This window comes from Erinaceus europaeus, chromosome 13 (assembly GCF_950295315.1).
Source record: "Erinaceus europaeus chromosome 13, mEriEur2.1, whole genome shotgun sequence".
Taxonomy (NCBI): domain Eukaryota; kingdom Metazoa; phylum Chordata; class Mammalia; order Eulipotyphla; family Erinaceidae; genus Erinaceus; species Erinaceus europaeus.
Window position 1 is genome coordinate 96411031 of NC_080174.1, and position 72089 is coordinate 96483119.

A 72089-nucleotide genomic window follows, 5' to 3' on the forward strand; every position below is an offset into this window, starting at 1 on the left:
GTCATTATTATGCAGTCTAAACAGGAAGTGATGGCGGGAGGTGAGAGCTGGTTGCCCCACACCCCACAACAGGAATGAGGGACCCTCAGGGGACCCCAGCCCTGACTCTCCGCCTGGTGTTTTGTCTTTTCTTGTAGCTGTTCCTAATAACTACATCAGGCCAGAGAGTGGAGCAGCGAGCTGACACCTTCCATAAAGCGAGCCTGGAGATGGGACCCCGGGGAGGCCGGGCTGACGGGCAGGAGAGAAATGGAACATGGCGGGTCAGCCACAGGGAGTCCAGCAGCTACATGTGTGTGCACACGTGTGTGCCCGGCCAGCCCGGGACGTGCACGGGTCACTCACATGGGACAGCACGTCGGGGAGGAAAACCAGGGACAGGACAGCAAAACGGAGAAAGCGGGCAGCTGCCCCACCAAGTGACCCTAGCCGGCACACCCATGGGCGAGAGCACACTACACACCCATGCACATGCCACCTTACGGCATTCAACCCGCCTCATCCTCAACCTCATGTCACATGCAAGAATGAATCCCGACTTGGGGCTGGAGGGGCTTAAACCCCTTTGCAAAGCCAACAAAAAGTGTTTAATCACTCTTGGGGGAGTACGATTTACAAGACAGCTGTCACGTGAGCAGCTCCCTAGTTCCCCGTGACAGGTGTCTGTACACCATTCCCCCATCAGCGGAGGCCTCCCTGGCCCATCATACATCTGCTCCTCTGCATCCTCTCTGGCCCCTCCTGCCTCTCTCTCCACACTGGCCTTGGCTCTGCTACCATAGCCCACAGCCAGTCCAAGTTTCTCCCTTTATTTCTGAAGTCATACTTAAGGAGTGAGAGAGCCGGTATTCACCTCTTTCTCTCCTCTCTCTCTCTTTTTAATCTTTATTTATTTATTGGATAGAGACAGCCAGAAGTCAAGAGGGAAGGGGATGATAGAGAGGGAGAGAAAGAGACACCTGCAACATTGCTTCACCACTTGCAAAGCTTTCCCCCCTGCAGGTGGGGACCGGGTGCTCGAACCTGAGTCCTTGTGCATTGTAGCATGTGCGCTCAACCAGGTGCGCCACCACCCTGTCCCTCTCTCTTTATTTATGTATTTATTGGATAAAGACAGAGAGAAATTGAGAGGGAAGGGGAGACAGAGAGAGAAAGAAACAGAGTGATACCTGCAGCCCTGCTTCATCACTGGTGAAACTTTGCCCCTGCGGGTAGGGGTCCAGGGGCTCAAAACCCGGGTCCTTGAGCACTATAATGTATGCGTTTAGCCAGGCATACATTATATGTATGGCCTGGCCCCATATTCACCCTTCTCCTTCTGGTTTATTGCACATAACATGATTCCTTCTCATCCCAGAAAAAAAATGTACACACAAGTGCAATTTCAGAGGGGCGTCAGCTCTCTGGAGCCTGTCCAGCGCCCCTCCCCCCAGGAGCTTTGACTCAGGAGAGACAGGACAGTGGGCAGAAGGCACCCGTGTGATGGTGATTCACCTGGCTTGACCTGTGGCCGCCACCCTCACTGTCTGGGAAGGACCAGCAGAGCACAGATGTTGGTATGCTTCTAAATTCTGCTTATAAGACCTTCTGTTTTGATCATCACATTAGGTTCGCCTGTATTACTTATGCTGTGGTCTATTTACATAATCATTGTTTTCATTGGTTTAATCCCCACTGGTTCACTCACTTTTTCCTTCTCCCCACTCCCTATCCTACGTACTTCCTCTTCCTGACACTTCCACCTCAGGAGATATATATAGGACAGGATTGTGATTAGAGCTAGCTTGCACTGCATTTCTCATCAATAAAGATTGAACTGCATCCCAGCTCAGCCATGAGTCTATGGTCATCTCTCTCCTGCCCGCGAAGCTAGCCCGGCACACGGATGCCAGGACAGGTGGTACTGGCGACACTTTGGCTGAAGAGCCTTCAACAGGCTAAGTGGGCTTGTGAATCTGTGCTTTAGTGCAGTTTCCAGCAGGTAAGAAGAGCCAGTAGAGGCCATTACTAGAACAAGTGATCTGTCGCATCCTTCTCTGACCTTCCGTTCTACCCTCCAGGGAGACCAGGCTCTGCTTCTCCACCTGCAGCCAGGCTCAGGCCTCAGTCAAAACTAGCCGAGGGCCTTTATGGGGTCCCCATGCGGCTCAGAATATAGAGAGGGGTGGGGGGCTGGGAGGCAGCGTATCAGCACAGCCCACCTGCCTGAGGACCTGGGTGGGAGCGCCCTAGCAGCAAGGTCAACCAATCAGTGTTTTAATTGCTACCAGGCTTACCACTAGGGCTGGTGACGAACCCACTGCTCCCAGAGGTCAGGTTTTCCTTCTTCCTTTCATGCTTTTTTTTTTTTTTGCCTCCAGGGTTATTGTTGGGGCTCAGTGCCTGCATCATGAATCCACTGTTTCTGGAGACCATTTGTCCCCGCTTTTGTTGCCCTTGTTGTTATTATTGTTGTTGTTGATGTCGTTCATTGTTGGATAGGATAGAGAGAAATGGAGAGAGGAGGGGAAGACAGAGGGGAAGAGAAAGATAGACACCTACAGACTTGCTTCACTGCCTGTGACGCGACCCACCTGCAGGTGTGGAGCCAGGGGCTCGAACCAGGACCTGTCATGATTTTATTTGATAGGACAGAGAGAATTTGAGAGGTCAAGAGAGTGAGGGACAGACACCTGCAGCCCTGCAGCACCACTCATGAAGCTTTTCTCCCGCTGGTGGGGACCGGGAGCCTAAATCTGCATCCTTGAGCATGAGAACATGTGTGCTCTGCCAGGTGTGCCACTGCTGGGCCACTGATTCGCTTGCCAAAAGCAGGACGGTGAAGGGGCTGGGCTGTGGCACACTGGGTTAAGCACACATAGTATGAAATACAAGGACCCATGCAAGGATCTTGGTTCAAGCCCCTGGCTCCCCACCTGCAAGAGGGTCGTTTCATAATTAGTGAAGCAGGTCTGCAGGTGTCTCTCTGTCTCTCTCTCCCTCTCTATTTCCCCCCTCCCGTCTCAATTTCTCTCTGTCCTATGCAAAAAATTGGAAAAAAAAGCCACAGGAGTGAATGAATCCACTGATTCATAGTGCCAGTACTGAGCTCCAGTGATATCCCTGGAGGCGGAAGAAAGAAAGGATGGAAAAAAGGAAGGAAGGAAGGGAGAGAGAGAAAGAGTGGGGGAGAGGGAGAAAGAGAGAAAGCAGGGAGGTGAATGTATCCACGTGGCTCATGGCTTCCTGGTGTGTGACCTGGAAACACTTTCTGTGGCAGGGACCAACTCAGGCTGGCTTGCCTGGGGCTAAGAGTCCGTCTGTCTCGCTGCTCACAGAGCACCGACAGTGTCATAAACCTGACGTACACACACCCCAGGGAGACTAAAAGCCTGTTCACTCTGCCCTGGGCAGGTGTGCACAGCTCAGGTGGGAGAGCTTGGTGGTGACCGTGCTCAGGGCTCCAGAGGTGCTGGACGTCAGAGCCCTCTGTGGAAGCAGTCTGTGGCCCAAAAAACCGTGGAATCAGGGCTTACCAAACTCTGCAGACCTGCTGGGGACCCTTAAAGCAGAGCCAGAATCAAACACATGCGAGGTGCTCTGAGGGGGAAAGTCCACCTTGTTAGACTAGTGTGCTTTGCAGTACATGCTCATAGACGCTGTTTCATGCAAAATGTCATGGCATGTGTTTTTTTCTATGCAAAGATGTATCATGATTTTCCTGACAACTCAGTAGAATTACGAAATTAAACTAGTAATTAAATATTATAAATAGATTTTAGCTACTTTTTCCAATGGCATAAGAAAATACAAACCTTGGGGGCCAGGCAGTAGCACAGTGGGTTAAGCGCATGTGGTGCAAAACACAAGGACCTGTGTAAGGATCCCGGTACGAGCCCCTGGCTCCCCAACTGCAGCAGAGTCACTTCACAGGTGGCGGAGCAGGCCTGCAGGTGTCTGTCTTTCTCTCCCCTCTCTGTCTTCCCCATCTCTCTCCATTTCTCTCTATCCTAGCCAACAACAGCAACATCAATGGCAACAATAATAATAGTGACAACAACAAGGGCAACAGCAAGGGCAACAAGAGGGGAAAAAAATGGCTTCCAGGAGCAGTGGGTTCATGGTGCAGGCACCAAGCCCCAGCGATAGCCCTGGAGGCAAAAAAGAAAATACAAACCAGGGGCCAAGCGGTGGTGCACTTGATTAAGCGCACATATTAGTATGCACAAGGACCCAGGTTTGAGCCCCCAGTCCCCACCTGCAAGGGGGAATCTTTGTGAGTGGTGAAGCAGGGCTGCAGTTATCTATCTCCCCCTCTCCCCTTAATATCCCTCTGTGTCTATCCAATAATAAATAAATATTTTAAAAGAAGAAATAAAGGAAGAAAGAAGAAAGGGAATAAGAAAATACAAGTCAGAGATAGCAGGTAACTCACCTGCTAGAAAACACATTACCATGTGCAAGGACCTGAGTTCAAGCCTCAATCAACATATGGGAACATCTGCAGAGAGGAAGTTTAGCCAGTGCACTGTCTGTCCTCCTCTCCTGTCCTCTCCTCTCCTCCCCTCTCCTCTCCTCTCCTCTCCTCTCCTCTCCTCTCCTCTCCTCTCCTCTCCTCTCCTCTCCTCTCCTCTCTCTTCCTCTCTCTCTCTCCTTTTCAATTTCTGACTCTATCAAAAATAAAAAAGGAAAAAAGTGGCTGCCAGGAAGTGGCTACCAATGGTTTATCATTTAGGCATCAAACTCAGAAATAGTCCTGGAGAGAAAGAAAAAAATTATTTAAAAATAAATTTTGAAGAAAGGGCCAGGCGGTGGCGCACCTGGTTGAGCACACACATTACAGTGCACAAGGACCCAGGTTCAATACCGTTTCCTACCTGCAGGGGGGGAGCTTCATGAGTGGTGGAGCATTGCTGCAGGTCTCTCTCTCCTCCTCTCTCAATTTCTCTCTGTTTCTATCCAATAATAAATGAATAAGTAAGAAGACAATTTGAAAACATTTTGAAGTATATCTGTATAAACTGAAGTCAATCAGCAAAGCTTTTCCATGCTGTCACCGGGAAAGTAGGAACCCCTGTTATATTTGGGCCCTCCTACTGTCATGCAACACTCTTCTGCACCCTGTACCCCATGCTGGAATGATATTGAGCCCATCAAGGCAGTCACCAAGCAGTGATTGTGAGCACTGTGAGCCTGACACCTGGAGTAAAAGCTCTAAGGCTCTACTCTCACGGAGTCGATACTCCATCGGGGGAGCACACAAGTAGACAGGATGAGTAGTGTTTCAGTGACGGGTGGAAAAGAGGAAAACTCAGCACGGAAGAGAGATGGGAGTGATGGCCAGGCTGGGTGGAGGCCATGCAGGCTCTCCTAAAGAGGGACTTTACCAAAGGAAGGGAAGAAAGAAGTTCAGTAGAGAACGTGAACAGCAATGAGTGGGGCCAGCAAGTGCAAAGGCCCTGAGCCTGGAGTCTGCAAGGAGGCAGGTGTGGGGCAAACCAGGGCAAAGGCAGAGGAGGGGAGGGCAGGTGGGACATGTGACGCCACCCTGGCCAAGGGTGACGAGATGCTGTTTCAGGGACTTCAGACAGTCAAACGATTTGACTTATGTTTTAACAGGATTCCTTCTGGCTATTGGGTAAAGGACATGGGGCAAAGTCAGGAGCAGAGACTGGTGGGGGGATGAATAACAGAGGAAGAGAACAAGCACCCAGGGGGCTGTGACCCTGGACCCAGGCGGCGATGGATCTATTTTGAAAGTTGACTAGACAGTGCTTGCTGATGAACTGGCTATGGAGATGGAGAGAAAAGACTCCAGAGCATTTGGTAGGGCAGCTGGGCAGGTGTGGTTAACCCTGCCTGGGGTAGGCAAGTGGGTGTGGAGAAAAGACAGCTTTGTGGGTGCCCCCTGTGAGGTGTGCGATTGAGTCTGAGCTCAGGGTCACCCACTGGAGCTGAAGACAGACACTGGGTGACCACCCAGAGTTTATGGGGTATGTTTATAGCTGTGAACTTGGGTGAGGGGTGTCGGTGCCTGGTGAATGGGTGGGATGGAGGGGACTCCACATCCATTGAGACCAGAAAAGTCAGGGCTCTAACCATTGCCCCACCACCTAGCCTGTGTGACCTGGAGCGGGTCTCTTGCCCTCTTCAGGCTTCAGCTCTGCTCTCTAGGAGGGAAAGAGTCCACTTCACATGTGTGTGGGAGGACCATGGAGATACAGGCGCATAGAAAGTTGGGAACACAGTAGCTGGGACGTGGCAGGTGCTCTGGGGGCTTTATTGTCCTATTATGAGCTATTAAACAATCCCTGCCAGCTCTTCCAGCTTAATAAATCCAGAACGTAAAATGGGAATGGATGTGGCTCTGAGATGGCAAGGCTCACAGGCTCACAATCCCTGGCCATTTAAAAGCCCAGCTGCCGTGGAGGAGACAAGCCTGGGGCCATGCTGTCTCCACACACAATGTCTCTGCCTGTGTGATTGACAGGGATCTTTTTTAAAACATTTTTTTATAAAATGGAAATTTTGGCAAGATCATAGGATAAGAGGGGTACAATTCCACACAATTCCCACCACCAAAATTCCATATCCCATCCCATCCCCTGATAGCTTTTCTATTCTTTATCCCTCTGGGAGTATGGACCCAGGGTCATTGTGGGATGCAGAAGGTGGAAGGTCTGGCTTCTGTAATTGCTTCCTCCCTGAACGTGGGTGCTGGCAGGTGGATCCATCCTCCCAGCCTGTCTTTCTCTTTCCCTAGTGGGGCAGGGCTCTGGGAGGCAGGACTCCAAGACACCATGGTGTAGTTGTTGCCCAGGGAATCCATGTTGGCATCATGGTAACATCTGGAACCTGGTGGCTAAAAAAGAGTTAAGATAGAAAGCAGAACAAATTGTTGACTAACTATGAATCTAAAGGCAAGAATACTGCAGATAAAGATTTGGGTCTCTGTTTTGGGAAAAGCTAGTAGGTCTGTTTTAGGTATATTCCAAGGGGCCCTTGACTTTACTAGTTTTTGCCTGAGCCTGATGTATAATATGCAGGTGGATCCAGGTTATTGTCTGGGGAGATGGTGTCATAGTTGAAAAAAGGGCTAGAAAGCTGGATCAGGGCAAAGAGTAGCTCCAAAATATGGGGAAAGTATATAAATTTTGTTGATTGTAAACCCCATTGATTTGATCTGGGGCCCATGTTCAGCACAGGAGCCTGTGTAACCTCTACATCCCTGTAGGTCTGAGCTGACCTGGCAGGGGCCAGTGCTTCTGAGCTCCCAGGGAATCCTGAACTCCTCGGAGATATGGCCTTCATGTTCCCTTACACACACACTCACTCACATGCACACACACATGCACATGCATGCACACACATGCACACACACATACACACACACACACACACACACACACACACACACACACCACCAGCACCAGACAATGTCTTATGGAGCTACCCAAAGAAAAGAGACTTGGGGGGTTGGGTGGTGGCACACCTGGCTGAGTGCACATGTTACAGTGTGCAAGGACTCAGGTTCAAGCCCCCAGTCCCCACCTGTAGGGGAAAATCTTTGAATGGTGAAGTGATGTTGCAAGTGTCTCTTTCCCTCTCTTTCTCCCCAACCCTCTCACTTTCTGTCTCTATCCCATAAATAAATAAAAGATGAGAGAGAGAGAGAGAAAGGAAGGGGCTTGAGCAGAGAGAGAATGAAATCTAGCTGCAGCTCCCATCACAGACCATTAAGTAACCCAGCCCCAGTGGTGTCTGAGTACTGTCTCCACTTGTCCCCCAGCACCACAAAGGGGTGGAGAGCAGCCTCTTGCAATCTCAGGGCCTGGTCTGGCGGTGGGAGCAGGGGATGGGGGAAGAGCCCCAGAGAGTGGGCAGCCCCACCCCCAGGTTGAGGGAATGTATTTGCATTTCATTTGGAGTAGGAAGACCGGTTGCCTTGGGCTAATGACTCCAGAAACTTGTGTGGAAGAGGCCTGGTCACTAGGCGGGGAGTCCTGGCTCCCTGTCTCTCTCACACACAAGCCAAGCAGCTGGCAGCAGCTCTGCCCCCGTTCCTGGAGGCTGGGGGGGGGGGGAGCAGCAACCCTTTTGTTTGGGGTGCAGTATTTCAGGGTTCACTCCTCCTCCAGTGTGTGCCACCATCTGGTCCCCCTCATTCTCTTTGTAATGGGATAGAATTCTCCACACAGAAACCACAATACTCCACACCAAGTCAGGAGGGTGAGTATGAATTTTATTTAAGCCACTCAGCTGAGGGTCCAGCCCATGGAAGACTCACGCAGGAGCTACCCAAAGACAGGACACTAAGCACAGTCACAAGCACCTTTTTATGCTTGTTGCCACATATGCCAGACTTGGTTACACACAAAATTTTGCACAGTTTCGGGGACTTGGCTTGTTTACCAGAAATCTAATGATTGGGGGACTTTTAGGCTGCACCACATCTTGGTACAAAAACATCTTGTTTTCCCAGAAACAAACATCCTACCTTACTGTGAACGCAGGGTTTACAAAAGTGGAAAGTTAGCATTATTCCTACTCTAGGGCTGGGTAATGTTGTTCTGGTGTCTGACCACCATTTGGGCCCAATTTCTCAACTATGTTAGCAATTTCTTGATTACACCTGTACCTATTTCCCCTGGATTACACCTGGACCCATTTCCCCTGAATTACACCTGTACTCATTTCCCCTGGATTACACCTGGACACATTTCCCTTCATTACACCTGTACCCACTTCCCCTGGATTACACATGTACCAATTTTTTTTGCCTCCAGGGTTATTGCTGGGGCTCAGTGCCAGCACTACGAATCCACTGCTCCTGGAGGCCATTTTTCCCATTTTGTTGCCCTTGCTGTTGCCCTTGTTATTGTTGTTATAGCTGTTATTGTTGGATAGGACAGAGAGAAATGGAGAGAGGAGGGGAAGACAGAGAGGAGGAGAGAAAGATAGACACTTGCAGACCTGCTTCACTGCCTGTGAAGTGACCCCCCTGCAGGTGGGGAACTGGGGGCCTGAACCAGGATCCTTATGCCAGTCTTTATGCTCCACACCATGTGCGCTTAACCTGCTGCGCTACCGCCCAGCCCCGCCTGTACCCATTTTTAACCCTCACACCTCCTCTATAAACAGGGCTTCTACCACCTTCCCTACCCTGACTAGGGAAAGATAAACAGGCTGGGGGTGTGGATCCACTTGCCAACACCCATGTCCAGCAGAGAAGCAATTACAGAAGCCAGAACTTCACCTTCAGCTCCCCATAAAGAATTTTGGTCCATCCTCCCAGAGGGATAAAGAATAGGGAAGCTTCCAGTGGAGGGGATGGGAGACAAGTGATGGGAATTATATGGAATTGTACCCCTGTTATGTCACAATCTTATTAGTCATTACTAAGTCAACAATAAAATTTTGATTTTTAATTTAAAATTTATAAAAAAGTAGGCCAGAAGAGACTTTGTGAGCCTTTCTAGACTTGGCCATTGGTCATTCCAAACCAAGGCAAGAAAATCAACCTTTTCTTTCCATCTACATTAGTAAGTGACTGGCAGCAGAGTGGAACACTGGTCAAAGCAGTTTTCCATGTCCAAGAACAATGTCCCATGAGACACACAGCTATGAGCTGGCAGCACTTGGGGCTATGGCAGCTCCAGAAGAGAGAATCTAGGTAGATACCCCATGTGATGTACCCACTATGATCCATGTCCCCTTGGAGAAATCACATCTCACCAGATCTCAGGGTCTCTGTCTGGAAATGGAAGTTTGAGCGAGGCAGAATGATGGTGTCCAAAGGACTCCCATGTGCAACTCCTGGAGCATGGAAGTAAGGGACAGGAGTCTACAGACACTAGAGGCCTAGAGATGGGGGAATACTGGGTCCTCTGGGTGGACCCAGAGTCATCTGTGTGTCCTTGAAAGGGAAGCCTTTTCTCAGTGTGTCTTGAGAAAACAGAAGGCAAAGGGACAGGGTGGTGGAGCACCTATCACTCAAGCGCTCAAGGACCCGGGTTCAAGCCCCCCATCCCCACTTGCATCCTCTGTTTACTGGGAGAGCCCAGATGTCTATACAAAGGCTCCCTTCCTTGTCCTGGATGATGGCATGAGGGCATCCCCCCCCCCCCCGTGACCTCCAGCGGTGGTCATGGAGGCAACATGTGACCCTCTACAGCAGGGATGGCTGACCGTGGACAGCTTTGGATGAGCCCGACAGAGCTGTGCTAGACCAGGGCCTGCTGTGGCCTGCAAAACTGCAAGTTAGATCTCCCCTTAGAGAGGCAATGGTGTCAGGCTGGGCAGACAGCACAGAGGGTTCTGCAGAATACTGTCCTGCCTGAGGCTCTGAGGTCCCGAGTTCAATCCCCAGCACCACCATCAGCCAGAGCTGAGCAGGTCTCTGGTAGAAATAATAATAGTAGTAGTTGTAGTAGTGGGAGTGGGAGTGGTAGACAGATGGCTGGTCTTTCTCTCTGTATCTTTCATTAATATAAACTAAATAATAAAATATTTTTTAAAAGAGAAAGACAGACAGGATGGTGCCACAGCCCCCCAATTTCTCAAACTCAAAAGAAAGATTACAAGTCACACCAGAGCAACTGGAACTCTTCTCTCTCTCAATGGGGAAGAAATGCTGTCCAAGACAGCTATTGTCCTGAGCACAGCTCCTGATTCACCTGTGACAGCTTGCCACCGGGGTCCTGCGTCCTCTCTGCCCCTGCCCTACATGGCTTCAGAGTTCCTTGACTTTGCTGCGACAGGGCAGGTCTAGTCAAGTTTCACCCTGTGCTCCCGCTCCCTTTCCTGCCTTGTTTAAGTTCCACCTGTGAGAACATGCAGAATCCACCCTCCACGCCTGTCCTCTGGACCTGCCCTTTCTGAGTCACCTGGGACCCAGGCCCAAGAGCTGGGGAGGGTCTCGGATCTCAGCTGCCAGCAGGAAGCTCCACAAGCTGGAGGTGGGGGAGCAGTCCATAACTTTCAGCAGGTTTATCCAAGAAGTCTGTGACTTCACCCTCAAAAAATGTTAATAAATGTTCTGCTCCTTAGCCCCCTCCCTCTGCGAGTCCTCTCCTCTCCTCTCTTCTTCCTCCTCTCCTTCTCTCTCCCTGCCCTCCCTGTTCCTTCCTACCCTCCCTCTATCCAACAGCTTCTGCATCTTATAAACATCTCCCCACATACCTACTGGGAGCTCCATTCTCCGCTACCCCTCCCCTTCTCCACCTGGACCTCCCTCTCACCACAACCAGCACCCAGCACCCAGGTTCCTGATCACCAGAGAAGCAGTCCAGCATCCAATGGTGACAGGGTGGGAGGGAGAGAGGAGAAGGGGAAGGCATCTACAAACAGATCAGTCTCCAGAAGAGAGGAATTACAGGCATCACAATTGATTTTCCACCGTTAATGAAGCATGAACCCATGTGATTGCATCTTGAAAAGATTTATAATTATTCATTGAATCTGGGAAGATAATTAAACTTCATTAAACGCAGACATGACAAGCCTTTGGAGCAAGGGGAGACCTCCATGCAGGGTTCCAGAGGCTGGGGCTTGTGGGGGGAGGGGGGCTTAGAAGGGCGGGAAAGCTCGGGGGAGACTGTCCCTGAAAGCCATACCACTGGGCCTCCCGGGACCCTCTGGGATTCCCCTCCCCACCTACCCTGAACACCCCTCACCCTGTCCACCCTCCTCACTTCCCCTCCCCAGCCTCCCCCCGCCCCCCACCCCCTCTACCCTCCCTACCCTGCCCAGCCTCCCCCAGTCTCCTTCAGCCTCCCCACCTCCCCCAGCCTCTTCCCTGTCCTCTGGGTGGGGGGTAGTGCTGGGCATAGTGCTGGGCTCCTGTCATTATGAGTGTCCCCACTGATCTAAGGACATGGGGGGGGGACATAACTTAGCAACAGAGGAATCAATGACGGTTCTTCCAGACCTGAGAGAAGGAGTGGGCAGGGAGGTCTCTGATGGAGAGAGAGAGAGAGAGAGAGAGAGGCTGTTTGAGTTTGTGTGTGTGTGTGTGTGTATGTGTGAGTGTGTGTGTGTGTATGTGTGAGTGTGTGTGTGTATGTGTGAGTGTGTGAGTATGTGTGTGTGTGAGTGTGTGTGTGTATGTGTGTGTGTGTGCATGTATGTGTGAGTGTGCATGTGTATGTGTGAGTGTGTGTGTGTGAGTATGTGTGTGTGTGAGTGAGTGTGTGTGTGTGTATGTGTGTGTGTGTGTGAGTATGTGTGTGTGAGTATGTGGGTGATGTGTGTTCAAGCATGCACACACAGCCAGGACTGGCAGTGTTGACTGAAAGAATGAGCCTCCGGAGTCAGGTGTTAGCGCAGCAGGTTAAGCGCACGTGGCACCAAGCGCAAGAACTGGCATAAGAATCCTGGTTCAAGCCCCGGCTCCCCACCTGCAGGGGAGTCACTTCACAGGCGGTGAAGCAGGTCTGCAGGTGTCTGTCTTTCTCTCCCCCTCTGTCTTCCCCTCCTCTCTCCATTTCTCTCTGTCCTATCTAACAATGATGACATCAATAACAATAACAACTACAACAATAAAACAAGGGCAACAAAAGGGAATAAATAAATATTTTAAAAAGAAAGGAAGGAAGAAAGAAAGGAAGGAAGGAAGAATGAGTCTCATCCCTACAGACCCAAATGAGAGGGAGCTGGGAGGTAGCCCTGGTTGTAACTTCCTGGAGACAGGTGCCCAGACCACTCAGCTATCAAGCTCAGGCCCCCCCACTTCCAGTGCTCCCTTCACCCCTGCATGCAGCCTGGCCCCTCTGCTAGGCTAAAGTCATCCACCACCCTCACAACCCCACTTCTTGCGAGGTGACACCCCTCCTCCCCTGCAACTCACTTTTGCTGCCAGAATGACAGCAAGAAAGAATATTGATGAGGCTTTGCTCAGGGCTCCTTTTTCTAGAGCTGCTTCTTGGCTGGGAGGCAGCCTTTCGAAGACTCAGGAGTCAGGCCTCAGCTCAGTCTGGCCTGGAGTCCACAGCAGGCTCTGTGGCTGTGAGGTCAAGAGGGGTGGCTTGGATATAGGAGAATTGTAATGCTGGGGGCTGCCCTCAGTGTGGAGAGTAAGATAGTCTAGCTCACAGTGGTGGCTCCACTCTCTGAAACTATGTGACCCTGGGCATGTTCCTGAGCTTTGGTTTCCCCATCAATGTGTTGAATAATCTGCCTGCCTTCTCGAATGTCAAGAACAGTCCATGAGGGAGTCGGAAGGTAGTGCAGCGGGTTAAGTGCATGTGGCCCAAAGCTCAAGGACTGGCATAAGGATCCCCGGTTTGAGCCCCCAGCTCCCCACCTGCAGGGGAGTTGCTTCACAAGTGGTGAAGCAGGTCTGCAGGTGTCTATCTTTCTCTCCCCATCTCTGCCTTCCCCTCTGCCAGGAGCCATTTCTCTGCTTTATAGATGATAAGCTTTGAGACAACGGAACCCCTCAAGACAAATGTTAATTCCCCCCTGGGCAGGCCATTTCCCCTTAGGTAAACCATTTATCAGTAATCAAGTGAGTCAAAACAAGTGAGTCAACACACAGTTTGGTTCCTGCCATTTGTTGCAAGGAACATTCCTCTTTGAAGATTGCTCCCCCTTCCCCTCCTCCAGCACTTCCCCCTCCTTCCCCAAAGCCTTATAATGCCTGTATTCTCAATAAAATTTAGAGCTTGATCAGAAACTTGACTTGCTCTCGTTCTTCGCGTCTCTTGTCCCTATCATTTCAGGTCTCATTGGGTTGCTAGCCCCTGCTCACCGCCCTGCTGGCCGGGGCATTCCGGCGCCTGAGCGTGGGGCAAAGAAGCCTTCTGGACCTAGAAACTCCGCTGATCGAGGGGGTAGGCCTACCCGAATTCACAGAGTCACCGCGGCCCGAGGGGGGTAACGCAAAGACTCGCAGAGATCGCCACGGAAATACCCGCCCGTGAGTCGCATCTGGGGAAGAGTGTCACAGCGGCTGAGGTAAGCAAAACCATGGGACATGAATTTAGCAAACAAGATTTATTCATTAAAGGACTCAAGGAGTCACTCAAGACACGAGGAACTAGGGTTAAAAAGAAAGAATTAAAGAAGTTTTTAGATTATATTGGAAATATTTGCCCCTGGTTCCCCCAGGAAGGCACTATAGATGAGAAACGTTGGAGGAGAATTGGTGACTGTCTTAATGATCACTATCAGTCTTTTGGTCCTGAACGTGTACCTGTTTCTGCCTTTTGTTACTGGAATTTAATTAATGATATCTTAAAAATCTATAATAATCACCCTGATATTAAAAACCTTATTACAGAGGGTGAAAAGGTCCTCCGGCAACTTTCTAGTCCGCCGTCCAGGACAAAGTCCCCATCCCCATGCCCTTCTGTGATTATTGATCTTGATCCCCCAGTACCCCAGTCAAAATAAAAGCCTCCCAGCACCCATTGAAAGTAAAAGCCCTGTTCCCCTCCCTACAGGTTCCACCTCACTGACTAAAGTTCCCTTCATTGACCCTCCTATTGCTAATTCACATGAGAATGAAACCCAGCATTCTTTCCCCCAGCCTCTATCCAGTTTTACAAAACCCTCCCTTCTCCTGAAGCACTTCCCGCAGAGAATGAGGCTTTGCTAGAAAAAGAGGCTGCCAGATACTACAATCCCGATTGGTATCCTCCTCCCTTTAATCCCCCTCCCTATATCCATGCTCCCACTCTCCAGCCTGACCCTCTCCTTGACAATCCCTCTGTCAGGTGGGCACGCTCAGGAGCCCTTCCAGGAATTTCCACCCTCCGCAAGGTCCTTGCTGACCGGAGAAAGCAGCTTCAATTAATGAAAGAAATAGCTGCAGTTACAGAAGAGCTTACATTTTTAGCCTCACCAAAAAACCTAAACCCAATCCCTAAAACTAAAACTAAAACTAAACCATCCAAATCAAACCCGGTTTTGGCTTTCCCTGTTACTCGGAGCCAGGCTCAAACTGGCTAGCCCTAACCCCTATGCTCTTCCTTGTCCAGACTGCCTCCCTACACCACCGCCCCTCCGTTTTGTGCTCCGGTCCTTGACTTGGCCAATAATACTGATTAGACCACTTTCTTTAAAACTGTAAAATGTACCTTAGCCCAGAAAAAAAATTTCAAAAATTTTTCTCTGCGCAGCGGCTGTAAACTATGCCCGCCTGTTCCGCCCGCACAGCCAATCACGGCACAGAGCCCCTGCTCCACAGATTGGCAAATTCAGTCAGTCAATCATTCCCCTAAGCCACAAAGGCCCCTCCTTGGGGGGGGGGGGTAGTGAGTCTGTGAGTTAAGAATCCAAAAACCAAAAGCGGTTTTTCAAAGGGAAAATTTTCCTTTCACCAAGAATGTATGTTTTAAGTCTGTGCTAACCTTGTTTTCATTAATGTGTGTTAACCCCTAAGTAACTAAAGTTTGTTTTAAGTTTTAAATAAGATTTAGTTAAGCTAAATGTGGTTTTAAAGATCCAGACTCATAGAGTTGGCACACCTTTACCAGAGTAAAATATAAGACAATTTCGTCCTTCTGATAGCTAATATCAGCATCAATTCATTAGTTAAAAAGATTTTCTGAGATATCTAGACATGGTAAAATGCCTCTGTAGTCTCTCTCACTCTTGTGAAAATTGTAGATATTACCAGCACCTCAATATCAACTGCCACTGTTTGTTAATTTAATTCCATCCTTGAACTGACTTTCTAATAACCCAGTCAGTGTAGAGCAGTGGCCTTGCCAGGAAAAAAAGGGTTAAACGTGCTATTCCTGGCCTGATAAAAAAATTTTTTATTCAACAGATGTGATTCAACAAAATTATTTAGTGTAAAATGGTCATCTGAAATAAATGTTAACAGTAAAAAATTATTTTAACATTTCAGCTTTAAGGTTTATCTTAGCTTTTTAAGTTACCTATCTAAATCAAAGTGAAAGATCAATTAAGTTGTGTACCCACCCTTGTTCATAGCTGCCCTAAGGGTGTGATAGCTTTGTGATAAACAAAGGTCCTTAACAAACAAAGTTTAACATTTTACTTAAAATTGTTTAAGTGATTTCAAAAAAAAAAAAAAAAAAGCTTTTAAAATACTTTCTCAACTAAACAGGCAAAACTGGCTTGGGTTAGTAAAAGATAACACAATGGTTATGTTAATTATTTACATGCCAGAGGCTATTGTGCTGGTTTTCCTCTTTATATCTTTCTGCTTTTAAAAATTATCTGGTTTGTTTTAAGACACTGCCAGAGGTTTATTCTTGATAAATTAAGGTAATACATTGTGTTTTTGGTCTGATAGAAGATTTGTTTTGGCAAATCCTGATTTAACAAAATTAATATTTTGAATATTTAAACTATGAGGTTTTATTTTAGCCTTTTAAGTTGCCATATTAAAGTTCTAAAGAACAAAATCTATTTATATCTATGCTTACTCATGATAGCCTTGTGATGAGTAAAGATCTTAGTAAACTAAAGGTATAATAGTGTGCTTAAACTGTCTAATCAGTTTAAAATAATGCTAAAAAATGGTAAATATTTTATCATGTCAACACATTAGGTATTGACTTTCTATAACATATTGGTATATTCTAATAAAGAGCCTTCTAAAATCATAGAAAAAACCTTAAGTCAATTCTAAACATTTTTAATTTTTTATTTATGGGTGTGTGATGACTCCTAAAGTCACTCATATCCTAAAATTTTTTATCATTTTTTTACAAGCCTCTTAAAATTATAACGCTTGACCTGCTATAGTGAGAACACTTTACTGGCTCCTACATTATTTAATTAAGATCTTGCTATTCAGACTTTTAAGATTAATCTCCATTGATAAAAGCCAATGCTCTCTGACAGATTGATGTAATTCACCTGCCCATGTTTAGTAAACAAAAAAAAAACCTTTTTTCTCAGTTGATATTTTTTCTAAATTTATGTGGGCTACAGCTCAAACAAGAAAAACTAAAACCCTTAAGCTTAATTAATAATAAAAAAAGGAAGGGTAATGCACCCTCCAGTATTCAGTTGGCTAAAGTGTCAATGAAGTACATACTAAATCTTTTTAATATTTACAAAAATTCAAATTGTCCATTTATTATATCTCATTGACAAAGCCACCCACTTTTCCAGTCACAGAGACATATTTCCTTTTTCTCTTTTTTCAACACTGGATGTCCATGTTTGTTTTCCTTTTATTATGGTGGATGACATTGCTCTTGCAAAATCCACAGAGTCCCTGTTGGCAAGTCCTTACCACAAAGGACGCCATGGCAGTATATACTCCAGCTAACCTCACCAGCTTATCCAAGTCTTCTCTTTCTGCTGACCTACCACTGCTGCCTTCATCTTTGCATGCTTATTGACTGCTCACTTTTCTCAAAATATTCCTCAATGTTCAAGGAACCTCACCTTGACTTCTAATGTGTATGCACCTCCTCTGTGTTTTGGTAAACACCATCCTATATTTTCATGTCAATTCTTCTCTACCTGGTCCTTGCCTCCTAGTTTTGCTTGTTCCACAGCTGACCAGAAGAAGAAAATTTCATCAGTTGGCGCTGACCAGAAGACCAGATGTGCTGTGTTTCTTCCCCTGGACATCACATCCACTGACTGCTTCCCTTAGACTTGCTGGTGGCACGCTAGGACACTCTATATATTCCTCCGATGAATTTTTTGACAAATTACAACAGGTTATAGACTCCACCACAAATAGTCTTGAGTCACTACAGAGCCCCTTATGAGACCCTTATTAGTCTTTTGTTAATGATTACCTTAAGGCCCTTTATTTTTAATAGGATTACTGATTTTATAAAACAGCAGATTGACTCCTTGGCATTAAACCCTTTGCAAATACATTATCACAGACTTGATTTGGCTGACAGAGGCCTGGCTGAACCTGAGGATGACAGACCCCCTTTTTGGATGGCATAAAACTCAGAATTATGCATCGAGACATCCAACCTTGGCAGGGCAAGGACGCCAATAAAGGGTGTAAGGCAAAGCACTGCAGGGGGAGGACCCTATTGTCCGCCTCTGAGTCCCCCGTGAAGCAAACCTGATTTGCATGGAGGTTGGTGTCAGCAACAAAAATTGTTTCCCTAGAAACTGTGGCTCTGCCTCCCCTCCCCAAAAAGACACCAAGAGCCTTATAAGATGCGGGAAGGTTGGTTTTGAACCCACCCCGCGGGAGGATTCAGGTCAATACTTCCCTCCTCTGGTTAAGCCCACCAAACCTGCTGTCAGGGTCTCTGCTCCTCACCCACATTGCCTGCCTCAATTTTAAAATTATAACAAAGGGAGGACCCCTCCTCTCTCCATTTCTCTCTGTCCTATCCAAAAATGATATCAATAACAAGAACAATAATAACTACAACAACAATAAAAAAACAAGGGCAACAAAGGGAAAATAAATAAATAAATAATTTTTAAAAAAAGAACAGTCCATGAGATGATACATGTGAAGGGCTTGGCACAGAGTGTGGCATGGCAGCAATGCCCAAGACACTGAGCCAGTTAGGATTGTGCAGCTGGGATTGCTTCTGCAAGCACCATTCAGTCTCTAGGATCTTCTGCTTCTGGCGAGCTTCCTGGTACTCTGTCCATCCCTTCCCTTTCATCCAGCCCAGGGCTTGACCCCAAGCAGGTGCTTGAGAAAGTGACTCCTGCATTCTCAGGATGGTGCTCTACACTAGGAACCACATGGGTCATCATAGCCAAGGGAATAGAGGTGAAAGATAGCTGCAGCATGGGTTTGCTCTTGCATGGGGGGGTAGATAACTAAATCAAACAAACTTGGAGAGAAAGAAGGAAGGAAGAAAGAAAGAAAGAAAGGAAAGAGAGAGAGAAAGAGGGGTCGGGCGGTAGCACAGTGGGTTAAGCACACAAGACACAAAGTGCAAGGACCATATAAGGATCCCGGTTTGAGCCCCCAGCTCCCCACCTGCAGGGGAGTTGCTTCACAGGTAGTGAAGCAGGTCTGCAGGTGTCTATCTCTCTCTCTCCCTCTCTGTCTTCCCCTCCTCTCTCCATTTCTCTCTGTCCTATCCAACAATGACATCAACAATAACAATAATAACTACAACAAGGCTACAACAACAAGGGCAACAAAAGGTGAAAAAAATATGGCCTTCAGGAGCAGTGGATTCACGGTGCAGGCACTGAGCCCCAGCAATAACGCTGGAGGCAAAAAAAGAAAAAGAAAGAGATAAAGAGAAATGTAATTTCAGAATGTATGTAAACTAGCACTAAAGCCAGTATTCCCTGGTACATCTGGTCGACTCAGACTTAGCCTTTGACATATGTTAGGTTAGAAGCACAGAGATGGAATCTGAACTTGAGTAAGACAGGGGCCAACCCGTCATTGGTGAAAACTTCCCAACACAGAACAAGAAAGACCAGCCTAGCATGCCAGCAGCCCATGACACTGCTGCTGTCAGCCTCATGACCCACCTAAGAGCAGAGAGAAGAATAAATGAAGCAGGAAAAGTCAGTCTGACAGGCTGGGGGTGTGGATCCATCTGCCAACACCCATGTCCAGTAGAGAAGCAATGACATAAGTCGGAACTCCCACTCTGCACCCCATAAAGAATTTTGGTCCAGACTCCCAAAGGGGGAGCAATGTTAGGGGAAGATGACCAGTGACCAGAGGGCTCTGAATTCCAACTCCATCAGGACTCAGAGAGAGAGGAGGGAAAAAAAGGAAGGATATTTGAATGTAGTAATAGGTGTGATGTGGAAAGGAAGATGGGACGATGGGGAATAAAGTAAGCAAATATATACAGATATAGACAGAACTGCTGTAGCTTCCGAAGGAGGGGTTGGAGATTCAGAACTCTGGTGGTGGAGACTGTGTGGAGCTGTACCTCTGTTATCTTGTAATTTTGTAAATCAATATTAAATCACTAAAAAAGAAAGCAAGCAAGAAAGGAAGGAAGGATGTCTGCTGGACAAGGAGAGACCCAGTGAACAAATCTTGGGATGAGACGCCCTCCCACCCACACCAAGAAAAAGTAATCATCCAAAGGCAAATTTAGGATGATCTTCATAACCTCATCTAGTCTGATACACCACATGTGACAAGCTCCTTAAGGAAGTACCCAGCTCTACGCCCATGTCTCCAGCTGCTGTGTCTAAGAAAGAAGGTCCTTGATTCCCTGCACTGGAGAGTCCTTGAGATCCTTGGGAAGGGGCTTAGTAAGCTGCCTTCACAGCACAGGGATCCAGTGATTGACACTGGAAACACACAGAGTAGAGACACTGCAGCTGCTGGTGAGGAGGTCTGAGCAAGTCCCTCCGGCTATATATGTCGAAAAATTAAACTCTGGGGCCGGGAAGTGGTGCACCAGTGTTGTATGCTTTACATTGGGTTCTAGTTCTCCCCCGCCAAGAGAATTGGATCAGTCCTGTTAGTTTTGAGGGCCTGCTTGGCCCCGCCCCAAGGAACCCCGCCAGACTTCCAGAGTGACAGAGTTCAGAGAGTTCCTGAGTTCCAGAGTAAGAGAGAGTGCTTGCGCCGCCGCAAAGAGACAGCAGAGTTCTGTTTGGTGATTAGTTTGGTTTAGTTTATGAATCATTGTTCCTGAATAAAGAAATACAGCTTCCCTGCCCAGCCGTACGTCTCTGGTCGTCTCTGTTACCCGTCCGTGAAGCTAACCCGGCCAGCAAGAGCTGCCGAATTTTAACAACACACCAGGCTACATGCACACATGACCGGGCATGGGGACCTAGGAAGGAAGCTTTAAGAGCACTGAAGCTGCGCTGCAGGTGTCTATTTTCCCTTTCCCTCCTCCCTCTCCTCAATTTCTCTCTGTTCTATCAAATAAAAGGAAGAACGAAATTCCCCACTTACATAAAGAAAGCTTCATGAGTGGTGAAGCAGGGCTACAGGCATCTCTCTCTCTCTCCTCCAAGGTTATCATTGGGGCTCAGTGCCGACACTATGAATCCCCTGCTCCTGGCAGCCAATTTTTCCCTATTAAAAAAATATTGGATAAGACGGAAATTGAGAGAGAAGGGGAAGATAGAGAAGGAGAGAGAAAGAGAGACACCTGCAGACCCACTTCATCCCTTGTGAGGTGACCCCCTGCAGGTGGGAAGTCAGGGGCTAGAACCCAGATCCTTGCTTAGTACTATGTGCACAAAACTGGGTGCACCCCAGCCCCTTCTCTCTCTCTCTCTCCACCTTTCTTTCAATTTCTGGCTGTCTCTGTCAAATAAATAAAAATAACTCAAAGAATCACCTAAACATTTTGAGGGCATGCATGACTGCATGATCACTCTCCTGGTATGTAGACCGCTCTGTATCAGACTTGTTATCTCCAACTCTAGTGATTGTATCAGATTCTCTGTTTACTGGCCAAATTTTGCCCTGACCCCAAGGATGTCGGCATAATTCAGGGCTACCAGATAAGACAGGCTTCATGTCAGCCTGAAGGCCTAATGACCACTGTCTGTGTTCTACTGTTATGGCCAAAACACCCATAGGGGATGGGCACAGGCAGAGATAAGGAAGAAATTCTGACATGTCTGATATAATCCTAGCTATTACTAAGAAAGAAGAATGGTTTAGCAGAGAAGTAGCAGGCATTATAATTCAAGGGCCTATCAGGACATCAGGAGTTCTCCAACAATGAATAAATACTTTATTAACTGGGTTTACAGTTAATGGTATTCATAGACTTTCCTCATGTTTGGGAGCTACTCTCTGCCCTGATCCAGGTTTCTAGTCCTACTCTCAACTCTGACACCATCTCCCCAGACAGTAATTTTAGTCCACCAGCATGTTAGCTGTCAGGCTCAGGCAAAAATTACTACAGTCATGGGCCCCTTGGAACATACCTAAAATAGACTTCCCCGCTTCTTCTCACACAAAGACCCTTAGTTCCATCTGCTCTATTCCTACCTTTGGGTTCCTATTTACTAAACAATTTGTCCTTCTTTATATCTTACTGCCTTTCAGTCACCAAGTTGCAGATGCTACTATGATTCCAACCTGACTTCCCTGCGCAGACGACCTCACCAGTATGTCCTGAACCCACCTCCCCAGAGATGAGGAAAAGATAAGGAAAGATAGAAACCGGCTGGTGGTGGGGCACAGCTGTAGTGCAGCAAGTTAAGTGCACATGGCGTGGAGCCCAAGCACAGGGCATAAGGATCCCAGTTCGAGCCCACAGCTCCCCAAATGGTGAAACAGGACTGCAGATGTCTATCTTTCTCTCCCCCTCTCTGTCTTCCCCTTCTCTCTCGATTTCTCTCTGTCCTATCCAATAACAACAACAATGTCAACAAAAATAGGAAAAATGGCCTCCAGGAGCAATGGATTCGTAGTGCCAGCACTGAGGCCCAGCAATAACCCTGGAGAGATGAAAGAAAGAAACAGGCTGGGCTATGGATCCACTTGCCAATGCCCATGTCCAGCAGAGAAGCAATTACAGAAGCCAGAACTCCCATCCTCTGTGCCCCATAAAGAATTTTGGTCTGGGGGTTGGGCGGTAGTGCAGCAGGTTAAGTGCACATGGTGCACCACAAGGACGGACATAAGGATCCCGGTTCGAGACAGTGGCTCCTCACCTTCGGGGGGGGGGGGCTCACTTCACAAGCGGCGAAGTAGGTCTGCAAGTGTCTGTCTTTCTAGCTCCCTGCCTTTTTTTTTCCTTTTGTTGCCCTTTTTTTTCATTGTTGTTGTAGTTATTATTGTTGTTGTTATTGATGTCGTTGTTGCTGGATAGGACAGAGAGAGGAAGGGAAGACAGAGAGGGGGAGAGAAAGATAGACACGCTACCTGCTAAGTGACTCCCCTGGAGGTGGGGAGCCTGGGGCTCAAACCGGGATCTTTACACCAGTCCTTGCTCTTTGTTGCACAAAGTGCACTTAACCTGCTGTGCTACCGCCCAACTCCCCCATCTTCCTGTCTGTCTCCCCTTCTCTCTCAATTTCTCTCTGTCCTATCCAACAACAAGAACAGCAATGACAATAATACAACGATAACAATAAGGGCAACAAAGTGGGAAAAATAGCCTCCAGGAGCAGTGGATTCATAGTGTAGGCACTGAGCCCCAGCGATAACACTGGAGGTCAAAAAAAAGGGAAGATTCCAATGGAGGGGATGGGACACACAACTCTGGTGGTGGGAACTGAATGGAATTGTACCCCTGTGATCTTACAGTATTTTTCATCATTATTAAATTACTAATAAGAAAATAACTCACCTTGGCTGTGGTGGGAAGGAGAAAACAAGAAAGAATCTACCCCTGTGTGAGTTCAGAACTACAAACTCAGTTTCACTGGGCTAGACATCATTCTATGTATGCCTCCACAAAGCCACCAGCAGCAGGTTGGCTCCCTTACACCATCTTTTTGGTACAAGTACACTCAATCTTCTCTGAAGAGACACGCCTCAGCCCAGGCTGCAGAGAACTGTTGTAGAAGATAAGTCCCAAGCACACACGCGCGCACACACACACACACACACACACACACTCAACACAACAAGCTGCTATGATGAGCAAAGGTCATCAGAAATAGCTACAAGTCAGACCCAGGGTGTCTGTGAGTGCTGAAATGACCAGAGATCAAATATAAAATCAATATTCCAACATGTCTGAAATGTAAACAGGGACATCAGAAGTGTGACAAGGTGATGAGATTATGAAAAAATCACTACACAAATTTTAAAACAAATTATCTTCTTTTTTTCTGCCTTCTCCTCCTTTTGATAGGAAAGAGATATTAAAAAGGGAGGGGGAGACAGAGAGGGAGAGAGACAGAGAAATACCAGCAGCCCTGCTTCACTGCTTGTAAAGCTTTTCCCCTGCAGGTGGGGACCAGGGGCTTGAACCTGGGTCCTTGTGCACTGTAATGTGAGTGCTCAATCTGGTGTTCCATTGCCCAGCCTCTGAAAAAGAATTTTAAAAATATAGAAATGAAAAAGAATGATAGAATTAGAAAATTAATGAGTTTGGGGGCCAGGCAGTGGTGCACCTGGTTAAGCACACACATTTCAGTGAACAAGGACCTGGGTTCAAGCCTCCAGTACCCACCTGCAGGGGGAAAGCTTCACAAGTGGTGAAGCAAGGCTGCAGGTGTCTCTCTGTCTCTTTCCCTCTCTAGCTCCCCCTCCCCTCTCAATTTCTCTCTGTCTCTAATAATAAATAAATAAATAATATTTTAAAAACAGAAAATGAGTTAAACAGCAGCTGAGACACAAACAAGAAGAGAATTAGTAGACTGAAAAAAAGAATACTATATAAAAAATGTAGGGAGTCAGGTGTTAGTGCAGCGGGTTAAGTGCACATGGTGCAAAGAGCAAGGACCACCACAAGGAACCCAGTTCTAGCCCCCGGCTCCCCACCTGCAGGGGAGTCACTTTGCAGGTGGTGAAACAGGTCTGCAGGTGTCTGTATTTCTCTCCCCTCTCCATTTCTCTCTGTCCTATCCAACAATGACAACAATAATAACTACAAAAATAAACAACAAGGGCAACAAAAGGGAATAAATAAAAAAACATATAACAGAGAAATAAAGAAACATGGGGAGTAAATAAAGATCTAACACTCCTCTACTCAGTGGTCCAGACGCAGAAGAGAAATGGAGAGTCAAACAGGGGAAACCAGTTAAGAGTTTTCCAGAACTGAGAAACTTCACTGCTCAAACTGTAAAAGCTCAGTGAATCTCAAGTAGGATAAATGAATAGATATCTGCCCAAATGACCCACAGGGAGACTACAGATATCACAGAGAAAGAAAAATCTTAAAGCAGCCAGAGATAAAAGAGAGATTACCTAGAAAGGAATGTCAAACGGACTGATTTCACAGTTCTCAAAAAAACTCTGGGAGCCAGAGACGGTGGAATGACACCTTCAAGTAGCTAAGAGTGAACACCTGTCACCTGAGAATCCTATAAGCCTGGAAGCACTTCCAAGAAGGAGACCCGAATAAAGATGTTTTCAGACAAATAAAAATGGCCCTCACTAAAGGAAGTTCTGAGGGATCCACTTTAGTAAAAAATGGAAAAGGATCCCAGCGGGAAGCTCTAAAAGGAAAAAAGAGGAGGAGGAAGCGAAGAGGAGGAGGGAAGGAGGAGAGGTGGAGGAGGAAAAGAAGGAGAGGAGGAGGAGAGGAGGAGAAAGTGAAGGAGGAGGAAGAGGACGAGAGGAGGAAGAGGAAAGGGAGAAGAAAGAGGAGAGGTGGTTGGTGGAGGTGGGAGGTGGTGGTAGAGAAGGAGGAGGTGGAGGAGAAGAGGAAGGAGGAGGAGTAGAAGAAGAGAAGGAGAAAGAGTAGGAGGAGAGGAGGAAGAGGAGGAGGAGAGGAGGGAGAGGAGGAGGAGAGGAGGAAGAAAGGAAAGAAGGAGGAGAACGAGAAGAAGGAGGAGAAGTGAAGGAGGAGGAGGAGAAGGTGGGGAGAAAGAGAAAGAGTAGGAGGAGAAATGAAAAAGGTGAATTGGGGGTATACTTAAGCAAACATTAATGGTTTCAAATGTGTAATTCCTGGAGTTACAATGAAAAGGAGAGAAGCAAAATGCAGGTCAACCAGAGTTTAAGATTTTTTAATGTCTTAGAAATATGTGGGAGGAAGTTAGAGACAGAAATTAAGGCTGACAATTATAAGCTGATATGCATGTCCAATTTCCTAGGGTAATTACAGGAGGCTAGAAATACCTGGTATTATGACATCCAAATTAATAGGGGGAAAATGGAACAGGGTGCTGGATAGACCAGAAGGAAGAAGGAAAGGAGAGGCAGGGACTGGAAGCAGAGAGCAAGAGCTTGTCAAGGTCATGCAGAAAGTGTCAGGTGGGCAAGACCCAAGGCCAGCTTCCCTGCTGCTCACTGTCCTCTCCCTGTCTAAGAGGAATCGAGCTGAGCGGGAGTGAAGCCCTGCTTTCCCAGCTACAACGAGGCCACACAGTTCGGGAAGCTACTCAGACAGAGGCGTTTCAGGAAGACTTTGATTGACAGACACAGCCCCTCACAGAGATCATCTGTGATCAGAAGCCCCAGTGTCATTTGCACGCAACTCAAAACAGCAGCCCCTCTGCAGGGGATTCATGCCGTGCTCAGAAGAACTGGGTGGTGCTCATCTCCATTTGCAGACCCAATGGCCAAGGCCCAAGAGTGTGAAGTCACTTCACAAGATCTTCACAAAGCCAGGGAGTGGTGATGTGGAGATCTGAACCCAGACAGCTGGTTCCCTAGCCTGTGCCCCATGCTCTGCCTTGGCCCCATGACTGGACCCTGCCCAGGGCCGACAGGCAGGGATGGGACTGTGGGAGTGGGCGCATGGTGCACCAGGCTGAGCCTCATGCAGTCTGGACCTAAACAATAAATTGCAAAGTTCTAAAGGTTCTTTGGGGTGGTTGGAGGCATCTACATCTGGTGATAATGTAGTGCGGTGCCCTCCTGACCTTCAGGAGAAGATGGGGTAAGGACACACACCAGGATACTAAAAAGATGGAATCTTGCCCCATTTGTGACAAAATAGAAGGAATGTGGGGGCTGTGGGAAGTCAAATAAATGTCTTTCTCAAAGGAAGAATAGTGGGTGTTTCCAACTATGCTTGCAATAAACAAAAACAAGCACATGAATACAGTAAAATAAGAATAGCAGGGAAAGAGATAGCTCAGCTGGTAGAGCACAGGACTTTGCACACCTGGACTGGGCTCCCTCCCTACTCCACCTGTGTCCAAGACACTCTGTCCTCTCTCGCCCACCTTTGCATATAAGTAAGTAAGTAGAAATAAAGCAATGAACATTGACTACAAAACTAAGGAAATGGGGGCTGGGCAGTGGTGCACCTGGTTGAGCACACATGTTACAGTGCACAAGGACCCCGGTTCCAGCCCCTGGTCCCCACCTGCAGGGGAAAGGCTTCATGAGTGGTGAAGCAGGGCTGCAGGTTCTCTCTGTCTCTCTCCCTCTCTACCTCTTCCTCTCCTCTCAATTTCTGCCTATCCAATAATAAATAAAAATATATTAAAAAAAAAACTAAAGTGACCAGAGCAGAGGAGAAAGAGGGGGGCAGAGTAGAAAGGGTCTAATGGGTGTTGGTATTTAAGTTTTTTTAATATATGTATATATTTATTTTTCTTTCCTCTAGGGTTATCACTGGGGTTCGGTGTCCACACACGAATCGACTGATTCTAGCGGGTTTATTTATTTATTTAATAGGAGAGAGAAAAACCAAGAGGGGCAGGGGAAGCAGAAAAGGAGAAAGAGACCTGCAGTACTTGCTTCACCTCTCATGAAGCTTCCCCCCTGCGGGTAGGGGGCGAGGTCTCAAACCTGGCTGCTTGTGCATGGTAACGTGCACTGGACCAGGTGTGCCACCAACCACTCCCCTATATTTTTAATTTGAAAAATCCTTTTTTTGTTTCCTTGTGACAAAAGAGGGGGGGAAAAAAGTCAGTCAATCCCCTTCACTCCTCTACTCAAAACACTTCCTACATCCAGAGAAAGACAAGTTCAAGAATGTACACTGAGACTTCACTTGTCAAAGCCCCAAACTTGAAATAGCCATGACACCCATCAACAGCGTGAATAAATAAATTGTGATCGAATCCTAAAATGGAAAATCACCAGCCATAAAAATGAAAAAAAAAAGAATAAAAAAGGAGGGGCTGCCCCATGTAGCTGAACAGACAAGTTTCACTGAAGCGTCAGAGAAGTGACAACCTCTCAAGCAGGCCGAACACAGGAGAAAAGAGAGAGAAAGCACAACGAAGGCTGTTGTCTTGGGATGATGAATGGGGAGGGGCATAAGGAAACTTCCTGAAATGATATGATATCAACAATCTACACCTTGGGGCTGGGCAGTGACCTGGCTGAGCATACATGCCACCATACACAAGGATCGAGGTTCAAATTTGCAGTCCCCACCTGCAGGGGAAAAGCTTTGCAAGTGGTAAAGCAGGGTTGCAGGTGTCTCTCTGTCTCTCTCCCTCACTATCTCCCCCTTCCTCTCAATTTCTGACTGTCTCTATCCAATAAATAAATAAAGATAGTAAAAGTTAAAAGGAATTTAAAAATTATTCATTTATTCAAGAGAAAAAGAGGGAGCCATGCAGTGGCACACCTGGTTAAGTGCACACATGTTACTGTGTTCAAGGATCCAGGTTCAAGCCCCTGGTCCCCACCTGCAGGAGCCAAGCTTCACAAGTGGTGAAGCAGCATTGCAGGTGTTCCTCTGTCTCTCTTCCTCTCTATATCCCCTTCCCTCTCAATTTCTGTCTCTATAGTAAATAAAGTTAATTTTTTGATATTTATTTATTTCCTTTTGTTGCCCTTGTTGTAGTTATTATTGTTGTTGTTGTTGATGTCATCACTTCATTGTGCCTAGGCTCCTCCCTACCCCACAAAGTGCCAGGTGCTGTGAGCAGGGTGTCTTCTCAGCCTCTCCCCACACAGCACCACCTGATAGGTGAGCACTGAATCCATGGGGACCTGAGGTAGAGTCGAGCATCAGATGGCCTGTGGGTGGCAGCCCTGGCCCCTGGTCACTTGGGTGACTGGCAGCACTGGCCCCTGGTCACTTGGGTGACTCGCAGCTCTGTTCCCTCTTGCAGGGCTGACCCCACACCCATCTCTACCCAGGGCCATCGCCCACCCCCTTCCCCCAGCAGTGTCTCTCCACTGAACCTCCCCCCACTGCTACACACTGTACAGTCACTGTCAAGCATAAATAAATTTTTTAAAAATATTTATTTTATTTATTTATTCCCTTTTGTTGCCCTTGTTGTTTTATTGTTGTAGTTATTATTGTTGTTGTCGTTGTTGGATAGGACAGAGAGAAATGGAGAGAGGAGGGGAAGACAGAGAGGAGAGAAAGACAGACACCTGCAGACCTGCTTCACCGCCTGTGAAGCGACTCCCCTGCAGGTGGGGAGCCGGGGTTCGACCGGGATCCTTATGCCGGTCCTTGTGCTTTGCGCCACCTGCGCTTAACCCGCTGCGCTACAGCCCGACTCCCTAAATAAATATTTTTTAAAAAGAAAGAAGGAAAGAGAGGGAGAAAGAAAGAAAGAAGGAAGGAAGAATGAGAGAGAAAAAGAAAGGAAGAAGGAAAGAAAGAAGGAAGAAAGGAAGGAAAGAAAGAGAGGGAAAGAAAGAAAGAAAGAAAGAAAGAAAGAAAGAAAGAAAGAAAGAAAGAAAGAAAGGGAGGCAGAATATCACTGATGATGTCACAACAATGCTCTGGGCGCTCTCTCTCTCTCTCTCTCTCACACACACACACACACACACACACACACACACACACAAATAAACACTGTGCTAGACCTCCAGACCCATGGCTCATGGCCCAAATTGCTTGTTTGTTTGTTTTAATGAGAGAAAGAGAGGGCAAGATACAGAGAGAAAGACCAGAGCCCTGCTCAGCTTTGGCTTACGGTGGTGCTGGGAAATGAGCCTGGGACCCTAGAGCTGTAGGAATGAAAGCCTTTTGCAGAACCACTGTGCTGTCTCCCTAGCCTTGCCAAGGTCTTCTTTTATTCCCCCCCTTTTTTTTATTACGCAAAATACATAAACACAAAAGTCGTCACTTGAGTCGCTCAGAGTGTACAACCAGTATACAGAGTAGGTCCACACTGGGGTGTGGCCACCACCACCATCCACCTCTGAATCCTTTGTGTCTTAGAAAACCCAAGCCTGGCCCCCGTCGAGCAGCAGCTTCCCACTCCCACCCCAACTCCCAGTATCTCACCAACCCCAAGTGTGGCCACTCAGGGTGCCTCAGGGCAGCGTCTGTACAGGCTCAGCCTTTTAGGGATGAACACCATCATGACGCCTCCTCTGAGTGGCCCCCATGCTTGATCACTTCATTCTTTATTTTAGAGAGGGGTTGAGGGAAGGGAAGAGATAGACACACAGGGAGAAAAGCCTCAGTCCTACTCTGCTGTCACGGTGTCCCCAGGTGGTGCTGGGGCTAGGACCCGGGAAGGTGTGTGAGCCCCCCTCTGAGGGCGAGCTGTCCCCTGGCCTGGCCTTGAATGCTCTTAAGTGACACACCTTACCTGCATGGGCCTTGCTCTCATTTTACAAAGAGGTGTGGCCCAGAGTTGGTGGTGTGGTCTGAGGAGAGCAGGGGGCTAGGGCCCAGGGGTCCCCTGAATAGAATGGGAGCCTGTTAGGACATCTGACAGAGCAGCACCTTGGAGGCCGGGCTCCCTCCGGCCAGGTGCCCTCCAGGGGGAACAAGGCTTCCGAGGGACTCAGACCTTGGCACTCCCATACCTGGGGGTACAGTGTGCTGCCTCCCTATAGCCCATCTCTGTTTGTGGGCCCTGCTGCCTGGGCAGGCCATGCCTTCTGCAGCAGGTGACCCTCTTCTCCCACTCATCTCCTGCCCAGCACTGGGGAGGTGGGCGCAGTGACAATGAGATGTCCCTGGGCCTCTGCAGGAGGAACACGTTACCATGGCAATGGCCCTCTGTCCCCTTGCCCAAGGACACAGCTCAGCTTCTGGGACTCTGCTGGCTCTCTGGGTCTCCTTTGCCCAGCACACCACCCACAGTCTGCCCCGCACAGTTGGGTCTGAACAGGGGCTGGAATCATGGGTGGAGAGAACTGTGAAGGCCTGAAGGCTCTGAAGGCCCTCGGTCTGCTCTCCTGGGCTCCCCAAGCTGCACACGCCTGTCCACAGGTGTACGCAGTGGTATCTGGCTCATTGCAACTGCACCCCGCCCCCTCTCTACTCCCTGCTGTCTGTCTGGACACACGCTGTCTCTGGATGTGGGATTCATCAGGGGCTGCAAGGCTGCAGCAATCAGATCCTTAGGGAGGGAGGGTGCAGCCTTTCAGCTCCTTGCCAGGGGTCTGCCCCAGTCCAAACACTTCGCTGGTGCTCACAGCTGAGACTCAAGACCTGTTGTTCTGGGCTAGCTAGTGGCTTCAAGGTGTCTGGATGAGCCTGAGTCTGTTAATTCTCCAGGGAGACAGACGAAACCCTGAGACTTTTTCTCCTCCCCTGGAAGGCTGGAGAAGTCAGTCTAGAGGAGCAGATGTCAGCAGAGCTGCCCTGAGATGGTGAAGGAGCTGGAATTCCTCCAGGAAAGTGGACCTGACCTTGGTCCATCTTCCTCGGGGCAGAGGATGTGAAGGGTCCTGGCTACCTCCCAGTCCCTCTTGAATCTAAAGTGTGGAATTGGAGGTCTCAGGGGCTTCACTTGAGGGACTCACTTGAATAGCTTTTATTTATTTTTTTTAATTTTTTTTCTTTTTCTTCTTTCTTTTTTTTTAAAATATTTTTTTATATATTTATTTTTATTTATTTATTCCCTTTTGTTGCCCTTGTTGTTTTATTGTTGTAATTATTATTGTTGTCATTGTTGTTGGATAGGACAGAGAGAAATGGAGAGGGGAGGGGGAAGACAGAGAGAGGGAGAGAAAGATAGACACCTGCAGACCTGTTTCACCGCTTGTGAAGCGACACCCCTGCAGGTGGGGAGCCAGGGCTTGAACCAGGATCCTTATGCAGGTCCTTGTGCTTAGCGCCACCTGCGCTTAACCCACTGCGCTACAGCCCGACTCCCTTGAATAGCTTTTAAAGGGGTTGCCTGCCCGACCCACTCCCATCTGTGAGTCGAGGGTCCAATGCCAGGATATGCTGCCCTTCAAAATGAGCAGAAGTGGCCTGGCAAAATAGCTCCCTTGAACAGCACACTGCTTGGCCATGGGTGTGACCCGGGTTCGAACTCAGCCCCCACAGCACAGAAGGAGCATTGGTCCTGCTGTCTCTCTCATTCTCTTTCTTTGTTTCTGTCTAAAAAAAAAAAAAAAAAAAAAGTAAGTGGAATCAGTGTTGAATGCCTAGAACAGGCAGGAGCCTGGGTATCTCCTGACCCTAGTCAGAGGACAGTGGCTCCAGGCTGAGTGACTCATCTGACATGCCTCTGAGGGCTTGAGAGTCCAGTCCAGCCACCCACTCTGTGGTTTGCCTGTTATGGACAGAGCCCTTCTGTGCTATCCTGGAGAGGAAGAGACATTACAGGGTGTGCCACAGCCTCTTCCCACCCAGAATCAGCTGTCTCCCAGGACACTGCTGTCAGATCCACACTGAGTCAGGGTGCTGGGGAACACTCAACACTGATGCCCCAAAGGAAGGGTGAGTAACTAGTGTCATTAGGAGGACTCTTTCTTTGCATAGCCATAATGTTTTGTTTTGTTTTGCTTTTTCCCCTCTGTTGTGGAGAATTGAACCTGGGACCTCAGAGCCTCAGGCGTGAGGGCCTCTTTGCATAACCATTATGCCATCTCCTCCACCCCCTGGAGGACTCCTTCTTCCTGTCAGTAAATACATATTGTAGGAATACGATTTAGCTGCAAGGATCAGATCACTGTGAGCTAGAGGCTCAAATGCACAGGCATGTCTACTCTCCTGCGAGGCCTGACTGTGGCAGCGCAGGGTGGTGAGGTCTTTCTCTGAAGTTCTTGGGTGTTGGTCATTACGCCAGGTCCCCTGCATTGCTTGATGCTGTGGTCTATTTACATAATCATTGTTTTGCTTGAGACCTGCCCTGCCTGCAGGGTATTGGTTTATCCTATTGGTTAGAACCTTCGCAACAGCTGCTAACCTTCATGCTCTTTTCTTTTTTTCCACCCCCTCTCCTAGCCATTTCCTTTTCCGACCTGCCACTTCTGTTTCAAAAGATATAAGGGCGTTGTCTCTGATCAATAAAGGCATTGCATTGCATTCCCGCTCTGCCATGAGTTCCTGGTTCCTCTCCCTCGTCGCTGAGTAAGCAACAGTCCAGGTTGGCTCTGGTCGAGTTCTCTCCAACCCAGAGAGCACGTGCCCAGGAAGAAACATGCTCATGCTAGCCTGGCAGTTGGGGACCCGAGCTCTTTGTTTCTCCAATGTCACCTCTTGATTCCCAAATGCTACAGGTATTCCACCCATCACCACAATATTGTGAGCAATGGCAAGGAGAGAGCAAGGGGACAGAAGGAGCAACCTTAGTGTTGTCAGGGGTCCAGTAGATCACTGGGACTTGGTTGTCATGGGTCAGAACTTAGTTCCATGGACACATCAATTTTTTAAACTTTTTAATCTTTTGTTTACTACATAGAAACAGCAGAAATTGAGAGGAAGGGAGACACAGAGAGGGAGAGAGAGACAGAGAGACACCTGCAGCCCTGCTTCATCACTTGCAAAGCTTTCCCCCTACAGGTGGGGACTGGGGGCTTGAACCCAGGTCCTTGCATAGTATAACATGTGCACTCAACCAGGTGTACCACAATCCGTCCCCCAGACACATCAATTTCTGGGAACTTTTGTTGCTATCAGTTACCCTAAGAGACTTAAGTAAACAGAGATTCCTGGTCTTGTAAGTCTGACAGCAGATCCAAGGCCCCAGAGAGCCCTTCCTCCTGCTGTCAGTGGGCCTCTGTCTCTACTAAAAAGACCCAGCAATAAATGAAACAATCAAGCCAGGAAGCCCACACACTATGCTTGAAGCTCTTGTTCTTAGCTGTGATTCCATGGAGATCCCTGTGGTCTCTGTTCCAGCTTCACCTCTTCCTGACCATCTGACCTCAGGCAAGTTCTCTGAGCCTCAGCTGTAAAGTAGGAATAATAGTACTTCCCACCTCAAGTGGCTGCTTGTGCAGCAGGGCCGGTCCTGTCTGCAGATAGATGGCGAAGGCAGCCAATGAAGAAATCCAGGGTCTGGATGTATCAGATTCCTGGCTTGAAATCACAAGACAGATGCTGGGCCTGGTGCATCTGGAGGCTGAGACAGAGCTTGTGATGGGAGGGTCCGTCCCACAACCGGCCCAGGCAGGTGTTGGCGCAAGGCCCTGGGAGAAGGAGAGTGGTCATCTGCCAAGAGCTTCACGGAGGGTCCAATGGAGCACCTTCTCCACCCTCTGTCTCTGGTCAAAGCCCTTGGCCCCAAGTCTGTCAGCCGGTCCAGAGAAGAGCAGGGTGCAGAAAGAGGTAGCCATTGCCATGGGAACCACAGGAGCCCAGCACCCTGCAGCAAGCCCAGACATATCAGGTGTGCTCTCTCTGGGCTCCTCACAGACTCCACCCACCAAGCACATGCTCACACTCACACACTCATATTCACACACTCTCACACTCACTCACTGTCAAGCTCACACACACCCTCACACTCACACACACTCACTTACATACTCTCATACATACTCACACCCTCACACTCTCACTCTCACACTCAAGCTCACACTCTCACACTCACTCACACTAACTCACACATGCTCACATACTCACACTCTCACAGTCACAACACCCTCACACACATACACCCTCACTCACACTCAAGCTCACACACTCATACACACTCAAGCTCACACACATACACACTGTCTCTTCACCTACACACACATTCACATTCCAATACACACTCTCACACTATCATACACCTCACACTCACATACTCACACCCTCACACTCACACACACCCACTACCTCACATACTCACACCCTCACCCTCACACACACGCTCACATACACACACTCACACTCACATACTCACACCCTCACACTCAAGCTTACACACTCACACACACACACACACACACACACACATACTGTCTCATTCACACACACACACACACACTCACATTCTAACACACACTCTCACAATATCACACATGCTCACATACTCACACCCTCACACACACTCACACCCTCACACATATACACACTTACACCTTCATACAGCCTCACACACACCCTCACACTCACACACACTCACACTCAAATACTCACACACTCTCACTCACACACACCCACATACACTCACATACTCACACCCTCACCCTCACTCACACTCAAGCTCACACACACACACTCAAGCTCACACACACACATAATGTCTCATTCACTCACATACACACTCACATTCCAACATGCACTCTCACACTATCACACACGCTCACATACTCACACCCTCACACACACCCTCACACAGCCTTGCACACACACACCCTCACACTCACACACACTCACACTTAAATACACACACTCACACACACACACTCACATACTCACACATTCTCTCTCTCACTCACACACAACCACACGCACTCTCACACACCCACACTCACATACTCACACACATTCTCTCTCACTCACACACACCCACACACACACACTCACACTCACATACTCATATACTGACACCCTCACCCTCACCCTCACTTACACTCAAGCTCACACAGTCACACATACTCTACCCACAGCCAGCGGGCTGCCCCATAGCCCATGCGCCTGCAGCCACCACCGAACTTCAACGGGAGGAAGACCACTTCTCTGGCCAGACAAGTCTCCATGGTCAAGGGCAGCAAAGGGCACGTGTGAGGTGGAAGGGCTGAGACAGGGCCCCCGAGAACAGTCCTTGGTGTCACACTCCTGAAGTCACCCATGTGGCCTCGTGGCACCTGGGGACACTCGTGCGGTACCACATTTCTGTTTGCCGGCCTTCCAGAGACAACTGGGTCCTGCCATGCCAGTATCACTGTTGATGGAGATAGAGGCCATCACTGGGCACCAGACCTAGTCACGTGGCCTCACCTTCTCCCCACACTGCTTAGTCATCACAAGACAGAGGAACTATTTCCTGCAGAATAGCTTGACAGATGCCAGATGCCAGCTGCACCAAGCAGCCTGGCCCAGGCTAGCAAGAATGAGGCAAGCAAGCATCGCATGCCTTTTGGGGTAGCAAAGTGACATGTACTTTGGCATCTCCTGTGTGGTGTTCTTACCACATCCGAACTGAATCAACTGGGGGGGGGGGCAAGAAGTGACATTCAGACTCTCGGGAGTTTTACAAGGCAGCTGATAGGGACTCCTCAAAAATGTCAATTACAAGAAAGACCCAAAGACTAGATTAAAGAAGTCTAAAGGGACGTGATAATTAAATGCAGTGAACAATCATTAGTGGTTCTGGAATGAGGAGGGGAAAAATAGCTTTAACAGACACTTTCAGAGCAATTGGGGCATCTGCATATGAGCAGTGCATTAGATAACATTATTGGATCAGTGCTACAATCCTGGGTGTGATCATTATGTCATTACAGTTACGTAAGGGAGAGTCCTTGTTCTCAGGAGATAGGAGCTGATGTCTTTGGGGCCGGAGACTCATGATGGCTGTAAGTTACTTCCAAATGATCAGAAGAAAATAGAAAAAGAAAAAGTGAAAAAGACCAATGCAGAGCTGGTGGGTCCCTGTGTAGGAGACACAGCTGCCCATGAACTGCTGTCTCAACTCCTCCCTACTCTGAATTTCTTTAAAATCTCATAGCAAAGAGGACTTCCAGAGGCCGACTGCGGGGTAGCAGCAGTCATGTTCAGTTCTCCTCATCATTTAGGAAAATTAACAAAAATCACCGGAAAGCTCAACCAAACATGACCAGGATCTCTTCAAAAACTCACCAAGCTACATGTGAGTGCAGACATGTGTGGCTTGTGGACAGAAAAGTGCTGAGGGAGAGATTCCCAGGACTAAAATGCTGAACTTAGGGATGGCTGGCACCAGACTGAGACCGGGAGTTTGGGCGCTGAGGCTCACCACTTCTGGGTCCATGTTAAAGAAACAACTATTTAAGAAAGGAAAAGAAAAAGGAAGAGAAAGAAAGAAAGAAAGAAAGAAAGAAAGAAAGAAAGAAAGAAAGAAAGGAAGGAAGGAAGGAAGAAAGAGAAAATCACCCAAGCCACAGGGGAGAACAGATATATGTGGCTTGTGGACAGAAAATGGGTAAGTGGTGTCCAGGTGGTAGCACGGCAGGTTAAGCACATGTGGTGCAAAGCTCGAAGACCGGCGTAAGGATCCCAGTTTGAGCCCCCAGCTCCCCACTTGCAGGGGAGTCACTTCACAGGCAGTGAAGCAGGTCTGCAGGTGTCTCTCTTTCTCTCCTCCTCTCTGTCTTCCCCTCCTCTCTCCATTTCTCTTTGTCCTATCCAACAACAAAGACAACAATAATAGTTAGACAATAACAACAAGGGCAACAAAAGGGGAAAAAAATGGCCTCCAGGAGCAGTGGATTTGTGATGCAGATACTGAGCCCCAGCAATAACCCTGGAGGCAAAAAAGAAAAAAAAGAAAAAAAGAAAGAAAAATAAAAAGAAAGAAAGAAAGAAAGAAAATGGGTAAGTGAGCAATTCCCAGGACTAAAAACCAGTGCTCAGAGACACCAGGCACCAAATGAGATCTGCAGCTAAGATGCAGACATCTCAAAGCAGAAATGTTAAGCTTAAAAAAAAAAGTCAGGGGGCCCAGACAGTGGCGCACCTGGCTGAGTGCACACATTACAGTGTGCAAGGACCCGGGTTCAAGACCCCGGTACCCACCTGCAGGGGGGAAGCTTTACGAGTGGTGAAGCAGGGCTACAAGTGTTTCTCTGTTTCTCTCCCTCTCTATCTCCCTCTCCCCTCTCAGTTTCTCTCTGTCTTTATAAATAAAAAATATTTTTTAATTATAAAAAACACACACAGGGGCTGGGTGGTAGCGTACCTGGCTAAGCACACATGTTATAATGTGCAAGGTCCCAGGTTCAAGTCCCCACTCCCCACCTGCAAGGGGAAAGCTTTGCAAGTGGTGAAGCAGGGATGCAGGTGTCTCTGTCTTTCTCCCTTTTGATTTCCCCCTACCCCTCAACTTCTGGCTGTCTCTATCCAGTACATAAATAAATATAATAATAATTTTAGGTTTTAAACCCTAAAAAACAGGAGTTGGGCGGTAGTGCAGCGGGTTAAGCGCAGGTGGCACAAAGCGCAAAGACTGATAGAAGGATCCCGGTTTGAGCCCCCGGCTCCCCACCTGCAGGGGAGTTGCTTCTTACCCTCCTCTCTTGATTTGTCTCTGTCCTATCCAACAACAGCAACATCAATAACAACAGCAATAATATTGCTACAATAAAAAAACAACAAGGGCAACAAAAATGAATAAATAAACAAATAAATATTTTTAAAAAAACAGTCAGATGAGGACCTACTTCCTGGCTTTCCTGTGCCTTTCTTGAGTAGTGAGTGAAGGTCTGTTTCATCTTGTTCTGTCATCTGGGCTGCCAGGCTCTGTCTGCTGCCTTGTTATTTCCGAGCTTGTGTCGGGTTGTGTCACAGGGGAGAGAACTCGACCGGAGCCAACCTGGGCTGCTGCTTATTCAGTGACGTGGGAGAGGAACCAGGAACTCGTGCTGAGTGGGAACGCAGTGCAATACCTTTATTGATCAGAGACAACGCCTTTATATCTTTTGAAATGGAAGTGGCAGGTCGGGAAAGGAAATGACTAGGAAAGGGGGTGGAGAGAAAAAGAGCGTGAAGGTAGCAAGCTTCCATAGCAGCTGTTGTGAAGGTTCTAACTAGTGGGAATTAAACCAATGCCTGGCAGGCAGAGCAGGTCTCAGGCAAAACAATGATTATGTAAATAGATCACAGCATCAAGCAATGCAGCCGACCTGGCGTAATGACCAACAAGCTTGGACAGTGCTGCCACCCTGTCTGGCTTTGCCTACTTTGTGTTCACTGCTCCTCCAGGGACAAAGCGACACTCTCCACAGGGCCTTCTGGTGAGGAGAATCTTCACTGAAGGCACAGGCATAGAGACAGTGGGCAGACATGGACAGTAGGGATTTTGTATCCTTTTCTGAAGGAAGACCTACCTCTCTCATGATCAGAGAGGTGGCCCAGCAGGTAGCATGCAGGGCATGCAGGCCTGAGGTCCCAGGTTCCATCCAGGTGTTGAAAATATTGGAGCAATATTCTAGTCTTTTTCTCTCAGAAAACAAGCAAACAAATATTTAGGATATAAAGACCTGGCAGAGCAGAGCACACATCACCCTACGTGAGGACCTGGCTCTAGCACCCAGCCTCCACCTACATGGAAGGAAGTTTGTACGGTGGGCAGTCCTGCCAGTGTCCTCTCTCTCTCTCTCTCTCTCTCTCTCTCTCTCTCTCTCTCTCCCTCCCTCCCCTCCCTCCCTATCTCCCTCTCCTTCCCTATCTCTCAACTTCTACCAAAAGAAAAGTCTCCAAGAATAGTGGAGTTATACAGGCACCAAAGCCCAGCAATAAGTCTGGCGGCGAGAAAGAAAAAAGTTTTAAAAAGAAAACCAACCTATCAGACGGCTCACTTGGACAGCGTCCTGCTCTGCTGCATGTGGAACCCACCACACTGAAGGAAGGTCAGGTGCTGTGACTCCCTTTACTCTGTCTGCCTCTGTTCCTATCAGAAAGAGAGAGAGGTGGGAAGAGAGAGGGAGAGAGAAAAAGGAGGAAGAAAGGGATGGAGGGAAGGAGGAAGGGAGAAAAGAAAGAGTGCAGGGAAGGGAAGGGGAGAGGAGGGTAAAGGGGAAGGTGGCAGGTTCTATCCCCTCCCCACCAGGTGGGAATGGCCACTCCCCAGACTTCTTCTGTCCTTTCTACCTCTCCAGTCATTCCCCGAGGTCTTGCTTTCTCAACTCCCTCCTAATTCCCAGGGAGCCAGGAAACCCAGAGGAAATAAACTTGAAAGAGACTGGAAAAAAAAAAAAAAGAAAGAGACTGGAAATTTAATCAAAAGTAGAAATAATGAACTGTGCACAGAAGCCAGAAAGCAATTGAGTTGCCGGCAGTTGGTGAGCAGGGCAGAGAACTGAGAGTGGCGGGCGGGGAGGGCAGAGATGAGAGAGACAGAGAAGAGAGGACAGGGAGAGGTGCCGGCCACAGCCTAGAAAACCCAGAAGAAGAGATTCTATCAGGGCTTTCTCCTGAAATGTAAACAAAGGTCAGTTCAGACTGGGGCCGTCCAAGGAGAATGAGGAGAATAGGAGTTCAAGGATATAAAAGACAGAGATGGGAGAGAGACCAAATTCACTTATTTGTTAGAATTATTTATTAAAACAGAGACAGAAAGACATTGAGAGGGAAGAGGGGTTAGAGAAGGAGAGAGAAAGAGAGACTCACAGCTCTGCTTCACCATCTGTGCTGTTTCCCCTTGGTCCTTGTGTATGGTGGTGTGTGCGCTCCAATAGGTGTGTCACCACCCTAGCACCACTTGTTTATTTAATTTTTCGTCCCTGTAATTTTGTAATGCTGTAGATGATTATTAAATCACTAATAACATTTGTAAATCATTTTTATTAGTGATCTAACAGTAGTTAACAATAATTTGATTGCAGTTCCAGACCACAGCCCCTGTGTGTCCACCACCCCCTACCCTACTCCCATAATCAGCAAGCCCTCTGAAGGCCATGGGCACTGCCCTGCACACTTCCTGCTACACAGGGACAGATGGGAGCCTGGAGACCACGTCGTGGGCATCAGAACTGATCTCTCCCGCCCTCCTGCCCGTGCCCTTGCCAACTTCTCCACCAATTGTGTAGCTCCTTCCCTTGTTAGTCTTGCTACACAGAGTCTGAAGGGTGGCAATGACTTCTTATTCTGTCCCCAGACCTCAGTCACACAGAGCATAGTGCTGCAGCGACAGGACACATAAGTTTCTGGAAAAAGTGATGGAAAATAAAGACAGTTTTTAAGAAAGAAAGGAAGGAAGGAAAAAAGAAAGGGAGGAAGGGAGGAAGGGAGGAAGGAGATGAAGAAGAGAAGGAGGGAGGAGAAAAATGGGACTAAGGGCCACATTGTGTCTAAAACTTTATGAGAACAATGATTATTATCATTGTGGAGAGGGGCATAAATTTTTGGTGATACAGTTTCTAACTATATTACCTGTACTTTTACAATCTTGCAAACCAGCACAAGTAACTAATGAGAATATATTGTATCAAATCAAAGGAATTTGGGGAAGGGGGAGTCAAGGCTGTAGAGAAACTTGGGGTCCTTGGTACATAATAAAATTGCACATCTGTGTCTATGAAAATAAATAAATAAAAACATTTTTTAATTTTTAAATTTTTTTTAGTTGTTTTGGGTAAAATAGATTAACATTTTATTCAACTTTCATTGGAATGTCTTATTGCACAAGTGTCTTAGTGTGATGTTTTTCTTTTTTAATTTTTAAAATTTTATTAGTGATTTAATATTAATTGCAAAATTACAAGATAACAGGGGTACAACTCTGCACCGTTCCTACCCCCAGAGTTCTGTGTCCCCACTACCTCCACTGGAAGCTACAGCAGTTCTCCCAAGGTCGCGGATGTGGGTTGACTGTTATTTCTACTATTGTCTGCCTATATCTGTATATATTCCCCCCCCCCCATAGGTCCCATCTTCTCTTCCTTTCCAAGTCATACCTACACCTGTTACTACATCCAAATGTCCCTCCCTTTTTCCTCATCTCTCTCCGGGTCCTGATGGAATTGGAGTTCAGAGCCCTCTGGTCATCTTCCCTTACCATTTCTCCCCCTCTGGGAGTGAGGACCAAAATTCTTTATGGGGAGCAGAAGGTGGAAGTTCTGGCTTCTGTCATTGCTTCTCTGCTGGACATGGGTGTTGACAGGTGGATCCATACCCCCCGGCCTGTGGAAACGAAAACATCTCTACTTCCCCCTCTTTGCTCCTGGACTCCAGGCTTTTTTACTTCCTGGAGACTCGGCACCATGCAAAGCTACTGTTTTGGAGGTGTCGTGTCCAGGCTCTCCACCCTCACAGGTGTTGTCTCTAAGTGTCTCTTAGCAGCTGATGAGACTCAGAATCACTCTCGAGTTATTTTTTGAATAGTGTCTAATTTTCCACCACAGATGGCGTGGCCTCGTTCCAGAGCTCTAGAGAACTGTGTTGTTACCATCCTGTGAGGGCTTGTCATAAACTCCTCTTCATGTCATTTCCCCACCATTGATTGGCCTCTTGTCAAAGAATCTGCTGGGGCACATGACCTCGGGATCATGGCTGCAGTACCCTGGCCCAGAGCTGCAGCTCCTTTGCTGCCTGGGACCCCCAGCACCCGCTCCCCACCAGCTGGAAGCCTTCTGTTCACTTGATGCCTTGGCTTGGAACAGTGCTTGACAAGTGTGGCATTCGCTTTTTGTACAACCCAAAAAGGCCTATCAGCTGCTGTGCTTCCTCTTGCCGTGTGGGCTTTCCAAGATGAACTCATTTGTCCTTCCCTCTGGAGGGGATCTCCTGGCAAGCCCCCAACAGCTGCACCCCTAAGGCGTCACTGACAGTCCCTGGATTCTGAATCCATCTGCCTCAACAGAGTCTCTGAGCACTTGTGACTTCTGGCTCAGCCATACCATTCGGGACAATGTCCCTGGTACAGTGGACAGTGCTGTTCTCTGGAGCAAGGGGCTGGCCCAGAGCCCTTTAGTCTGGGCTCGCAGTCATGGTACCACCAGTTTTTGGGCTAAGCAGTTCTTGGGGGAGTTGTTCTGAGCACTGGAAGACATTTAGCAGCACCCTAGACCCTGCCCTCTAAAAGCCATTAGCACACCCTCCACCGGTGAGACCCCAGGAATACACCAGGCCTGGCCACTCCCTTATACTGCAGCTGTCTTACACAGGTGGTTGTCTGCCTTACACGGATGCCTGTATGTGTCCTACACAGGCCCGGTCGGCACATGCATAGAGCAAAAGTGTCTGGATACTGGGAGCCTTCTCACAGGAAGGCAAACTTGCAAACTGCCTCTGGACTCCTTTCCTGACAGAAATAAACAAAGAACAAAGACACATTCCTCAGACTGACGGCCACGTGCCCTGCCTCTGGGGCTACATGATCTGTCCAGAGGGACCTTGGTGACAGCTCAGAGGCTGCGGTCCACTCATTGCACAGACACATTTACAGATGTCTCCATCATCTTCTAGAATCCATCTGGACTTTTGTAAGGACCACACTGGAAGGCTGCATTAAAATTAAAAGAGGGTCACTACCTACCCATCTTCTTTTTTTCCCTCCAGGGTTATTGCTGGGGCTTGGTGCTGGCACTATGAATCTTCGGCTCCTGGGGACCATTTTTTTCATTTTATTGCATAGAACAGAGCAAAACTGAGAGAGGAAGGGAGATAAAGAGGGAGAGAAAGACAGACACTTGCAGACCTGCTTCCCCACTTGGGAAGCGTCCCCCTGCAGGTGGGGAGCCGGGGACTTGAACCCACATCTTTGCTCAGGTCCTTACAACCCCACACATCTTCAGTCCCCCCCATAGGTGCTGTTGACCTGCCTATCCCCCATCCCAGGGTGGGATGTTCATGTCTGTCAATTTGTTTTCTTTTTTCTTGGAGCCAGGAATGGGGAAGAAGGCAGTCTGATCTTCCATGATGACTTTTAGTTCAGGCCAATGAACATGAGGACTCCCATCTGGCAGGAAAGTTACTCAGACTTCGTATCCAGGAGCTAGAGAGCCTGTGGGTTCATGGGCTCAGTGTGTCAATGAGGTCAAAGCTGGGACCAGGGCCAGGGCTCTGTCAGCTCTGACTGCCTTTACACCCACCCTCAGAGCATATCTGATAACATTTTACTTTGCTCTGCTTGGGGGTCAGGGGAAGTTTCAGATGGAGACAGAGAGGAAGAGAGAAACAGAGATACTGAATGGTACTGAAGTCTCCTTCAGTGCAGTGGTGAGCAGGCTTGAACCTGGATTACCCACGTGGCAAAGCCCTGCTTGTCGCCTTGGGTTACTGTGTCCTGAACGCCTACTGGGCCCTGTATTCAGTGGCTATAGAAATACCTGGTTACTCCCCTTCCGCAGGTCATAATTACATAGACACTCACAGGTCCCCCTGAAGAAATACTGGCATCAGTGTGGTCACATCATGTAACTTGGTGGGGAGAGGCCCCTCTCTGTGGGGCCCCAGCCCCCTCCCCCAGTATTCTCTGGATCTGAACTCCAATTCAGACCTGGAAAATTAACCACACTGTGGCCTTTGCCTGGGGAACTGCTGAGGAAGCTGTGTGAGTCACAGCATATTCTTTTTTTTTTTTTTCTTTATCGGTGTGTTAATGATTTACAGTCAATTGTAAAATACAGTCACTGGTTCATGGGTAACATTTTTCAGTTTCCCACGTAACACTCTAGGTCTTCCTCTGCCATCCTGTTCCAGGATGTGAACCCTCCTCCCCACCCCAGAGTCCTTGACTTTGGTGCAATATACCAACTCCAGTCCAAGTTTTGCTTTGTGTTTCAATTCTGTTTTTATTTCTCCACTTCTATGAGTGAGATCATCTTATCTCATATTCACCCTTCTCTTTCTAGCTGATCTCACTTCACATGATTCCTTCAAGCTCCATCCAAGAGGAGGTGAAGAAGGTAAATTTACCATTTTTAATAGCTGAGTAGTATTCCATTGTGTGTACAGACCACAACTTGCTCAGCCACTCATCTGTTGTTGGACATCTTGGGGTGGAACAGTGCTGCAGTGATCTTCCTCTCTCCCCCTTTATTCCTCACTTCCCTCTCATTTCTTCTCTGTCTCTATCAAAAGGGAGGGAAGTTTAAAAAGGAGGGAGTGGGATGGTCACCAGATGTTGGTCATTACACCAGGTCCCCTGCATTGCTTAACGCTGTGGTCTATTCACATAATCATTGTTTTGCCTGAGACCCGCCCTGCCTGCAGGGTATTGGTTTAATCCCCACTGGTTAGATGGAAGCTTGCTTGCTACCTTCACAATCTTTTCTTCTCTCCACCCTCTCTCTTAGCCATTTCCTTTTCCGACCTGCCACTTCTGTTTCAGAAGATATAAAGGCGTTTTCTCTGATCAATAAAGGAACTGCATTGCGTTCCCACTCAACCATGAGCTCCTGGTTCTTCTCCCGTGTCGTTGAGTAAGAGGAGCCCAGGTTGGCTCTGGTCAAGTTCTCTCCAAACCAGAGAGCACCCTCACGCTAGCCCGGCAAACAGAAATGGGTTTGTCTAGCGATATCCTAATGGTAAAAATTAATTAATTAACTGGTAACCTGGAAAGTCATCAAGTATAAGGAGCATTCAGTTCTTGGCACAATAGCCTGTGAGTTCTTTATGGCTCTGTCCCAACTCTAGGGGACGATGGGTCTCATTAGTCTTACAGGTGCAGCTGGCCTACATAGGCATCCCAGCGCCCTCATTGAGAGAGGCTCCTCGCTCTGAGCAGCTCTGCATGCTGCTGTGTGTCCTGCTTGCCCTGCAGCACACTGGGTGGCTGCTGAGGAAGGCAAGTCACTATGACCCAACTGTGGGCTCTGCTTGGGTGACTGGCCTCCTGGGCAGGTGCAGTGCAGCCCCAGGAGCTGAGCAGGAAGGAGGAGACCTTCTATGAAGCCCGAGAGACCGCAGAACACAGAGAGCAGTGAATTCCTGCAGCCCCTGCTAGGAAGAAACTGGGCTGGAGGGCAGGCAGAGGGCAGGTGGGAGCCGAGCAGGGGCAGCTCCTGGAGACACCCAGGCTGGGTGCTGGGAAGGGAGGCACACGGTGTTCACACGCATACACACACACTCGCGCACACACACACACTTCCTCTCATAATACACACACCATGCAATGTGCTCTCACACACATGTATTCATATATATACAATACACCCTCCACACACCTGCTCCACACACAGAGCACACAAACCCTTATACACGCCATGCTCCACAGGCTTGTCCAGGCACACACCCCATCCCCACACCACACCATACCCACACACAGTCACCCACACGCATGCCATGCACCACCTGCACCCATGTGTACACATGACATGCCTTCCCATGCACATGCCACACCCACCCTGGACACAGTCCACACAGAGGAGGCACCCACTGGCCACGGGCTCTGCCTGCTTAGGCCAGAGTCTCTGCACAGCCTCCTCTAGTCAGGGTCTTGGAACCTCCCACAGGGATCTCTGAAAGTGTCTAGCAGGGGCTGGGTGGCAGTTCACTCAGTAAAGTACACTGATTCAAGTCCCCAGAGACCCAGTTCAGCCCTCCAGCCCCCATTGCAGAGGGGGAAGCTTCATAAGCAGTGGGGCAGTGATGCAGGTGTCTTCTCTTGGTCTGTCTCTCCCTTTCTTTCATTCTCCACCTCTCTGTCTTTCACTTTCTATCAAAAAGGAAGAAAAAGGGAAGTGGCAGCTGGGAATAGTGAAGCTGTGCAGGTTTCATCCTAGCAATGGTCCTGGTGGCAAAAACCCCACACCCAGACCTGGCTCAGTGCTCTTCCTCAGACACCACAGGGAGAGGCCCAGCAGGTAGCAAGGCCAAGACAGACAGACCCTCATCAGCCCCATGCAATTCATAAAGCCTGACAGACCCTGAATAGCCCGGCTTTGTGCAGAGCTTCACACACGTGTGATTTTATCACTCCTTTTTTTTTTTTTTTTTTTTTTTTTTGCTACCTGGGTTATCTCTGGGTCTTGGTGCCTGCACAATGAATCCACTGCTCCATGTGGCCATTTTTTCCAGTTTTTCTTCTTTCTTTCTTTCTTTCTTTCTTTCTTTTTATTTTACTTGACTGGACAGAAGGCAATTGAGAGGGAAAGGGGAGGAACTTGCCCTCACCATAAAGCAGTGATGGTAGGTACTGCCCTACCACTGAAGGAAGACAGGTCCTGAAATGAGAGCAGCCTAGAATGTTCCAGCTGTGACCATGGACTGTGAGCTCAGACTGACAATGACGCAGAGGGCACACAGGCTCCTGTGCTGAATATGAATAGCCATGGGCTCTGGGTCAGGTGGATAGAGACAAATAGTTAATTTTATTTTCTTTATTTTTAAACAGATACTTTTCTTTAAATGTTTATTTACTGGGGGCTGGGCAGTAGACGTGGGTGTTGGCAGGTAGATCCATCCCCCCCAGCCTGTTTCTATCTTTCCCTCGTGGGGCAGGGCTCTGGGAAGGTGGAGTTCCAGGACTCATTGGTGAGGTTGTCTGTCCAGAGAAGTCAGGATAGAATCCTGATAGCATCTGCAAATTGGTGTCTGGCTCCCATTCTTGAAAAAAATTCTATGAATAAAATTAACTATTGGAGTAGGGATAGATAGCATAATGGTTATGCAAAGAGACTCTCATGCCTGAGGCTATGAAGTCCCAGGTTAAATCCCCCACACCACCAGAGCTGAGTACTGCTCTGATAAAATAATAATAATAAAATAAGGGTTTTTTGATAGGACAGAGAGGGGAAGGGAATATAGAGGGGGAGAGAATGATAGACACCTGCAGACAGACACTTGCAGACCTGCTTCACTGCTTGTGAAGGGTCCTCCCTGCAGGTGGGGAGCCGAGGTGTCCCTGACCACAATTCTTCTTCTAGCGTTTGCCCTTCTTCCGTAGCCAGTCAACAGCGTCAGGTTGAGCCTGATGTAAAGTTTCGAGACCTCCTTTGAATCTGGAGAGGTGGCAGTCGTTGACTATGTGGGTCATAGTCTGTCTGGAGCCGCAGGGGCAGTTCGGGTCATCTCTGGCTCCCCAGCGGTGGAACATAGTGGCGCACCAGCCATGGCCTGTTCGATAGCGATTGAGGAGGGCCCAATCATAACGTGCTAGGTCAAAGCCGGGTTGACGCTTGCAGGGGTCTGTGATGAGGTGTTTGTTCTTTACCTCAGCTGACTGCCAACTCTGTTTGCAAGAGTCTGGAACAGAGAAGTTCAGTGTAGGCGTAGGGGACCAGATTGGGTGACGAGACGTCAAGCGTTGAACAGGGTGGGCGAAGATATCCGCTTATATTGGCAGGTCCGGTCGAGTGTAGACGTGGGAAATGAACTTAGATGATGCCGCATCCTGACAAATATCTGGCGGGGCAATGTTGCTAAGAACTGGCAGCCATGGAACCGGGGTGGAACAGATGGTTCCAGAAATTATCCTCATGGAGGAATATAATTTGGAATCGACCAAGTGGACATGGGGGCTACGGAACCATACTGGGGCACAGTATTCTGCAGTGGAATAGCATAATGCCAGAGATGATGATCGTAGTGTGGAAGCGCTCGCGCCCCATGAGGAGCTGGCCAGTCTTGCAATGATGTTATTCCTCGCGCCCACCTTTGCTGCAGTTTTTATGAGATGTTTGTGAAATGACAGAGTGCGATCGAGAGTAACGCCAAGATAGACTGGCCACAATAATATGTACGTTCAACCAGTAGCACCAATGACTGGCCCCCTTTTCATTCTTTTTACTTCAGGTAAAGATACAGAGAAAGGGACGGAGAGACACCACAGAACCAGAGCTTCCCCCAGTGGTGTGGTAATACCGTGTGGTGCCAGGGAACAACCATAACAAAGCATGTTCCCTACCAGCTGAGCTCTTTTCTGGTCTCAGGAATGAATTCTGATGTATGTTATAGCGTGAATAGGCCTTGAGGACGTTACGCTGAGTGGAATAAGTGAGATTCCTACAACACCGGAGGACAACTAATGTATGAATCCACTTGTGTGGAAAGTCTAGACGAGGCCAATTCATAGAGACAAAAAGAAGAATCAAGGTGGCCAGCACAGAGGTGGCATGAGTAAGCAAGTTTTGCCTAACGAGGACAGATTTCCTGCAGAAGTTCAGGGACCGAGTCTAGTGGGGCTGCCTTACAGTGCAGAGGCTTTGGTGCCACTAAAGTGCTCACTCAAGAAGGTTAGGTCAGAGGGGCCGGGCATGGGGCACACCTGTTGAGTGTGCACGTTACAGTGTGCAAAGACCCGGGTTCAAGCCCCTAGCCCCCACCTGCAGGGGGCTGCAGCTGTCTCTCTCTCTCTCTCCTCTCTCTCTATCTCTCTCTATCTCTCTCACTTTCTCTCTTTTCCTCCAGAGTTATCACTGGGGCTTGGTGCCAGCACTATAAATCCATTGCCCCTGGAGGCCATTTTTTCCAGTTTATTGGACAGGGTAGAGAGAAACTGAGAGAGGAAGAGAGAAAGAGAGAGACCTGAAGACCTGCTTTATCTCTTGTTAAGCAAACCCCTGCAGGTGGGGAGTGGGGGTTCGAACCTGAACTCTTTCCCAGGTCCTTGCACTTTGTACTATGTGGCTTACCCAGCGTGTGACTGCCAGCCCCCCTCTCTCCCTGTCCCCCCCTCTCAATTTTTCTCTGTCTCCATTCAATAATAAATTCATAGTAAATTGCATGTCAAGATAATATTTGGGAGACATTGGATTAAATAAAATATGTTTCAATTAATTTCATCTGCCTCTCATCTTGTCTTTTAATGTCGCTGCTGGAACACTTTGAGTGTGTCTGTCTGGCCCAAGAGACACTGGCACAGGACAGGACCGCCGACCAAGTGGGACAGAGGCTCTTGGAGGGCCAGCGGAGGGTCCTGGTGAGTCTAGGGAAGAGAGGGAGAGTCAGGCCCAGGTCCAAAGTGGGAGCAGAGTCCAGGCAGCTGAATAAGCCATGTTTCAACTAGGCTCCAACTTGTGACATCAGAGGCGAACAACAATGACAGAACAGATGTGGGTTTACTCAGTCACTTCATGCAAGTCTGACCTTTCTCCCTGCCAGGCAGTCAGACGCTATGCCCATCGGCGGACTAGATTTCAGAGCAGACAGCCCGTCACGGTGGCATACTGAAGGGGTTGGAGGGTTCTGAACCAGCCACTGGCATCCTGGGCATGGGGCTGCTCCAGTGAGGTCTCCCCTGGGAGAGTGGGGGGGGGCACACATCTGGGACCTCCCCCCATATGCCCCACCTATGGGGGGCTCGCCTTATCCGAGTCCTTGGGCCTCCGGAATCCCTCTACCAGTCCAAGCCAGAGAAGGTGCTGCTTTACTATCCCAGGTGGTCATGCTAGGGAAGGATTCAGACTGGCCCGATTCTAAGCCAGTCACTGCAGCCATGGCTGTGCTACGTTGTTACAGGACCATGTGATGGTGCACTACCCAAGTGACCTATTTCACCCATCCTTAAAGAAGGATATATATTTTTTTCTTTTTAAATCCTTAATCAGAGAGCACTGCTCAGCTCTGACTCATTGTGGTTCTAAGGGATTGAACCGAGGACCTCTGGGCTCAGGCATGCAGTTTTCTTCTATGACCATTGTACTATCCCCCAGCCCTAAGGACTCATTTACTCAGGGGACAGAGAGAGACCCCCGTGCAAGGCCAGGGATGGAACTCTGACCTCATGCTTGAGAGTCCAACACTTAATCCACTGCGCCACCTCCTGGGCCTCACCTGTACTGCTGCTTTCTGTCCTAGGTCTGTTGCTTTGTCCTTTCAGACTCCTTCCTTCCTGATGTCCCCGGCTTCCCCCCACCCCCCGCCCTGCAGGGGAAAGCTTCATGAGTGGTGAAGCAGGTCTGCAGGTGTCTCTCTGTCTCACTCCTCTATCTCCCCCCCTCAGTTTTTCTCTGTCTTATCCAATAAAATGGAAAAAATGGGTTCCAGGAGCAGTGAAGTCATAGTGCAGGCACTGAGCTCCAGCAATAATAATAATTATTTCCTTAATAATAAGGAGAGAGAGAGAGAAAATTGAAACACATGAATGCAAAAAAAAAAAAAAGTTTAGCCAAGAGTGATAAGGCCCTGATAACAACCAGGCAGGCAGTATGCAGACAAGCTCTCTAGACTTCCAGGGCCACCCAAGCCCTTACTCCCTCTTTCTGACACATTGTGGCAAACTGAGCATGGACCCTTTGTAAGCTTGTCTGGAGGTTCTATCAGGGGAGCACAGCTACTAGACAAAAACCGGTCTATCTCTATTCGGGAAAGGCCGTCCTCTTTGATCAAGTGCGCAGTTACAGAAGTGATGCACTTGGAGCGGTGAGGGAGGAAGGGGCCACCCACTCAGCCAGCAAGATCAGCCAAATTGACCCTGACGACCTGTGGGGTGACAGACATTGCAGTTAGATCCCCTCACATCCGCATGGACCCTTTGAGAGCCAGGTGTGGATCCCAGGAGCTGAATCAACCCTGGTGGCCTTTCTGGGACCCCCAGTACTTGCCACCTGGAAGAGGGCAGGCAAGAGGTATCATCTAGCCTCAAGGAGCTGCATTTATCTTAACACCTGCCCTGTGCAGTGCCAGCTCCTTCCAGAGCATCTGCTTCCCCAGAGTCTGCTCCACACAGGGCTCCAGCAGGACCATGGAGGTGCAGGAATTCCAGGCAGCTTCCTATCTCTGGCTTCTCATGGCCTGAGGGGACAGTGTGTGTGTGGGGGGAATGTCAGGAATGGCCTCTGCAGAGTCCTCCATCTCCATAAGGCTGCCTGCTCCCCATGTCAGCTGGTAAGGAGGTACACCAACCTGTGTAACACATGCCACCAACCCCAGCACCTCACCCTCAGAGCCCATCTCATAGATGGTGGCAGCTGCAGGAGACAGTCCCATGGCAACCAGGCGCTTCACACCAGCAGCCTCACTGAACCACAGGCCAAAAGTCTCCTCTCGATGAATATGGGATGATCCCACTCATGAACAGAAGTTGAGAAACAAGATCAGAACTTGGGCTGGGTCTGGTGTCTTGCACCAAGGTAAAGCTCTTGGGGGGTGAGGGAGTTCAGGTCCTGGAACAGGATAACAGAGGAGGACCTAGTGGGGGTTGAATTGTTATAAGAAAAACCGGGAAATGTCACACATGTACAAACGACTATTTTACTGCCGACTGTAAACCATGAATCCCCCAACAAAGGGGAAAAATCTCTCATTTTACTAACAGCATCTTACTTATGTTTTTTTTTTTTTTACATTTTTTTATTGGGGAATTAATGTTTTACATTTAACAGTAAGTACAATAGTTTGTACATGCATAACATTCCCCAGATTCCCATATAACAATACAACCCCCACTACGTCCTCTGAATCCTTCTTGGACCCGTATTCTCCCCACCCACCCACCCCAGAGTCTTTTACTTTGGTGCCATACACCAATTCCATTTCAGGTTCTACTTGTGTTTTCTTTTCTGATCTTGTTTTTCAACTTCTGCCTGAGAGTGAGATCATCCCATATTCATCCTTCTGTTTCTGACTTATTTCACTCAACATGATATTTTCAAGGTCCATCCAAGATCAGCTGCTTATGTGTTTTTATAGAGACACAGAGAGACTGGGGGGAGCTGCAGTGAAGTGCCCCACCCACGCCTCCACAGCTGGGAGCCAAGGGCTTGAACACAGGAACTTGTGTGTGGTGACAAGTCAATTCACCGACTGTGCCCTCAAACCTCCTGGTACATTCCCAGAAGTCTAGGGAGTTGACACCACAAGGCCCCTCAACTGTTGAAGCTGCAGCTAGAGGAGGCCCAGCAGCTATGAAAGAAGTGTCTCTGCAGCATCAGGACCTGCTTTCTTCCTTCCTTTATTTATTTATTTTTTCCTCCAGGGGCTCAGTGCCAGCACTATAAATTTGCTGCTCCTGGTGGCCATTTTTTCCATTTTATTGGATAGGACAGAAAGAAATTGAGAGGGGAGGAAGAGATAGAGAGAAAAAAAGACAACTGCAGACCTGCTTCACCATTTTGAGCTGGGGGCTCAAACCCAGATCCTTGTGCCGGTTTCTTGTGGCACTTAGTACTATGTGTGCTTAACCCAGTGCGCCACCGCCCGGCCCCCAATCAGAACCTGCTTTCCACAGGTGCAGCCTCCCCTCAGCCCTGCTCTGACCTGCCTTCCTCCATGCCTCTCACCTCAAGCCCCTGTACCCCCTTCCCAGGGAAGGGATGTGGGTGCAAGTCCTAGTGTTAGGCATTACTTTGGAAGGGGCCCCTCGGATGAAATGAGTCTCTCCGTTGTTTTTGCCTTCTTGTATTGTGCTCATTTCTGTTTCAGCACTGCACCACTCAACTCGGCTACTGGTGAGGCTGGGAGTCAAATCTGGGGCCTCTCACATGCAAGTCCTGTGTGCTGGCGCAGTGCAGTCTCTAAGGCCCGACGTCAGTTCTTTCCTTTAATTTTTTTTATTATTACTTGATAGAGACAGACCTGCAGGTGGGGACAAGGGGCTCGAACCCAGGTCCCTGCCCACTGTAATGCGAGCACTTAACCAGGTGTGCCACCACCTGGCCCCTGCAAGACCCCTTTAAGACAGAGGTCGGGGGACAGCCTTAGGTGCCCAGACCACACCAACACGCACCAGCTCTGCCCTTGCACAGGCCCATGGGAGCCTGGGGGATGGTGAGACTCAGCTTCCAGAGCCAAATGGGCAGACAGAAAGTAATTTCCCTTCTCAGCTAAGTGCTTCCACTGCCCCTCCCCACTGCTCCTCCCTCTCCTCCTTCCCGTCTCCTTCCTCCACCTCCCAAGGACAAGATCCAGAGAGATGGCCCCACTGGGCCTAGCCCATCTCTCTCACGAATGACTTTGTGCAGTGTGATGCTGGAGGTGGCAGGTGGGCTGGAGGGCTGCTCTGCATGCCTTCGTCATGGACGCAGGGACTCTGGCCCAGCCTAGAGGGTCTCAGGGATAGAAAGCAGGTGCCCATGTCACCCTCGCTCGCTTACTCACTTGCTCTTGTCTCCCTCAGGAGCTGAGCACAGACAGCTTCAGCTCTTCAGCCCCTCAGGGGCTGTGGCTGGGATGCTTCTGTGTCCGTCCCAAATCCACACGTGCCAGACCTGTTCCTGCTTCTTTTGCCAACGGGATTATCATTGGGGCTGCAGTTTTTCTTTTTGTAGTTGTTGTTGTTTGTTTGTGTTTGCTTGGTTGGTTGTTTATTTTTGATAGGGCAAAGAGAAACTGAGAGGGGAGAGGGAGACAGAGAGGAAGAGAGGCAGGCAGGGCAATGATGTACCCGGTTAAACACACATAGTACTAAGCACAAGAATCAGGTAGGCTTTTCTCAATATGCCCATCCAGGTGGCTTCCAGTATTACAATCCCAGGGTCCCATGGCCGCCCAGGAGGAAAAACAGGACAGGTTTGGCAGCTGCCTGCTGGGAGTCTCCCTCCTCAGAGGCTCTGAAGTCACATGACCCAGCCCCATCTCACACTATAATCTTATGCCACATCAGGGATTGAATTTAGCACCTTGGTATACAGTGTATGTACTCTTACCACTAAGCTACCTTCCTGGCCCTCTAAAGATGCTGCTTGAACACAAATGCAAGAAATAGAGAGACAGCTTACCAGGTCAGACACCTTTTCCCAGACCTCACCTGAGATTAGAAAATCCCCCTCAGGGGTTGGGTGGTGGCACACCTGGTTAGGCAGACATGTTACAATGCACAAGGACCCAGGCTCGAACCCCTGGGCTCCACCTGCAGTGGGAAAGCTTTGCGAGTGGTGAAGCAAGGCTGCAGGTGTCTCTCTGTCTCTTTCCCTCTCTGTCACCTTCTTGCCTCTTGATTTCTGACTATCCAATAAATAAATAAAGATAATTTTTAAAATATCCTTCTCCAGTACTAGCCACATAGCTCACCTGGATACCGTGCCTGCCTTGCCATGTGTGACCCAGATTCCAATCTGGTCCTTACCACAACAGAGGACGCTTCAGTGCTGTGTGCCCTCAATATCTCTCTCTCCCTCTCTCATTCGCTCTCCCTCTCTCTAGCCACCCTGAAGTAGTAAAACCCTATCAATGACAGAAGAAAAAAATTTTTTTACTAAAATGAAGTACCCCCTCAACTACCCCAGTCCCTTTGATCAGCCGACTCCTGCTCAAGCTTCAACACACAGTAGAGAAGTCATCTCCTTCTCCAGGAAGCCTTCCCTTTCTTCATAGTTGGCCCCCAGCCATACTCCATGGTCCTCAACAATGCTCCACTAACCTGAACCCAGTTCCTCATATCAGGTCAGGTCTCTGGCCCGTTGTGAGCCTGCCTACTGCAGCTGTGGGTGAGTACAATAGGGAGAGGTGAACCAGTTCCTCCCATCACTGGCCTTGAACACCTCACCTAGAGACTGGCACTTCCTGGTCTTTGAACATCTGAGTAGAGTAGACGGGGCAGGGGAGATAGCAAATGGTTCTGCAGAGACTCTCCTGCCTGAGGCTCTGAAGTCCCAAGTTCAATCCCCTGCACCACCACCAGCCAGAGCTGAGCAGGGTCTGGGGAAAATAATAATAAGTAAATAAAGGGGACTAGATGAGACAGGGCAGACACTGGCTGCCAGTGAAACCCCTGGCCTGGGGCGCTAGCTGGGGATGTCTCTGTTGTGGTGACTGCTACTTGGGCCGTGCCCCTCAGCCCCCACCAACCCTCCACTTGTGTCTTAGTTCTCGTGATGACCTGGTACTCTAGGTACCAGGTAGCACTGGTACGTGCTGCCAGTTCACATGCGAGCCAGCACCACGTGTTCTGCTCAGGGCTCAGTGGGTCGGTAGGGGTCTCAGGGGGCAGAGCCAGTTGCTCTGGACCTCCTGTTAGGCTTCCTCAGGGCTCCATTGTTTTCCCCGAGGCCTGCTTTACCCTGAAGTGGGTGACAGAGTGTGCCTGCAGGTGGGAGGGTTCAGCTGGACACGTCATGACTTAGGTTCCCAAGGACTAAGTCTAGCTGGGTTCTCTAGCTTATGCACACGGTGGTCCTAGCCGTGAAGTCACTTTCTTTTCTTTTTAATTTTTTTAAAATTATCTTTATTTACTAGATACAGATAGCCTAAAATCAAGAGGGAAGGGGGAGATCAAGAGGGAGAGAGACAGAGACACCTGCAGCCCTGCTTCACCTGCAGGTGGGGAGCGGGGACTGGAACCCAGGTCCTTGTGCAGTATAACATGTGCGCTCAGCCAGGTGCGCCACCACCCGGCCCCCCATGAAGCCACTTTCCTGTTTCTCCCCACCTCCGTGGTGGCTGTGGGGCCCTTTGCCCTCCTCTTCTGTAATGGTCCAGATTAGCTCTGCTTACATGTCCTGGGGAGACAAGGGCACTCTCTCACCTCTCCAGCAGGAAGCATTCCAGCCTTTGCAGGGAACACAGTGAATTAAGATATTGAGTCTTGTTCACAGTGTGTCAGGCTTGACAGGGACAGCTGGGGCCCCTTTCACCTTCCCCACCCCACTGCCTTTTCTCTCCACTAGGCCTGTCTCCCTTTAATTCCACAGGTCAAAAACCTGGAAAATGCCTGTCTTGTTTCCCTGTAGACAGGAGATTGTCTCAAGTGCTGTAAAAGGGCCTGATGGCTGCTAGGACTACCCCCACTCCCCCACCCTCAACTCACAAAAACACAGGTGCTGTCAGGACCTGTGAGAAACCCAGGTTGGGGGCCGGGCATGGTGCACCCAGTTAAGCACACACACTACAGTGTGCAAAGACCCAGATTCAAGGCCCCACTCCCCACCTTCGGGGCAGAAATTTTCATGAGCGGTGAAGTGGGTCTACAGCTGTCTATCTTCTCCCTCCCTCTCTATCTACCCTGCTTTCTCAATTTCTCTCTGCCCTATAAAATAAAAAAGAAAATAGAAAGAAAAGGTGTAAAAATGGCCACCAGGAGCCATGGACTTATAGTGCCTGCACCAAGCCCGAGCAATAACCCTGAAGATAAAAAAAGAAGAAGAAAGAGACCCAGGTTGGCAGCCCAAGAGGTGATACAATGGATAAAGCATTGACTTCTCAAACATGAGGTCCTGAGTTTGATCCCTAGCATCTCATGTGCAAGAGTGATACTCTGGTTCTCTCATTAATAAATAAGCAAATGAGAGAGGGGGGGGAAGGAAAGAAAGGGGAAGAAAAGAAGAGAAGAGAAGAGAAGAGAAGAGAAGAGAAGAGAAGAGAAGAGAAGAGAAGAGAAGAGAAGAGAAGAGAGGAGAGGGGCCAGGCGGTAACGCAGTGGGTTAAGCACACGTGGCGCAAAGTGCAAGGACCGGCGAAAGGATCCCGGTTCAAGCCCCCAGCTCCCCACCTGCAGGGGGGTCATTTCACAAGCGGTGAAGCAGGTCTGCAGGTGTCTATCTTTCTCTCCCCCTCTCTGTCTTCCTCTCCTCTCTCCATTTCTCTCTGTCCTATCCAACAATAATGACAGCAATAACAACAACAACAATAAAAAACAACAAGGGCAACAAAAAGGGTAAAATGGCCTACAGGAGCAGTGAATCTGTAGTACAGGCACCGAACCCCAGCAATAATCCTGGAGGCAAAAAAAAAAAATTAATTAAATTTTTTTAAAAAGAGAGAGAAAAGAAAAGAGGGGGTCATGTGGCAGTGCAACTTGTGCAAATGTCACCAAGCACAAGGGCCCAGAGTGAAGTCCCCACTCCCTGCCTGCAGGGGAAAAGCTTCATGAGCAGTGTTGCAGGGCTGCAGGTATCTCTATATCTCTCTCCCTCCCTCTTTCTCCATTCCCTCTTCCTCCCCTTCCATCTTATTTTCTGTCTCTATTCAATAAGTAAAGTAAATTTTTTTTTAAAAATCCCATGTCCAAGGGAGGCCCTGACCCAAATCCCACATTTCTGTCCCTTTATGGGGCAGGTGTGTCTTTCCAGGTTTCTCAAGGACAAGGATTGAGAGGGTGATGAAACAAAGGTTTTGTTGAACTGAGAAAAGTAAAAGGTCTTGGATTTCTATCAGAGTGGACTTCTTAAAAGAGGAGGGTTTCACTTGACATTGAAATGAGGATGGGAACTGTGAGAGAGTCTGCTGGAGGATAAATGGAATAAAAAGAGGTACACTTAAATAAATAAAATATATATTTAAAAAAGGGGGAGCCAGGTGTTAGCGTATCAGGTTAAGTGCACATGGTGCCAAGCGCAAAGACCGGCGTAAGGAACCCGGTTTGAGCCCCTGACTCTCCACCAGCAGGGGAGTCGCTTCACAGGCTGTAAAACAGGTCTGCAGGTGTCTGTCTCTCCCCCTCTCTGTTTTCCCCTCCTATCTCCATTTCTCTCTGTTCTAGTCAACAATGATAACATCAATAACAACAACAGTAACAACTATGACAACAATGAAAAACAACAATGGCAACAAAAGGGAAAATAAATAAATTATATATATGTATACATATGTATATATATATATAGTACACTATTATCAGTGAGACAGGAGGTGGTGGAGGAGAGAAGCAGGTGGCAGGTGGCCCCCCTGGGGAAGGAAGAGTGAGCTGGGTACTGAGGTCACAGCAGCAGGCAGGCAGGCCGGCTCAGGGCACCAGGGAGCAGGGTGAAGGGACCCCAGAGCCCAGCAGGGTATAGGCACGGCCCTGCTCCCTGATATTGGCACTAGCAAAGAAGACACACTGAAGACCTCGGGAATGAATGGCCCTGTTAATTGGCCGCTTTGTTTTTTATGTATTTTCATTAGCAAGATAAAATAAAAACTAATCATGCAACTGTCTCCTTGGCTGGAAACAAATATTTGTTAACCACCTGAGAGTTCTCTCTGCTGGCTGCAGAATGCAGCTCCTCTAGCTGGGGGCTCAGAGGTGACATCTGGGGGACAGAGGGCCAGGGAACCCTCTCACCTCCTGACCTCATAGGCAGGTAAACACTTTACACGCCATGGAGTCCAGGCTCTCAGCAGGGGGCAGTGGGAAGGGCCATCCATCCAGCACTTGCCTGGGACAGGGGGTGGGGATTGGGAGAGGGCAGCCCCTCCCTCGAACCCCCAGACAGGCCCAAGCGACAAGACATTCTGGAACACAAGATGTAAGTGGCCACCCAGGCCCACCTTCTTCCCTAGACAGAAGGGTCTCAGTTCTCTCTCTCCCCCACCCTCCCTCTCTCTCATCACCCAGGGGGACCACCAGCCCCTGTCAGGTGAGGCTCTCCCTCCCAGAAGAGGGCATCCCAAGGAAAGTGGGGTCTCCATGGTGACCCTGTCTGCAGGCCCTCCCTTCCATCAAGGAGGTTTGGTTGGTAGGGAAGTGGGGCAAAGTAGTCCATTACCCAGGCAACTGCAGGTCCTGGCTGAGGGCTGATGTTGTCACGGAGACTGCCTGGCAGCACTGCTAGGGCTAGAAGCCAGCCTCCCTGTGTGTGCTCCCTTGCTTCTCCCTACACAAACACACACGCACACGCACACTCACACACGCACACACACAGGCACCACAGCCTTGAATCTGCCTCTGGAGATCTGTCCATGACCCTCTTTTCACCCTGTGACATATGACCCTCTTTCTCCATCTCTTAGGCCTTCTTTCTTTTCATTTATTTTAGTAGTGATTTAATACAGATTTACAAAATGACAAGATCATGGGGCTACAACTCCACATTGTTCCCACCCCCAAAGTTCTAGGTCCCCAGTCCCTCTACTGGAAGCTCCAGCAGTTATCCCAAGGTTGCAGATGTGGGCTGACTATTATTTGTACCTCTGCCTATATCTGTCTACATTTACTCATTTGTTTCCCATGGTCCCCTCTTCTCTTCCTTTCCAAGTCACACCTACACCTATTACTATATCCAAGTGTCCCTCCCTTTTTCCTCTTCTCTCTCCAGGTCCTGATAGAGTCGGAGTCAGAGCCCTCTGGTCATCTTCCCCTAACATTTCTCCCCAGCTGGGAGCATGGATCAAAATTCTTTATGGGAAGCAGAAGATAGGAGTTCTGGCTTCTGTAATTGCTTCTCTGCTGGACATGGATGTTAGCAGGTGGATCCATACCCCCAGCCTGTTTCTATCTTTCCCTAATGGGGTAATCTTAGCCCTTCTTTCTCAGTGAGTCAAATCTTTTCAGGCAGAGAGCCTACCCAAGGGTCACCATGACAACAAACCAAGCCTTTGGTCTCTATGGTGACACGCTCTCCAAGATTTATTTATTTATTTATTTATTTTATTTGGGAATTGCAAAGAATTTTTTTTTCTCTCCCTTACCCAAGCCTGGCATTAGGGAGACTGGAGAGGAACTGCCCTTTTCCCCTGGTGCCTACAGAGCATGCCTAGGGCTGCTGGAATTAGCATGGAGAGGTAGTCAAGAGGTGGCCAGTGATGACCTCTGTGCGGCTGCAGAGGGAAAGGGCCTCCCTGACATTTCCTCGACAGCCAGCCCAGGGGTGGGGGGCTCGGAAGTTATCTGGCAGCTGCCTTCTTCAGGGAGGTTCTAAGCGTGGCTCAGAGCACGGGTGGGGGTTGAGGCATCCCCTGTGTTGCTCTGAAAAATGACTGACAGAAATGACAGGAATAGGTAGAGGCCAGCAGGGTACAGGCTCACAAGCAGCCTGGGAGTTGGTGCAGTGGGCATAGCATTTGGGCTCTAAGGCAAGAGAGGCTGTAGGGAGAGCCCTTCAACAATTAGCAATGAACGCACTTTACAACCCAGCCAACCCACTTCTAGGCATTTATCCAAAGGACACTCAAGCCCTAATTAGAAGGGACACAAGCAGCCCTGTGTTCACAGCTGCATTATTCACAGCATCCAGAGAGTGGAAGCAGCCCAAATGCCCATCATCTGATGACTGGCTAAAGAGGTTTTGGATATAGACTCCAAGTAATACTACTCTGCAATCAAAAAGATAATAGTTTTGGATAAAATGGATGGAACTAGGAGGGGTGGGAGAGATAGTATAATGGTTCTGCAAAGAGACTGTCATGCCTGAGGCTCCATAGTCCCAGGTTCAATCCTCTGAGCTACCATAAGCCAGAGCTGAGCAGTGTTCTGGTAAATAATAAATAATAAAATGGAAGGAATTTGAGGCTATTATGCTTAGGAAAATAATAAGTGAAAGATAACTACCAGATGGTTTCACTCCTGTGTAGAACCTGGAGAACTGAAACACATAAACTTGTTTAAAAATTTTTTTAAAAAAGTAAACAAATTATCTTTAAGACTGTGAGAACCAAGGTGGAGGGGACACAGAATTTTAGTGGTTAGATGTGGAACAGTACTCAGTCATCTCACAACCTTATAAACCACTATTAATCACAATTATTTTCTTTTCACAATTACTTTTTAAAAAGCTTTTTCAAAAAAATAAAACCTCATGTGTGAGCAGCCCAGGAGGTGATAGTGGGTGGAACCCTGGACCCTCAAACAGGAGAGTCCTGACTTCTATCCCTGGCATCGCATATGCCAGAGTGATGCTCTGATTTTATGTATTTGGGTGTAAGAAGATGCCAGTGGGTCAGCAAGATGGACAGTAGGCTTGATTTATCAAGCATTTCTCCCAAGTCTGAGCCCTCCACAGGGAAGAACACTTTGGTGTGTGTTCTAACTTTGTCTCTGTTTTTCTACCTGAAAACGTCAGGCTGGAGCAGTGAAACCCCAGTACCAACCATCAAAAAAGGAGGAGGAGATGATGACATCTGGCTAGGGGTGCACCCAGTCCAGGGCACATGTGACATGAACAGGACCCACCTTCAAGCCCCCAGTCCCCACCTGTGATGGGGAGGGGAGCTTCATAGGTAGTGGAGTCAGGCTGTAGGTATCTCTCCTCTCTTCTTCTCTCTCCCTCTTTGTCTCTCTGTACTACCTTCTATCAGGAAGAAGGAGGAGGAGGAGGGGAATAAAGGAAGACGAGGAAGGAGAAGGAGGCAACTATGAGTACAGGAGTACTGAAGACATCGTGTTGGCACTGGGCCCCAGCAAGGACCCTGGAGGCAAAGGAAAACCAAAGCCAGCTAAGAACAGCACTAATACACCTAGGGTAAGGTCCTGAGAATTACTAGTGGCTACACAAATCCAGCTCTGGGCTTCTTAAAGAGCCAGCAAAGAAGGGAATGAGGTTTGCAGAGTTGTGGAGAAAAGAAAAGGTCCTGGAAAAATGTGGCTGCAGTCAGACTCTCTGGAGGCCTCCCTCCCTGTCAGTGCCTGACTCCAGGGCTTCACACTGGTTTTGCATGTGGACCCTACCTTGTTAGTTCTCTTTGCCCAGTGAATCCTTTGTGGAATTTCCTTTCCACACTGTGGGAGTCACACCTCAGGGGCAGTCCCTGCTTGAGGCAATGGAGCAGCACACATCAGGGACTGACCAAAAGCTGCCTCCGGGGACACACAAACCCTGGTCCTCCAGAGAACCCTGCTCTCTGCTCATGCATCAGCACAGAAGCACAGGGAGTCCAGGGACACACCGCAGAAGAGAGTCGCAAGGACTGTGGTCATCAGCGACAGCGTACACAGGGCAGAAGGACACAATCCGACAGCAGATGGGACCCCAAGGCCACCAGGTGGCGGACCAGAGGCCCTGTGACACTGTGGGTCAACAGTGTCACCTCAAGTTGACCATTCTTCCAGGGAAATGCACGTTCCGGGAGAACAGAGATCTGGCCTGGCCTGTCAGGTGCTGCTTCACACAGGATCATGCTCTCACTGAGTGGTGCATGCTGATTGAATTGTCTGAGACCAGAAGGGAGCTGGGGCGGGCTGGGGCTGGGGGGGTGGGGGGTGGGGGCTGGGACTGGGGACTGGAGCTGGAGGCTGGGTTTGGGGGCTGGGGCTGGGGGCTTGGCCTGGGGGCTGGGACTGGAGGTTGGGAGCTGGGGCTGGGGGCTGGGGCCTGGGGCTGGGGCTAGGGGCTGGGGCTGGGGGCTGGGGGCTGGCCTTGGGGGCTGGGCTGGGGGCTGGGGCTGAGGCTGGGGGCTGGGACTGGGGGCTGGGACTGGAGGTTGGGGGATGGGGCTGGGGGCTGGGCTGTGGCTGGGGGCTAGGGCTGGTGACTGGGTTGGGACTGAGGCTGGGATTGGGACTGAGTCAAGACTTCTTTTTTTTTTTTTTTTTTAATTACTGTGGCTCTGTGCCTACACTATAAATCCACTGCTCCTGGTGGCCTTCCCCCCCCCCCCCATTTTATTGGCTATGGCAGAAAGAAATTGAGAAGGGAGAAGGAAATAGAGAGGAAGAGAGGCAGAGAGACACCTGCAGCCCTGCTTCACCACTCGTGAAGCTTTCCCCCTGCAGGTGGGGACAGGGGACTTGATTGGGGGTCCTTGCACTTAGTACTGTGTGTACTCCACGAGGTGTGCCACCAACTGGCCCCCCTGGGCCTTGAGGCTAGGCCAGGCTCTCCACCCTCATGCCCTTTGTAGTAACCCAGCCCACGCTATGGTTAACCATCCTGTCTTCAGCTGGGCCAGCTCCCAGCAAGGCAAAGGCTCAACTTAAGAGGCACAGCATTTTGTACACCGGTCACGCCCAGGAACCCAGTGTTCTTGCAGGAAACACTTTGGTGTTTTTCTTCTCAAAGAGAAACGTGCCAATGGATTCACAGCAAACTGTGCTTCCAAATTCACCTTCCAAAGGCTTCTGCGGACGTTACCTCATGTGTTTCTTACAGACCCTTAGGGAGGGGTGGTATCACTTTCTCACCACCAACAACACCCCCAGAGGAAGGTGGAAGAAACTGAGGCTCAGAGAAATGTATTTATATATACATATATAAGTATTATTATTATTCCCCCTGGTACCACCAGGGCCATATTCGGGGCTTGGTGCCTACACAACAGACCCACTGCAGCCAGGGGCCATTAGCCCTGCACTTTCTTTTAAAATTTTTTTCATTCATTTTTTTAATTGATTTGATAGAGACAGAAAAAACATAGGAGGGAAGAGAAAGAGAGGGAGGGACCTGCATCACAACTCCACGGGTGGAGTCTTGGGTGAATGGGACTTGAACCCAGGTCCTTCCTTCATCACAGTGATGTGGGCACTCTACCAGGTGCCTCACTGGCCGGCTCCCACTCATTCATATTAAAGAGACCCAAGGAGCCAGACCCCCTGATGCCAGAGTCAGCCCGATCTGCTTCCTGTGAGCTCGGGAAGAACCCCCCCCTCAGCTGGACGCCCTGGAACACCTTTGCCTCTTGCACTGGACCATGAGCTCACGGGGAGCAGAGCCTGTCACTCCCCCAGCTGTGCTCCGGGTCTGACGAGGCTCCTGTGTCACTGTGGGGGCCTCCATAGATGCTCCTTCCCTCTTCTCTCCAGGATGTACGTGCACAGCTGACTCTTTCCAGCCCACTTGAGATCACGTGTGGCCCCATGACCTTTGCCCCTGAAACTGGAGCGGGAGTGACATATGTCATCTCTAAACAGAAGCTTTGAGGGGAGGTGCCGTGGGCAGCAGTGTTCAAGCTGGTGGCTGCTTCCCAAGCAGGTGACACAGAGCTGAACCCTGAGGTTGCCCGTAGTGACTAGTGACTCACTGGGAACAAGCCTGGAGATCTCACACCACAGAAATGAAGGGGGGGGGGTATTGTGCCACGCCTCACCGACAGGGGACACATCAGGAGAAACTCAGTACATGCTTGTCAAGGACTAAAGGTGCAAGGAATGGGAGGAGGGAAGAGAGGGATAGAAAAAAATATAAAGAAAAAAATATAAAGGAGGAGGGAGGACAGACATGGGGGGGGGGCACCTGCTATGAACAAGGACCTGTGGTCTTCTGAGTCACCAGGCCCCAGCAAGGTGCCCCAGTAGCAGATCAGGTAAGCGGGTCCCTGCAGCTCAGACACCCTCCCATAGCCATTTTACACAGATACAAACAGAGAGACAGACAGACATACACTCACACAGAAACACACACAGAGAGACACAGATACACACAGAGACACAGACAACACACAGAGACACAGACAACATACACACACAGACACACAGAGACAGACACACACACACTTCTTTTTTAAATATTTATTTCCTTTTGGTTGCCCTTGTTTTTATTGTTGTTGTAATTATTATTGTTATTGATGTCATAGTTGTCGGATAGGACAGAGAGAAACGGAGAGAGGAGGGGAAGACAGAGAGGGGGAGAGAAAGATAGACACCTGTAGACCTGCTTCACCTCCTGTGAAGCGACTCCCCTGCAGGTGGGGAGCCAGGGGCTCCAACTGGGATCTTTATGCCGGTGCTTGCACTTTGTGCCACGTGCACTTAACCTGCTGTGCTACCGTCCGCAGCCCACACACAGGCTTCTCTCACCTGGGGCTGGCAGGGAGGGGCCCTCTCACCTGGGGCTGGCAGGGGTAATGCCCTCACCTGGGGCTGGCAGGGGTAATGCCCTCACCTGGGGCTGGCAGGGAGGGTCCCTCTTAACTAGGGCTGGCAGGGAGGGGCCCTCTCACCTGGGGCTGGCAGGGAGGGGCCCTCTCACCTGGGGCTGGCAGGGGTAATGCCCTCTCACCTGGGGCTCCCTCACCTGGGGATGATAAGGAGGGGCCCTCACCTGGGGCTGGCAGGGGCAGGGCAGAGAACTGGTGGTGAGCAAATCCCATCTGCTTTACTCTGAAGTTGCCTTTCCTCTAGGATACAGGGACAGATCTGGGGCCTGAGTTGCAAGCCACAAAGTACCCGAGCAGTTTCCGGGCCTGAGCTGTGGGCACTGACCTAAAGGGGAACCAGGTGTTCCTGGGGCACGCCTGGCCCCTGCCACCCAAAGAGCTAAGCTGCAGAGACCGCACCGGCCACCCAGCTCCTTGTGCTGGACAAGTCTGGCAAGGTCAGGCCCAATCACATCTTCCTTTTTTAAGGGTCATTATTTAAATTTGTTTGTGTATTTATTTTCTTTGTAACTTGCTACTTTACTGAATTTATTGATTTTTTCCCTTTATTGGGGGGGATTAATGGTTTACAGTTGACAGTAAAATACAGTCATTGGTACATGTGTAACATTTCTCAGTTTTCCACAGAATAATTCAGCCCTCTCTGGGTCCTCCTCTGCCATCATGTTCCAGGACCTGAACCCTCCCCACACCCCAGAGTCTTTTACTTTGGTGCAGTACACCAACTCCAGTCCAAGTTCTGCTTTGTGTTTTCTTATTTTTAAACTTCTATTTATTATTAGTGATTTAATAATGGTCAACAAGATTGTGGGATAAGAGGGATACAATTCATACACTTCTCATCACCAGAGTTCTGTATCCCATCCCCTCCATTGGAAACTTCCCTTTCTTTATCCCTCTAGGAACATGGACCCTTGCTTGGACACCAAAGCTGGACAAACACCTAGGTAGCCCTCGTCAGGGGAATCCTTATTTTATCTAAAGTGTTGGATGGCCACACAGTGAGATCACACACAGCTACTTTCAAGGATCTCATGAGAGCTAAAAAGATATCTTACCAGGTAGGGTATGTGTGTCTTACCATTGTCATTAATAAATGAATAAACATGTTTATGGAAACCCAATGTCTCACCATATCCCAAGAAGTCTGTGAACACCTGTGTTCATAGCAGTACAGTTTGCACTAATCTAGTTTTTTTTTTTTTAAGTTCGGTGTAGATTTGTCTTAAACACAGAAAAAACAGTGACCATCAGAAACAATGAGATACATACACATGGACTCCTGAGAGCTTTTCCCTGTTGGCAGCTGACTGTGATGAGGACCTGAAAACACATTGGCACTGGCACTACATGAAGGTCTGCTCCCTACTCTTGTCTTGGGAATAGAAATCGGAAAGCAACTGTGTCTAGGAAGCAAGCTGGCAACATATACCGATAGTCTTCAAAGAATTCACATTCTCTAGTCCAGTTATGTTCTTTGAAACCATCCTAAATAAAGAACACATATAAAAATTGAGGCTGGGTGATGGTGCACCAAGTGAAGTACACACAGTACTAAGCGCAAGGACCCATGCAAGGATCCGGGTTCAAGCCCCCTGGCTCCCCACCTGCAGGCGGGGTCACTTCACAAGTGGTGAAGCAGGTGTGCAGGTGTCTATCTTTCTCTCTCCCTCTCCATCTCCATCTCCCCCCTCTTGATTTCTCTCTGTCCTGTCCAATAAATACAAATATATAAAAATAAAAACATAAACAAAGTATGCTTACAGCAATGATGACTAAACTATAATGTACAGTAACAAAGTCTGTGAATTACAGTAACAAAGTCTGTGAAATTTCCATGAATGTGAAAAATGCTAAATAATACCACCCCATGTGATGGAATATCATTCATTTAAAATTGTCATGGAGGCCCCACACCTATGGACATCTAATCTTTGACAAAGGGGCCCAGACTATTACATGGGGAAAGCAGAGTCTCTTCAACAAATGGTGTTGGAAACAATGGGTTCAAACATGCAGAAGAATGAAACTGAATCACTGTATTTCACCAAATACAAAAGTAAATTCCAAGTGGATCAAGGACTTGGATGTTAGACCAGAAACTTTCAGATACTTAGAGGAAAATATTGGCAGAACTTTTTTCCGCATAAATTTTAAAGACATTTTCAATGAAACGAATCCAATTACAAGGAAGACTAAGGCAAGTATAAACCTATGGGACTACATCAAATTAAAAAGCTTCTTCACAGCAAAAGAAACCACTACCCAAACCAAGAGACCCCTCACAGAATGGGAGAAGATCTTTACATGCCATACATCAGATAAGAGTTTAATAACCAACATATATAAAGAGCTTGCCAGACTCAACAACAAGACAACAAATAACCCCACCCAAAAATGGGGGGAGGACTTGGACAGAATATTCACCACAGAAGAGATCCAAAAGGCTGAGAAACACATGAAAAAATGCTCCAAGTCTCTGATTGTCAGAGAAATGCAAATCAAGACAACAATGAGATACCACTTCACTCCTGTGAGAATGTCATACATCAGAAAAGGTAACAGCAGCAAATGCTGGAGAGGGTGTGGGGTCAAAGGAACCCTCCTACACTGCTGGTGGGAATGTCAATTGGTCCAACCTCTGTGGAGAACAGTCTGGAGAACTCTCAGAAGGCTAGAAATGGACCTACCCTATGACCCTGCAATTCCCCTCCTGGGGATATATCCTAAGGAACCCAACACATCCATCCAAAAAGATCTGTGTACACATATGTTCTTGGCAGCACAATTTGTAATAGCCAAAACCTGGAAGCAACCCAGGTGTCCAACAACAGATGAGTGGCTGAGCAAGTTGTGGTATATATACACAATGGAATACTACTCAGCTGTAAAAAAATGGTGACTTCATCGTTTTCAGCTGATCTTGGATGAACCTTGAAAAAATCATGTTGAGTGAAATAAGTCAGAAACAGAAGGATGAATATGGGATGATCTCACTCTCAGGCCTAAGTTGAAAAACAAGATTAGGCCAAAGTTGAAAAACAAGAAAACACAAGTTGAACCTGAAATGGAGTTGGAGTATTACACCAAAGTAAAAGATTCTGGGGTGGGTGGGGAGAATACAGGTCCACAAACTATTGTAAAAAAAAAAAAAAAAAAAAAAAGAAAGAATGAAACTGAATCACTGTATTTCACCAAATACAAAAGTAAATTCCAAGTGGATCAAGGACTTGGATGTTAGACCACAAACTATCAAATACTTAGAGGAAAATATTGGCAGAACTTTTTTCTGCATACATTTTAAAGACATTTTCAATGAAACTAATCCAATTACAAAGAAGACTAAGGCAAGTATAAACTTATGGGACTACATCAAATTAAAAAGCTTCTTCACAGCAAAAGAAACCACTACCCAAACCAAGAGACCCCTCACAGAATGGGAGAAGATCTTTACATGTCATACATCAGATAAGAGTTTAATAACCAACATATATAAAGAGCTTGCCAGACTCAACAACAAGACAACAAATAACCCCACCCAAAAATGGGGGGAGGACTTGGACAGAATATTCACCACAGAAGAGATCCAAAAGGCTGAGAAACACATGAAAAAATGCTCCAAGTCTCTGATTGTCAGAGAAATGCAAATCAAGACAACAATGAGATACCACTTCACTCCTGTGAGAATGTCATACATCAGAAAAGGTAACAGCAGCAAATGCTGGAGAGGGTGTGGGGTCAAAGGAACCCTCCTGCACTGCTGGTGGGAATGTCAATTGGTCCAACCTCTGTGGAGAACAGTCTGGAGAACTCTCAGAAGGCTAGAAATGGACCTACCCTATGACCCTGCAATTCCCCTCCTGGGGATATATCCTAAGGAACTCAACACATCCATCCAAAAAGATCTGTGTACACATATGTTCTTGGCAGCACAATTTGTAATAGCCAAAACCTGGAAGCAACCCAGGTGTCCAACAACATATGAGTGGCTGAGCAAGTTGTGGTATATATACACAATGGAATACTACTCAGCTGTAAAAAAATGGTGACTTCATCGTTTTCAGCCCATCTTGGATGGTCCTTGAAAAAATAATGTTGAGTGAAATAATTCAGAAACAGAAGGATGAATATAGGATGATCTCACTCTCAGGCCAAAGTTGAAAGACAAGATCAGAAACGAAAACACAAGTAGAACCTGAAATGGAATTGGCATATTGCCCCCAAGTAAAAGACTCTGGGGTGGGTGGGTGGGGAGAATACAGGTCCATGAAGGACGATAAATGACATAGTGGGGGTTGTATTGTTAAATGGGAAACTGGGGAATGTTATGCATGTACAAACTATTGTATTTACTGTTGAATGTAAAACATTAATTCCCCAATAAAGAAATAAATTTAAAAAAAAAGAAAAAAGAAATAAAATTGTCATGGATTGGGGGAGTCGGGCGGTAGCACAGTGGGTTAAGCACACGTGGCACAAAGCTCATGGCCCGGTACAAGGATCCCAGTTTGAGCCCCCGGCTCCCCACCTGCAGGGGAGTCACTTCACATGAGGTGAAGCAGGTCTGCAGGTGTCTGTCTTTCTCTCCCCCTCTCTGTCTTCCCCATCTCTCTCCATTTCTCTCTGTCCTATCCAACAACGAAGACAGACAACAATAATAACTACAACAATAAAACAACAAGGGCAACAAAAAGGGAATAAATAAAAAATAAATATTTTTTTAAAAAGTTGTCACGGACCTTGCCACTTTTTAAACTATTTTTAAGTGTATGACTGAGTGACATTAAGAACATTTTACATTGGTTTGCAATCATAAGCTAATAACCACTCTAATCGTCCAAACATGGAAGCACCCCAGGTGCCAATGACAGAGAAATGGCTAAGAAATTTGTGGTGTACGGGGGCCAGGTGGTGGCACACCTGGTTAAGCACTCACATTACAGAGCACAAGGACCCAGGTTCAAGCCCTTGGTCGCCACCTACAGAGTCTCTACAGGTGTCTCTCTTTCTCTCCCTCTCTATATCCCCCTCCTCTCTCAATTTCTCTCTGTCTCTATACAATAATAAATAATTTTTTAATTGTCTTTATTTATCCCTTTTTGTTGCCCTTGTTTTATTGTTGTAGTTATTATCGTTATAGTTATTGATGCCATTGTTGTTGGATAGGACAGAGAGAAATGGAGAGAAGAGGGGAAGACAGAGAAGGGGGAGAGAAAGACAGATACCTGTAGACCTGCTTCACTACCTATGAAGTGACTCCCCTGCAGGTGGGGAGCTGGGGGCTCAAACCAGGATGCTGATCCTTGTGCTTTGCGCCACGTGTGCTTAACCCACTGTGCTACCACCTGACTCCCTAAATAAAAATATTTTTATAAAGAAAGTAGTGAGTTGTCCAGGAGGTGGCATAGATAAAGCATTGGACTCTCAAGCAGGAGGTCCTGAGTTCGATCCCCGGCAGCACATGCACCAGATTGATGTCTGGTTCTTTCTCTCTCTCTTTCATATCTTTCTCATTACTAAATATTTTTTTAAAAAATTAAGTAGTGATATTAAATAAAATATTTTTTAAATTAAGTAGTGATATATACATAGGCACAATGGAATACACTCAGAAGTCATCCCTTTGGCTCATCTTGGATGGAACTTGAGGGAATGGTGTTAAGTGAGATAAGTGAAAAGAAAGTTTCAGTTATGCTTGGAATTTTAAAGCAGGGACAGAAAAGGAAAAACACATGACAGTGGACTGGGCAGGGTGCACTGGACTGGGCAGAGTCCACAGGAAAGGGCTCTGGGAAGGAGGAGAAGGGGGAGTGTGGAGAGGGCATCGGGGTCCTGCTGCAGGAAGGAGAAAGGGATCTCACCTGGAGGTGAGAATGTGCAGACACCTATCACAGGGAGATGAGAAGTTGTACTGATGTGTGTACAACTGTACCATCAATCATGAAGCTCCCATAATTGACAAAACCCCAGTACCCTGATCAACACAGCCACACAATCCCCTGTTAATGGGCCAGAGGAAAATGGGAGAGCTCGGTGGTAGTTTCAGAGCAGGCTAGACAGAAGATTCTTCTCAAATCAGTTGGAACGGGAAATTTTGGACCCACCCAGCTTCTTCAGCTCACCAAGTCTGCTTCATGGGCTACTTGCTGGAACTCACCAAGCCTCCTTGCAGAGGGGAGCACACCTTAGGGGACAGCCTACAGCTGGAGAACTGGCACTGCAGAAGCCGGGAAGTGGAAGTTGTCAAAGGTCTGACGGGCATGAGCGGTCAGGTCTTCAACTCCATGCCTGGGCACACTAGCACACCTGCTACTCCTCCCCAGCTTAGCCCCTCTCCTACCTTCAAGTGCCCTCTCTCTCCCTCTCTTTTAATATAATTTTAATTTTTTTGTTTTGTTTTTATATATTTAATGTTCATGTTGTTGTTTTTTTTGTTTGTTTGCCTCCAGGGTTATTGATGGGGCTTGGTGCCTGCACCACAAATCCACTGTTGCTGGAAACCATTTTTCCCCTTTTGTTGCCCTTGTGGGTTTTTTTAATCTTTGTTGTGGCTATTATTATTATTGCTTTTATTGATGTCATCAGTGTTGAATAGGACAGAGAAAAATTGAGAGAGGAGGGGAAGACAGAGAGGGGGAGAGAAAGACAGACACCTGCAGACCTGCTTCACCTCCTGTGAAGTGACTCCCCTGCAGGTGGGGGGCCAGGGTCTCTAACCAGGATCCTTACGCCAGTCCTTGTGCTTCAAGGCACGTATGCTTAACCCGCTGTGCTACCACCCAACCCCCATATTTTTAATTTTTTGTTATCTTCATTTATTGCATAGAGACAGTCAAAAATCAAGGGGTGATAGGGAGAGAGACAGATGGACACCTGCAGCCCTGTTTCACCACTTGTGAAGCTTCCATCCTGCAGCTGGGTACCAGGGTTTGAACCCAGGTCCCTGTGCACTGTGACGTGTGCACTTAACCAGGTGCATCACTGCCTGGCCTCATGATGGTCTCTTTGATAATGTCCCTCCCCTATGCAGAACTAGGCAACAATGGAAAATCCTTGGTACCTGGTAAGTCTCACTTGGGATCTAAGTTCTGCCTCATCAGCTATGTGTCCTGGGCAGATTATCTAACCTCTCTGGCCTAGACGCTTCATCTGTAAAGTCAAGATACTAAACACAGAGCCCAGTGCACTGTGCCACTGGGGACTGACTATTGGTGTAGGGAAAAGTGCACGGCCAGGGCCCCCGCCCCCAGAGTTTAGGAAGTAGACAGTCTCTTGGCCTGTCTCCGCTGCCCAAACCCCAAGACCTAAACACCAAAAAGCTGCAAGCTCATTTGGCAGCAAAGCCTGCACTGCAGTGACCTCAGAAGCACTTAAGGGCTCTTAGTTATTCTGTGTGCTCCAGAAATTTGACTATGTCAGAGGAGTGTAACAGGATGCACAGGACACCCTATCTCTAACTTTCAGGGTCTGGCATGCCCCTAGCTCCAAAGATCTCCTGGGGGTCAGGGGCTCAGCTGGCCCTGTGTAATCTTGAGTGAGTCTGTAGTGAGTGCCTGGCAGCTGGCCCCACATAACCACATAACCACAGGGTGA